The sequence below is a fragment of the Helicoverpa zea genome, chromosome 21, assembly GCF_022581195.2.
Source record: "Helicoverpa zea isolate HzStark_Cry1AcR chromosome 21, ilHelZeax1.1, whole genome shotgun sequence".
Lineage (NCBI taxonomy): Eukaryota > Metazoa > Arthropoda > Insecta > Lepidoptera > Noctuidae > Helicoverpa > Helicoverpa zea.
The window spans coordinates 2,449,289-2,521,377 of record NC_061472.1 but is presented as its reverse complement, the minus strand read 5'-3'; the positions used below and the strand labels follow the sequence as shown (position 1 = coordinate 2,521,377).

General features: G+C 35.8%; 6 protein-coding genes across 8 annotated transcripts; 4 read left to right on the top strand and 2 right to left on the bottom strand.

The window, feature by feature from the left end:
* Positions 1-2,215: 2,215 nt before the first annotated feature.
* LOC124640888 (syntaxin-12) lies at positions 2,216-10,299 on the top strand. 2 transcript variants are annotated; one of them, XM_047178845.1, is made up of 6 exons: positions 2,216-2,323; positions 4,812-5,040; positions 5,543-5,708; positions 6,137-6,265; positions 6,697-6,835; positions 7,298-10,299. In XM_047178845.1, exons 2-6 carry the CDS (start codon positions 4,820-4,822, stop codon positions 7,471-7,473), a joined length of 831 nt encoding a protein of 276 aa, XP_047034801.1. In that variant the 5' UTR covers positions 2,216-2,323; positions 4,812-4,819; the 3' UTR covers positions 7,474-10,299. The 2 variants fall into 2 exon arrangements, with proteins under 2 accessions (XP_047034801.1, XP_047034799.1); XM_047178843.1 differs by lacking the exon at positions 2,216-2,323 and adding an exon at positions 2,356-2,522.
* Positions 10,300-14,437: 4,138 nt separating this feature from the next.
* On the bottom strand, positions 14,438-30,523 carry LOC124640697 (general transcription factor IIH subunit 1). Of its 2 annotated transcripts, XM_047178588.1 has the most exons (11): positions 30,090-30,523; positions 28,734-28,935; positions 22,493-22,629; positions 21,915-22,116; positions 21,611-21,716; positions 21,029-21,163; positions 20,382-20,627; positions 19,998-20,096; positions 17,254-17,380; positions 15,215-15,405; positions 14,438-14,789 (listed from the first exon to the last, which is right to left on the bottom strand). In XM_047178588.1, exons 1-11 carry the CDS (start codon positions 30,241-30,243, stop codon positions 14,667-14,669), a joined length of 1,722 nt encoding a protein of 573 aa, XP_047034544.1. In that variant the 5' UTR covers positions 30,244-30,523; the 3' UTR covers positions 14,438-14,666. The 2 variants fall into 2 exon arrangements, 1 of the variants encoding a protein (XP_047034544.1); XR_006985582.1 differs by lacking the exon at positions 14,438-14,789 and having other exon boundaries at positions 15,214-15,405; positions 15,772-17,380.
* A 1,086-nt stretch (positions 30,524-31,609) lies between these two features.
* On the top strand, positions 31,610-36,228 carry LOC124640736 (transcription initiation factor TFIID subunit 3). Its single transcript, XM_047178641.1, has 2 exons — positions 31,610-31,820; positions 31,975-36,228. Exon 2 carries the CDS (start codon positions 31,994-31,996, stop codon positions 35,513-35,515), a length of 3,522 nt encoding a protein of 1,173 aa, XP_047034597.1. The 5' UTR covers positions 31,610-31,820; positions 31,975-31,993; the 3' UTR covers positions 35,516-36,228.
* Positions 36,229-37,389: 1,161 nt separating this feature from the next.
* On the bottom strand, positions 37,390-41,541 carry LOC124640671 (AFG3-like protein 2). Its single transcript, XM_047178551.1, has 2 exons — positions 39,715-41,541; positions 37,390-38,877 (listed from the first exon to the last, which is right to left on the bottom strand). Exons 1-2 carry the CDS (start codon positions 41,162-41,164, stop codon positions 38,009-38,011), a joined length of 2,319 nt encoding a protein of 772 aa, XP_047034507.1. The 5' UTR covers positions 41,165-41,541; the 3' UTR covers positions 37,390-38,008.
* Positions 41,542-41,717: 176 nt separating this feature from the next.
* Positions 41,718-49,291, top strand: LOC124640672 (serine/threonine-protein kinase 40-like). The gene is made up of 8 exons (XM_047178552.1): positions 41,718-42,328; positions 43,479-43,622; positions 44,176-44,409; positions 44,774-44,906; positions 45,386-45,566; positions 46,451-46,544; positions 46,837-47,040; positions 47,434-49,291. Exons 1-8 carry the CDS (start codon positions 41,993-41,995, stop codon positions 48,025-48,027), a joined length of 1,920 nt encoding a protein of 639 aa, XP_047034508.1. The 5' UTR covers positions 41,718-41,992; the 3' UTR covers positions 48,028-49,291.
* Positions 49,292-57,504: 8,213 nt separating this feature from the next.
* LOC124641035 lies at positions 57,505-65,454 on the top strand. Its single transcript, XM_047179043.1, has 4 exons — positions 57,505-57,571; positions 57,688-57,791; positions 64,825-64,972; positions 65,232-65,454. Exons 1-4 carry the CDS (start codon positions 57,505-57,507, stop codon positions 65,405-65,407), a joined length of 495 nt encoding a protein of 164 aa, XP_047034999.1. The 3' UTR covers positions 65,408-65,454.
* The last annotated feature ends 6,635 nt before the right edge of the window (positions 65,455-72,089 follow it).

The following is a 72,089-nucleotide window of genomic DNA, read 5'->3' as shown; positions in this document are numbered from 1 at the left end:
GGTCTGTGGACGGTGAGTTCGGGTGGCTCATCGTTCCTCCGTCTGCATAGACAGCAGACCCGTGTCGGCGGCCCGAGTTGTTCCACGCGCAGGGCCAAAGCCTGCCGGGGCTGCGGGGTTGTTCGAAATAGTTACCGCGACCCTGGTCCATAAAATGCCTACGATTTACCATAAAAAAGGGCTTTCACTTCAATGAAAAAAATGATTTTTTTTTCACGGTAATTCTTACCGTTTATCCCGTCTTGTGACGGGGTCCGCTTTCCGTATCTTCTTCTTCCACTTCAATCTATCCAGGACATCTTCCTCTTCGAGTAGATTTTCTTGTCATTCTTTACGACACTAAACCACCACCGTTACGGTCTGCCTCTGCGCCTTTGACCGGGTATATTGAGATTGAGTACACAACATTGGCGATCTCCTTTTTACATGGCCGAACCATCGCAGCCGTTTCTCTTGCATTTTGTCGACGACATCGCGTACGGATGGTACTGACATGTTTTTTTGTTTCGGCCCACGTCACAAAAAATGTTTACCACCTATACCTTGTATTTTTAATTATTTTTTGCTTTTAGGCTACCCAATCTTATTGATATAATATCATTTATTTTTTAAAATACAAAAATTACCGTTTTACCGGTTTACCGGTAAAAATATTTTAATTACCGAATTTTTACCGGTAATTTTTATTTTACCGAAATTGCATGCCCTATTTAGAATTTCCTTTCTGAATTTATCTTTAGATAAAATGCTCCAATAACCGATCATTAAAAATGCAAAAGCTATGCATGGAATTTCAACTATCGTAAGTACACCCACTACAGTCCTATTTGATCAAAAAGCAATTTTTTGATAAGTATATGTAGTTGTTTTTTTAAATAAATAAGTTTTTTTTTTAAGAAATAAGGTACATATTTCGCGATTTAGATGGATGATCTTGTCCTCATTAATATTTATAAGCTATAATTTCTATAAGCTTCCACCATATTTGATTTTATCATAATCCTACTTATTCTAAATTCAAATCACGGTGCTCGCAAATCCCGGCCATTATTCTATTTTTCCAAGTAGTTTTTTTTTAATCGCAGCACGTTAACAGGCAAAGGTAGCAGGTGGCGAGTGGTTTATGCATCCTGATCTTTGCACGCTCTTGTGAGAAAATTCTTGCAAGGCCTCCATACGTCCTTTGAATAAATATCATAAATAAAAGATTCGTTAGACATCGTGCATAGATTTTATCGTCGTTATGATTTAAATTTAAGTTTTTGATAATTGTTTTATGGGTGTACCTAAGCTTTGCCTTATTTAATGTAGCAACTTATAGTCTGTTTTTTAATCTCGTAGACTAAATTGACACTTGCAAAATGTCAAACTTTCTAATAATTTTGCTAGCTCTGTGGTGCAGTGTTGTACTTACGATACCGGTTCGTTGAATCGTAACTTTTTACAATAAGTCATCCTGAAATAATGGGCTTATCCTTGATGATTACGCATGGCTTTGCGTGGTCAGATATCCCTGGCAGTTTGTAGCACGTCGTACAGCCATGTGTACGTACGTGAATTTTAAATATAAAACTTTGAATGAATATTAAATTCGTCTATTATAGATAAAAAGTTACGATTCAACGAACCGGTATCGTAAGTACAACACTGCACCACAGAGCTAGCAAAATTATTAGAAAGTTTGACATTTTGCAAGTGTCAATTTAGTCTACGAGATTAAAAAACAGACTATAGGATGTATGAAAATTACAATGCAGATTTCAAATCCCTTGGTTGCAGGAGATATATGGTTAGCACTGACCTCTAATAACTAGCATTTTCAGATCAAAAGTCATTATATTCTAGAACAACCTTCTGTATTGTGGACGCGGTTAGAAAACATATTTAATACATACTTTTATGAAACCAACACCTACGAGTTTTATGCAGGAATCGAACATTCACCACAAAAATGTCGGCAACTACAAAAATAGTCAACAAACTAAATAAACTGACGTGTACTGCCATCTATGGGTATGTAAGACAACCAAAATGCTAAATGTATTGCTGACTTTGATTAATATTATCTGGCTTGGTCGCAAATGATTTCATTAAACTTAATAAAGTATTTTATGACACTACAAGAAAAATCAACTATATTTTTTTCTCCCATTTTACATTTATTTTCTTTTCTTTTTTTCATTGGCAATTGGTTTTTTGACGTAACAAAACTATATGACATTGACAAGTTGACAGTCCATCGACCGACCGTCGATTGGAAATTGAACAAAAGAATTTTGCCGTAGAAAAAACTGAATTAAGTATCCTAATCTACATTTTTAAGGTAAAGTTATTTAGTAAACCGGTTACGCCAACCACGTTGCTCAATATCATGTAATTTAGTAGTCTTAGTTCATTTTAGTGAAGGTGTATTCTCACAATTTGTCGAGTAGCTGTCGGTCATCAATTAATGTATTGTGGATAAAAATCGTAGTGAATCACAACAAGAATCAATTTGTTCATTTCCTGCATCGCAATAAGTGGTAATAGCCTAAACTTTTTTATATAGATGACCGTTCAATGTGTCTGTTCTCTAAGCTAACTTGTACTAAGTTCCGTATTTAAAAACGTAATAAGCATTTCGTTTCGTGTATTTTTAGTATGTATTTTTATTCTGACGAAAAACTTCTCAACATATAAAAATAGCTATATATTTGTTAATTTTTTTGAACTAAAATCATCAAAACATCCTTTTTTAATAAAACTTAAATGGTTACCTATTTACTTTCCTGAAATATAACGCATGTTTACATACATATATTTCGCGTGAAGATAACAATAAGGAGGACGTGAGTCATTATTTGCGCTATAAACAAAGAATTTTTGCAGTAACCAACTGTCATGCCATGTGACATCTTATTTTTATCCAAAGCAGTATTTTTAATACAATTTTATTATGTGTGCTTCAGCATTATCATTTCAAAGAGAAATCGCTTTACTTATCTTGCCAAAAATATTATTTTTAAAACATGTAAGAAAATTATAACACCTATTACTGCTATACCATGACATACTATATTATCAGACAATCTTTTGTCCTATCTCTAAATCAATCAATATAAAGCATAAAAACACTAACTTTTTCCTTATGCAGTTGAGTAATATTTATAATTTTGCGGATCAAGTGTTTCAAACCATTCTTAATACTTAAATATTGAATTGCTATCTTTTTTTGCATGTAAACTGTATTCTGATAACCTTATTTGTTTCATTCAAAAAGTTAAAGTAAAAGTTAACAAAACAACTAAGCTAATAAACTATTAAATAAGTTTAATTGAAAATAAAATGTTAATATTCTTTTATCATGTTGTAAAAATATTTATTAAAACTTGTACTACAATGTCACAGATATTTGTGGTACTTAATTTGATAGGATGTCAATGCAATAAATGTTCAAAATTCAACACTTGGTAGGGTTTGCCTGTAGATACTACCTACTACTTAGGGAAAATGTATTTTTTGTCAATCCCAATGTTAGAACTATCTATTGATGGTTGTGTAAACCATTGTTTCCGGATAATATTAAATCCTTTTCAAATATTTACTAGCCATAAGCTGTGCAATGATAGGCCCATTTTGTGTCATCATCTGAACCTTTTTCCCAACTATGTTGGGGTCGGCTTCCAGTATAACTGGATGCAGCTGAGTACCAGTGTTTAACAAGGAGCGACTGCCCTCTCTCATCAACCCAGTTGCCTGGGCAATGCAATAGTAAAATGTACCACCTGCATAACATATGGAATGATAATATTGATAATGAGGAATTGAGCATTGTGGACCTTTATTAAGATATACAACAATACCACTGTATTATTTTCTCTCCTCTTACATAATAAAAAAATATTTATTTTTATAGCTTTGTGATATTCTTGGCAATTAATGTCTTCCTTTACACATTTAATGAGTAGCAATATTGATAAAAAATCGCAATTATGTTACATAATGAAATGTTATTACATGTAAATGATTGAAATAAGAAAATGTACAATGTAAATGCACTGAAAAAAGACCAAACATTTTAGCAAGACATGAGCATAGGTACCATTTTGTAAACAGCCCAAACAGCAGTAATTATGTTAACTTCTCAATACTCAATTCTTTATTAGCATTCCTTGTTATACAGGTGGTATATTTAACAGTCTAGAATCAATATGGACCCAATAGGACACAACTTAAAGAAGTTGGAGAATTTAACAGTAGCTTATTACTACATTATTATTATATTTAACAACATAGGCAGTCTTAGTCTCATAGGCTTGAAGAATGCTACATTTTTTTAAAGTCTTGCAAAATAAATTCGTCACCTATAAGTATTAACTATACTACGTTTAAAATGTCCTTCACCTTTATTCAATCTATCGACTTTTCTGTAATCTTTTTAATATGTAAATATTATGTTAATTAAATACATTCTCATAACGTTGTAGTAAATATAGATATTTTACGTTATCTAAACGGTCTACAACCTATCTCAACTTGTGTTATTTTGAGTAAATGTAGTATTATATTTTTGCAACTGTAGAAGTATCTAATATAAAATACCTACTATCATGTGTATTATTTCATCTGCAGCATTCTAGAGAATTTTATCATTCCACAAATCTGATTGATTTTCCTTCCAAAAAATGCCCATTTGTAGGCGCAGCATGTTTTCTTCTTCCATACTTTTCTCTCTGCACTCATCTCACACTAAACATTCTTTCTAACCATATCAACTTTCACACAAGCTCTTTATTTCCTTATATATTAATATTGGATTATTCCTTTTACAGAACAAAAAATGGCTGAACGAGAACCAATAAGCGGCTCAGCTCGCGACTACGGAGCCACCGCTGCGGTACCCAACGTTGGTTTCGCGGACTTCAGCCCCACTGAGCTGTATAACTTGAGCGAGGGTATCGCAGACAATGTGAATACCATCAACAGTGGGTTGCGGTCGCTGGAGAAGATGATGAAGCAGATTGGAGGGCCTAATGATAATGTACAGCTGAGGGAGAAAATGTGAGTATATGTTTTGTATCTAGAGATTCTATATAGTGCTTATTGGATGTCCTAGTGGTAGTCCAGCTAGTAATTGCAAAATAAGTAAAACCTCTGATATATATTCGACTTCTGAGTTGGGCTCTTACAGCTTTGTGGGTTGTAAAATACTTTCACAAAGCCGAAGTCTGCAGTCCAACAACTTTCTTTGAAAAAGCAGTCTGGCAAAGTTATTGATTGCTACTGCTGTACCTTGGAAAGCACATAATTGTTCTGTGCTTTATTTCTCTCCGGTTATGTTGGATTGACGTCTTATCAGACTATGACTGTGCATACGCTTGTTTACATTAATATGGCCTGTGCAGCTAGCAAATCTCCCAAAATCCCTAAAGAGTAGCTGCCTCTGCCAAAATACTTTACATGTTTGAAGCAAGCATAGACCATATCCAAATACTTAACATAAATGAAAGTTTTTACAAAAGTCCTACAACACTGAACTAATCACAAACCCTACTTCTTCCAGCCATGACACACAACAGACAGTGAACGGTTCCGTATCAGCTACAGCCCGTGACATACAGCGCTTGGGCGTGGTAGTGCGTCGGGGCGACAAGCCGCAGAAGCTGCAGGTTGAGAGGCTCACACAGGCCTTTAGGGATGCACTGGCTAAATACTCTTCGGTGCAGAAGGTTAGTGTCAGTTGAATGGATAGTGGTGCTAGTTGCAAGGTAACACTGCTTTTTTGGAGAAATTTTTGCAATTATTGACTTGTAATTCCTTTAAAATATTTTATTTGAATTTTGTTCTATATTTGAATACCAGTCTACTATTCAGTAACGTAAAGCTTTTTCACACACAATTTTCTGCCATTAAAATATACCGCAAATTACGTAGGCACAACGGTCAGTTTTGTAAGGGTTACGATAAAAACGTGTCGTGAAAAAGCCATTACGTTTTTTAGCGGCACTGCAAATGCATCGTGAATTCAAAAAAACGTGCCTTTAAGATCTTATAAATTCGTTCATCTGAAGAATTTATTTACGATGTTAATACAAAACTAAAGAGAGAAAGTTTGATTCTAAAATAGGTACATCAATTTATTTGGTCAATTTTACAGCAAGTATCAGAAAAGATGGCGGCTCACATGCCGCGGCCGCCGCGTGTGCGCAACGACCCGCAGCTGATGGAGCAGCAAGCCATCGCTGATGACGAAGAGGCCACGCTCATTGCTAACCAGCAGGCACAGGTAAGAGAAAAGGCAAAATCCTATAAGGGTTCTCTAAACGATGAAAAGATGTCAAAAATATCTCATACCCTTGTATGCCTAGGAAGTTCTATTAGTAATTGTATGGTGAGTCAAAAAATGCAACAATACGTAAGCATGCATTCCTAGAAATAAATAAACTAAAACAGAAAGAAAGATAACCTGTTTAGGCCCAAGTTCACCGAAAACATGAATTTCCGCGTTTCAAAACAACTGTTTACTTTCAAAATTATTTAAAAGTGTATTATTCATTGCGGACTGCTGTTTATGTTATAGATGAACTCAGGCTTTTCCATAGAAAACGAAGTATTTAGGTAATGAACAAAATATTTGTTAAAAAAGAGAAAGTTCTTAATTCGACGGAATCTTTTATTTTTCTAACTCCTGTAAGTATATGTAAATTTATGTTCTAGGCGCGTCTAGTACAATTCGAGACGAGCATGCTGCTTGAGAAAGAGGCGTACATTAACAAGATAGAAGCCGATGTGTTGGATGTTAACCAGATCATACAGGAGTTAGCTGACATGGTCAATCAACAGGCTCAGTCTGTTGGTAAGTTATTTGGTCATACATTTTAGTAAGGATTTTTTTCCAATGGTTTTACCCGCATACCGAGGGAACTACTTTGCAAATTCGGATAAAAATTAGTCTTCTTAGTTCTCGCCAAACTTTTTGTCGTAACGGTTCATGAAACGATTCGCTGCCCAGAAACAATTTTTAGGTATTAGCGGGTGACAAAGTGTTCGGAATTTAGTTGCGAACAGCCTTTGAATTTGCAAGAATTATAACAACAGAGATTTTCCTAAATATCCTGTACATATTAGTTCAAAAAAACTCTGCTTAAAAGAAAGAAACTAAAAGTTAGCAAAACGCTTCTTTTTTGTTGCATAACAGTTTAGGTAACCATTTTTCCTGAGCAATATAAATAAATGAGCAATCTTACAATAAAAATAAATGAGAAGCAAAGTAGCAAGTAAACTTTATATAATCAAAATAAATCATTTTCTCTTACAGACACAGTAGAAAGCCATATTGAAGCCGCCAGCGCGAACGTGGAAGCCGGTGTCGACGAACTAGCGAAAGCCGCCGAGTACCAACGTCGGTACCGCAAGAAAATGTTCATACTCATCATTATCGCTGTCATTGTAGCCATCGTCTTCATCGTATGGGTTATTAAGGCTTTGAGATAGGCTTTCAAACTTCAAACAGTATTATTATCCGGATTTGTAAAGGGTAAGTGTGCCCAGAAGTTTGTGTCTAATTTATGATAGGATTTGAAGCCCCAGTGGACGATGTAACGAATTTAATGAGGGTAGTTGATAGTTTGCGTTTTAGGCGGAATTTGCACTTGAAAGGTGACATAATAATCTAACAGAAATAGTTAACCCGATAATACATGAAAATAATGCTTATGGGTACAATGAAAAAAAAGCAGAGCGTAAAATCACTTGTCTTCAATTCTGAAATATTCCATAATATTGTCTTACAAAATTTTCCCACTGTTAGGACAAACTAGTATTTTGGAAATGCAACTTACAAGTGTAAAATCAGCCTAAGCCAATATTAATTCTCACTGAACACGATAAAATACTTAGGTACTATGAAATATCTTTTACCTACCATGTTTCCAAACGTAAAAGGCAAACCAGCCTTTCAAAATACTACATGGGGTTCAAAAGATCTGAAAAGTGGAGGATTGTCTATATATTATGTAGCCTTATTATGTCTTCCGACTGACATAAATACACAACACCATTATAACATCGACTATAAAGCATAAAAAAACTAAACACATATATGTTTTACTAGCTTCTGCCAGCGGTTTCACCCGCATCCCGTGGGAACTACTTCCCGTACCGGGATAAAAAGTAGCCTATAGCCTTCCTCGATAAATGGGCTATCTAACACTGAAAGAAATTTTCAAATCGGACCAGTAGTTCCTGAGATTAGCGCGTTCAAACAAACAAACAAACTCTTCAGCTTTATAATATTAGTATAGATGTATAAATGTTTTAAGGATTATATAAAATATCCTTTCAAAAACGTTATGCACTAGTTCTTTCCCACATTTTAACTTGTAAAAAGGAAGATGCTAGTTTGTATTTTAGGTTTCAATCTGTCTTCAAACAGAATTTCATCTACCGATTGGTTGGACGGTTTTACTGCAAAAGCGACATATATTTTAATTTATATCTTTATAAGTCTCTAAATTAAAGTGTAAAAGCTAAACTTAATCATAAAATTCTGATTTTGAGGTTGTTGCTAAGTTTATATGTGGCAACATTTTATATTCTTGCCATCACAAAAAAATACCAATATTCTGATATTTTGTGTCACATGTACAAATAATACTAAACTAAGCCCATAATTCAGTTGTAACAGATGTAGAAAAATATTTAAAAGGCCAACATATAAATTTCTGAAAATAAATTTTAATTAGTAATTTAGGCAAAATATTATCTAGGGTTTAATTTTAATATTTTAACGCTGAATAACTAAACTGTGATTATTTATTATGTTTTTGTTTACACATTATGAAAATTACCTAGTTTATTTAGTTCTTATTTACACACAAAAATCTAGTTTATTTAACTCTTGACACGTTATTATATCTACTTACTTTGTCACAGTATTGGTAGCTAAGTTTGTATGTTTTAAGTTTATACATATAACAATTAACTACGAAATACTGAAACGTTACTAAACTTTAAGTCTTGCTTTAAAATCTTTCGAATCAGTTTATTTAAGTATGACAATGATAGAAAGATTCTTAAGCAGCACTTAAAATTAAGTGAATTTTCAGTGTTCGGCCAATAGTGTCATTATTATTACGAATAAGGTTCCGAAAATTGTATGTTTTTAACTGTAGCATTAGCAAAAATATAAAAAGGTTCTCCCTGTCTTATGCCCCGGGAATAAATTATGGTCTATATAGTAATAACAACTGAAAATAACTCATTAGATAGCAATAAAGATAACTATAATAATTATTTATGGATACCTACATTTACTACTTAATATAATCCCTATTACTCATAAAATATTGAAATACCTATCTAATGAGAATATTTTTACGCCAATGTCTATGATTCATATTTTCCTTATCCACTTAAAAAAAATATATTTTATTCTAGCGTACGGGTTTGTTAATAAAAAAAACTGTAGTAACCGCTGTGTATAAGGCCTTATGTAATGTAGAGATATATAATTGTGTTATTTATGTATTGTACTAATAGTAGTTAGGAATTTTATAGTAGGTAATATTATTAATCAATTTCTGTCAAGCTCTTTTTTGTGGACATTCCAAAGATTTTTCACACAGTAACTTATGACACACACGCAAACACAGGAGTCACTAACCAAACTGTATGAAATAACGAAAATAATAGATTCCTCAGTTAAGAAAACTCAAGATTATAATGAAAATAACTTAGCAAGCCATTTCTAACGAAGGTTGAATTTCTTAACAGAGTAAACTGGCAATTCAAAATGTCACACAGTTTTAAATAATGTTGCCAAGTTATAAAACAAATTGTGATTAGGTTGTATTTTATTCGTATATCGACGTACCTGTTCTAAATTAAAAAAAAAAAAAACTAAGTAACCTATTTTACCTTCACTATTTAAGCAAGTATTGCACGAAATATAGTTTCGAAGCATCAATAATTTCACTTGCTATTCTGAAAAAGAACAATAAATATAGTTTTTATCACCTGTATATATAAATGTAACTTATAAACTTTAATATATTATTATAATATTATTTTAGTAGGCAAGAAGGCTGTTTAACTACTAACTGCACATAGTTTCATTTTATTGTTTTACTTTTGTTAAAAGCATTATTTTGAAATCGAAATGACACTTGGTAACATCACTATGTTATCGATAAACTCAGCAACTTACTCATGGTATGCATATGAAATATCGATGCTTTTGACAAAAGATTTGTAAGTATATCATTAACGTATATTTTGTTGAATTTGTAAAACATATTTATATTAAATCTTTGTCAGAAATCAGCGTTTTATTCCTATCCCCAACCACTTTGAAATCCTGTTTATTCTAACTAATATGATAAATGTGAAAGTAACTGTCTATCTGACCCTCTTTTCTTCACGCCTAAACTACTGAACCGATTTGTGTGAAATTCGGTACGGACATAGGTTGGAATATGAGAAAGGACATAGGATAGTTTTTATTACAAAAAATTATAAAAATTAAAAATAAACTTATTCCGGACGTATAGCCATCTATTGGTCAAAACAAAAATCTGCCGGAAGTCACTATTCCACGCGAACGAAGTTGCGGGCAAAAGCTAGTAATATATATTTTTGTATACTATCTGTGAAAGGCTTATAATGATGAAAATAAAACAACAGAATACCGAATCATATCTTTGTATCTAAATTAAACTGACGAACTAGTAGACAAAGAACAATATTTATTTAAAACAAACTATTCAGAGGTGCGTTTACATCGATAAGCACGCATTCCTATTTTTATTTGAATGATGATACTATAGGTAAATAGTGTACAATATTTTATCGATAGTATCCAATTTAGGAAAGCATAAGAAAAATTGGTAAAAAACTTTCATAAGACTATCATAATCTGACCAGCTTTTTCATAATCTTATTGGGGTCGGTGGTCAGTCGATAAATACCAATGTAAACCAGCCAGAGTTAAATCCTTATATTAAGACTAAATAAGAGTCAAATGGGATAAATTGTGTTCAAATATCGAATTTTAAAATATTGTACACTATCACCCTAGGAATTCTAAAAATATTTTTTACGTATCACGAAATGAAATATTTATTAAAAAATAAACTAAACGATCAGATTATTACAAATATTGCTTCAGGAACATATTTATTGGGCACCCGTTTATTATCAAAACTTGAGGTAAGCGAATAATGATATTATTGACAAATGATCGTAACATTAGTATAAAAAATACTATATGGAGTATTGGTAGTAAACGGGTGCGAATATCTTAGAGAGATCTAAAAAATAGCTTTGAATAACTTCAAACTGAATAAACATAATTTCGATAGTAATTTACAATGTGACACAAAATAGAAGCAACACCAGCAAATTAAAACCGAAGATATTTTTACATAAAACTATAATAGATATTATTGCTAACAGACGATAATAGTGGGAGAATGGAAATACAGTTGAAAATAAATAAATACTACAACAAAAAAAAAAGCGATAAAAGTATCGATATAGCACAAAGACGTCACAACACTACCCTTGTGTCATATTCTATTTTGTGTCTTAACGTTTTAAAACAATAAAGATAAAACAAACAATTGTAATAAAAGGGTGAAAGAAACACCAACGTTAACATTAATGCTTAAAAATATCAAAATTTTCGTTTTTTCATAACCTAAAAACCTCTTGTTCACAATGGCATTTGTTTGTTAGCAATAATTTCCGACCAACAGAATTTAAAAAGATCCGTATATATTATAATTATGGATGTGTTTAGCAATTTTTCGTCTATCGTTCAGATTCAGATGCAGAGTAAGAGATAAAAAGTCGCCATATTTGGTGTTACCACTTAAAAAAAATTGGTACAAAACTAACTCACATCAGCCATTGTTTACAAGAAAAATAATAAATTTAGCCAATATGTATGGTAACGAGATAAATTTGGACTTTTCCAACTTATACTACATAATGCGATTTATTGTCGCCAATCATTATTAGAAATTACATCAGTTTATGTTCAGTATTGGAACAATAGAGTATTAGAATGTCGATATTATTTGATTATTTTTATTAAGCAGTCGACTTTCAGTATGAAGTTTTTATTTATGTATTGTCTGAATATTTTAATCAGTTTCAAGTTGAAGATCAATATAATATGAATGGGTTTAAGAAATAGACTTTTAATTATATATTGAGTATAGAAATGGCTTTTACTTTTTTGAGTATTTCTTAAATGTCGTCTGAAAGCCAACTGTTAACAATTTAATTGCGTGAACACTACAGTGATTTAAAACTGCACCAAATTGTTTAAACAAATTCAAAATAGTATTTTTTCGACCGGTTTTTCCATTCCCAACCTATTAAAAAACACACAACAAGTTGAATGCATTTTGTTTTTAAAAAATCTCAAACTTGGCATACATATTTCTCAAATTAACATTTAAAACATTGATGCAGTTTTTAAAGTGAATATTACATTATTGAATCAATGCGCAATAACTTTGATATGCAGTGAAAAATATAATAAATTAGTACTATTCATTCAGTTAGATTTGGTTCATTAAAATGCATTTACTTCCATTTTAAATTATATTTTTTTATTACGTAATCTAAGGCGGGCCCTTCACGGACGATTAGACGATTGGATAGAATCGTTACTTATTTATCATTTGTACTAGAGTCGCAGAGTATTTTGGAAGCACTAAATGATATAACAAACGCTATAATGTATATTTTCTATGGCAACATTAGAATTAAAAGTAGAATAAGGAATTTAAAAAAGCATTATTACTATTGTAAAAATTGGATTGTAAAAATCAATGAACAAGTATGGTGGAAATTAACACGTCTTATACAATTATAAGTACCTACTACTGCTTTCATTCTCATTTTTTTTATTCTCACTTTTTCATACCTTTAAAATATATCCCATAAAATGAAGATACTAATATCTAAAGCAATTACTAAGGAAGCTTTCAAAAGCGTCAGACTAACATCCAATAAGTGCGACAAATAGTCGACTTTGCGATTTTTCGACCAACTGTCTCCGCGTCCATGGGCCCAATTTACATTAACTAAATGATATTAGGTATTCACAGATTATTTTTTTTATACATAAGACAGGCGTATGTACAATTGTTTATTTGCCAAATTAAATGTTAAGATGTGACGAGAAGTGTTTAGGGAACGGCAATGGTTGAGTAAAGTCAGTCTTATTTCTGTTTTTTTCTATTTACAAGGGCAGTTTTGGTTCTAAGGAGTGGTTTTACTAAAGTTTTCCATGTCATATTTTCTTCTCTGTTGTGTATCGTGCGATTAGAGCATCAGATCATGTTTAATTTTGTGCGTAATTTTTCGTATATTGTTTTTTTTTTTTTTGATTATAAAACAAAAAGCTCTCAATTATCAATCCCATAAAAGTTGGAACTAATAAAAAACTCTTTTAATTCCAATTATTATGCTCTCAGACATCTACAATTCAATACATTATGTTTTAATTCTGTATCTTCAAAAGATATAGCTATCACAACACTAGTCCATACCTATCGACAGTTTCAAAGCGCATAGAAAAATAAACTTCAGTGCAAAACACGCAATGGATTACAAAATAAATAGGACTATTATGCATTTAGTCTCTCGTCACATCACTAACTTACCTAAAAACGACAATTTGACAATTTGGTCGCATTTATTACAAAAACAAAAAAGTACCATCAGCAGAAAAAGTGTTTATTTTTTTATAAGACATTTTCCATCTTACCACAAAAACTTTTAAACGTCAGTTTAACACTTGTCTAAAAAATTACAGACTATGACGTTGAAATAAGGTCCATTTTGCAGCCACACTTTTTTTAGACAAGTGTTTGACACATGTTTAAGTTTTTGTAGTAAGACCATTTATTTTGAAGTATATGGCATAAATGTGTTTATCTATCTATCACAGAACCCGTCTAGAAGCTTTTCGTTACATTTTTATCTATCTATTGCTTTTTTAAATTGTAATAAAGCGTGTATTCGAGTCTTTAGAATATTTTTTATTGAAATGCAATGAGTATAGATGATGCTAATATTGAACCACCTATTCTAATAGCTTGTTTTGAAAGGCTATATCAGTCAAACTGCATTGGCTAAAAGCCTATATTTTATGACCATTTTTTTAATACATTTAGATATTAATCCACTAACTATGGAATTATGACATTGTATTTAGAATCACAGAGAAAAATCTGTTGTCGTGTAAATAAATGTATTTACTCAATTTTAAACCAATGCTATCATAAGACCAGAAATGACATATCATCATCCTCCTCCGAGCCTTTTTCCCAATCATGTTGGGGTCGGCTTCCAGTCTAATCGGATTCAGTTGAGTACCAGTGCTTTACAAGAAGCGACTGCCTATCTGACCTCCTAAACCCAGTTACCCACCCAACCCGATACCCCTTGGTTAGACTGGTGTCAGACTTACTGGCTTCTGACTACCCGTAACGACTGACCATATCTACCAAAAAAAGAAAACTAATGTCATCAAAAAAAATCAAAGAAAATATATGGTCAACGAACCTAACCTTTACAATATCAACCAGCATTCTTTACCAACAACGTTTTTTACCATTTTTTGTTTATTTTTTTCTGCTGAAGGTACAACGAAAACTACGAACTTACTACTACCGCAGTTTGGCCTGGCGTTGTTGCCATACCGCGTATTTGGCGCAGGCAGTGTCTATCATTTGATTCATATGTCGCGTTAACGTTGTCGCTAGAGGTGTTAAATCTCGGAGCATTTTTTCCTGGGGAAAATAGATTGGTGGGTTAATTTTATTTGTGATATGTACTAGTGCTGAATTAAAGGTTTTAAGGAGTAAATTAAATGTCAAAACAACTCAAAAAATTCATAATTCTTGTTTAGATATTATAGATCGTAGCAACTATAACAGTGTGGTTGCACTCTAAACATCCCCAACAATTTTAAATGATATTTGGTAGGAATTGAAGAAAAACTTTATATAAAAACAAATTATGTGGTACATTCTACACATGCTGAAGAAAGTGTTCAACGGGGGATACCTTTATGTGCACATACACTGACAGTTTAGTGACTTTGAAAGCCACAAAACGTCGTTTTCATTAATTATCCAAAACGGTGTTCAATATTGTCTTTGATCAAAGAATTTTTTAATTTTTGAGAATATATAAATATATAAAATCTGCTTACCTCAAAAGGCCTCAATTTAACATTCCTAAATCTTAACAGGGCTTCATAGAACTTCTCTGCTCTGGCCGTGGTATCTTCCGTGTCGGTCGCCGCCCCGGGCTGTGGGAAACACCGCCATAGTTCCCGTAGCAACTCCCCACCGGAGAGGTAGATACGATGGAGTTCTGATTTCACGTCGGGTGGTATTAATTCTGTAAGGGAGATGGGTTTTGTGAAGATGTGGTAGAGCTTGTCTAGAAACAAAAAAAATAATTTAAAAAAATGGTCCATAAATAGTCCCATGAACGATGTGTTCATAACAGCGCCTGAACAATTTTTACAGCATTTTTTTCGTATGAAGGTGTAAAAAAAGTAAATTAGAGAGTATGCCATATTTTTTTTAACATTTTTATCTTTTTTTTGAGATACGTCACATTGTTATCGGACGTGGGGTAATTTTGTATGGATTGTGATCCGTCTTCTTTGTCGCGCGGAAAAACCGAGCGAAAGTTCTTCTTCGAAGAAAGCTCTTCTTTCCTGTAAATTTTGGTCTTCCCTACACATGTCGCAGTACTCACGTGCCATGGAGGCGGCGTGGTGGTGGCGCATGAGGGCGCCGCCGGGGCTGAGCTCGCCACCCGCACCGGCCGCTGCACTGCTGCCTACACTGTGTCACATGTCGCAGTACTCACGTGCCATGGAGGCGGCGTGGTGGTGGCGCATGAGGGCGCCGCCGGGGCTGAGCTCGCCACCCGCACCGGCCGCTGCACTGCTGCCTACACTGTGTCACATGTCGCAGTACTCACGTGCCATGGAGGCGGCGTGGTGGTGGCGCATGAGGGCGCCGCCGGGGCTGAGCTCGCCACCCGCACCGGCCGCTGCACTGCTGCCTACACTGTGTCACATGTCGCAGTACTCACGTGCCATGGAGGCGGCGTGGTGGTGGCGCATGAGGGCGCCGCCGGGGCTGAGCTCGCCACCCGCACCGGCCGCTGCACTGCTGCCTACACTGTGTCACATGTCGCAGTACTCACGTGCCATGGAGGCGGCGTGGTGGTGGCGCATGAGGGCGCCGCCGGGGCTGAGCTCGCCACCCGCACCGGCCGCTGCACTGCTGCCTACACTGTGTCACATGTCGCAGTACTCACGTGCCATGGAGGCGGCGTGGTGGTGGCGCATGAGGGCGCCGCCGGGGCTGAGCTCGCCACCCGCACCGGCCGCTGCACTGCTGCCTACACTGTGTCACATGTCGCAGTACTCACGTGCCATGGAGGCGGCGTGGTGGTGGCGCATGAGGGCGCCGCCGGGGCTGAGCTCGCCACCCGCACCGGCCGCTGCACTGCTGCCTACACTGTGTCACATGTCGCAGTACTCACGTGCCATGGAGGCGGCGTGGTGGTGGCGCATGAGGGCGCCGCCGGGGCTGAGCTCGCCACCCGCACCGGCCGCTGCACTGCTGCCTACACTGTGTCACATGTCGCAGTACTCACGTGCCATGGAGGCGGCGTGGTGGTGGCGCATGAGGGCGCCGCCGGGGCTGAGCTCGCCACCCGCACCGGCCGCTGCACTGCTGCCTACACTGTGTCACATGTCGCAGTACTCACGTGCCATGGAGGCGGCGTGGTGGTGGCGCATGAGGGCGCCGCCGGGGCTGAGCTCGCCACCCGCACCGGCCGCTGCACTGCTGCCTACACTGTGTCACATGTCGCAGTACTCACGTGCCATGGAGGCGGCGTGGTGGTGGCGCATGAGGGCGCCGCCGGGGCTGAGCTCGCCACCCGCACCGGCCGCTGCACTGCTGCCTACACTGTGTCACATGTCGCAGTACTCACGTGCCATGGAGGCGGCGTGGTGGTGGCGCATGAGGGCGCCGCCGGGGCTGAGCTCGCCACCCGCACCGGCCGCTGCACTGCTGCCTACACTGTGTCACATGTCGCAGTACTCACGTGCCATGGAGGCGGCGTGGTGGTGGCGCATGAGGGCGCCGCCGGGGCTGAGCTCGCCACCCGCACCGGCCGCTGCACTGCTGCCTACACTGTGTCACATGTCGCAGTACTCACGTGCCATGGAGGCGGCGTGGTGGTGGCGCATGAGGGCGCCGCCGGGGCTGAGCTCGCCCAGCGCTCCCACGCAGGCCCCCGCGCTCACCCGCACCGGACGCTGACATTGCTGCCCGCTCGACCACGCCTTAGGGAAAAAAGAAACAAAATCCCGTCAAACATCTATGCTGGCAAGCCTGTTCCTACACCTGCACAGCCGGCCAACAGTACGCACACGCGAACAGTGTGTGCGTAAAGTACGTGATCGATTTCCCCTGATACATTTGCCTGTGCGCCTTGGCCGGCGTAGCACGCGCGCACCACTTACCTACATACCTCCCTGATCGCTAGCGCGCCTTGGCCGGGCACACGGTTGCACATATACAATATTCAACATTCCAGTTTTAGGTTTATCAAGACTCAAATGTTGGATAATATGTGTATATATATAAATATGGACAACAGTAAACTCATCAAGGAACGGCGTCATTATTATTTAAAAACCAGCTAACTTTATCAGCCTCCCCCAAGCCGGGGAGGGTCATCCCTCTTTCAGCGTATTGCTGCGGATCCCATGCGAGACAGCGTTGAAAACTAACATTGAAAACTAACATCGACTTTTCGAAATCAAAAATCATCTCGTACAGAAGATAAGATCGCGTATTTTTTAAAGCGACTGCATCAAGCTCAGCATAGCCATATATTTCCAATAGGTTTGTTATTAAAAAAATAAACATTTTATGGAAAGTAAACTGATCTTACTGATGCATTTAATAAAGCTAATCATCAATGTATGCTACAAAAACTTTGTTTTAGTTACGTTTTTTTCTTCTTTCTTGGTACAAAAACTATTAAATTTTATTTATTTATTTATTTATTTGTATAGAATGTAGGTACAACAATAATGGTCTTAGCTTAAAAAATATAGTTCCAGTACATTCTGCCTGTTGGCATACAAATTTTCTTACAATTATAGATTAGAGAAATCTTAAAATTCTAAAGTAGATACTTACAATTAAAAATAAGATCATGAAAACTAAATTATAATAACTGAGAAGAACAATAGGTTACAAGTCATCATTTAAAAAATCTGTAACGGAATAATAACATTTCTTAGTTAGCAGCGCAGTCAGGAGGTTTTTAAATTTTCTCAGGGGCTGATCTTTTATGGAATTCGGTAACTTGTTAAATATAGTAGGTGCCATACCAATAATGTTTTTCTTAGCCAATGTAGTGTTATACTGGCCTTTGTTCAATAGATTCCTATATTTTGATCGCATGACTGTAGTTCGTGTTCTCGTGTTACTTAATGTAGGAAACAAATCGGTGTTAGTTTTAACGAAAATAGCTACTTCTAAAATGTAAAGGCAAGGAAAAGTTAAGATATTGTGTGTCTTGAAGATAGGGATGCAGCTGTCTGTTACCTTAAGATTAAAAATCGCCCTTATGCATCGTTTTAAATACAGCCTCTCTTTCAGAGCAATTGCCCCAAAATACCACACCAAACCTTAGGATAGAAACCACCAAACCGTGATAAGCTATCAGTAATGTTTCAATGTTCGTTTTTTTTGACAAATTGTAAAGAATATACGCAGTAGTACTTAATTTTTTACAAATTTCATCAGCTTGTGGTTTCCATGTTAATTGACTGTCCACTATTATACCCAGAAATTTTGCTATGTTAGTGCTATCAATGGTTTGACCGTTATAGTTAATGTTTAGGTTTAAAGGATGAATTCTTTGATAAAAGTGCATGATATTTGTTTTGCTGAGATTTATCACAAGATTATTTTTGTTGAGCCAATTAATTATTAATTTAATTGAATTATTTATTTCATCTTCATATATTTCTCTATTGACACATTCTATTAGTACCGTACTATCGTCGGCAAATAACGCGCAAGGGTAGCTGATGTTGCGGGGAAGATCATTTATATACAGCAAAAATAATAACGGCCCTAGAACGCTGCCTTGCGGCACGCCATATTTAATTTCCCTAGGATGAGATAAGTATTTGATTTCTCTTTTGGATTTGACGCATACATTAGATATTTCGGTATATTGAATACGTCCGCTTAGGTATGATTTTATCAGGCTTAAGGCATTCCCTCTTATACCGTAAGCATCAAGTTTGATCAAAAGCGTTTCATGGTCTACAGTGTCAAAAGCTTTTGTCATGTCGGTGAATATGGCGCAAATTGGTATTTTTTTGTCTACATTAATCAATATTTTATTTATTAGGTCATATATCGCCATATTAATATTCTTATTCTTTCGAAACCCTTTTTGTTCATCACATTGCATGAGATCTGAACACCCGTCCCAATTATTACAAGTCAATTAACATTATTCTAGGTTGTACTATCTGGAGTTCCTCAAGGTACAATTTTAGGACCATTTACAAAATGCTACTATTTAATACGTAACTTAATAAGAACATCGGTTCTATAAGATGTTATATCGTCGGTATAGAACTAACATCCATTATACGCATAAAAAATTGGATCTGATAGATGTTGCGTCACGTCTAAGTATAGATTTTAATACCATACTAACTTTTTTTTTAACGACGTCAAAAATCATCAAATGGCCCCTCCCGCTGTGGGTTAGCAGCGGTGAGGTAGTGTCAGACTCTTACTGACTAAAAACCGTCGTGTTCCGTCATAGGTCTTTTATGTACCAGGGCCGCGGTAACTCTTTCGAACAATCCCACAGCCCCGGCAGGATACCATACTAACTACGGTAGTGATAAAATAGGCACTTACTTGACATATCGACGCGAGCGCAGATAAAGGTGGTGGATTATTTGTATGCGTGTGTGTTTGGTGTGTCTGAGACGATGGGCCAAGGAGATATCGTTCTACCTGTAGACAAAAAAAGATATTAGATTTTTTAAGTATCATTATATTTTTAAGTATCATTATTTAACCCTAAAAAACTTAGCCAAAGCTTGTCACACAGACATTGCTAGTATCTAGACTGCAGCGACTTAAAGATTTTAGCACGCAAACATAGAAAGGTCTTCTGTAACCAGTCCATCGAAGTCAAAAGATTATTTTAAATAACTTTAGTAACCTATAGAGGGACTAAAAATGGCAATTTTGACAAAAAAAAGTTGTTTTCTTTATTTATTTTAGAGAGTATCTTACCTTCGACAATTTCAATTCCTGCGTATCCTCATTCCCCTTTCTATCTTCTAAATCTTCATAATGTATCTTCTCTAATATCCTCTTCTTCTTATCAGGAGCTTCTGTATTACTATCTGCTGTTCTCTTCTCTGCTACTCCATTCGATTCCTTGACGCCATTCTCAACAACTTTGTTGTTATTCGTCGTTTTACTACTACTGTTATTATTATTATTACTAGAATTTGTTTTATGACTAGCTTTGAGCACCTGGAATGGAAATAAAATGGTGAAATGTAGTCTAAACATAATTGCAGTTATTTTAAAACCAGATGTTTTGATGAAAGAAACAAGTGATGAAGTTGCTAGAAATGGTAACACCTAATTCTAAAGGATTTAAAGCCATTTTTGTGCAATAAATGCTATCAAATATGCTTCATATTTATTGGACCTCTCTCTGTGATGATATTATTTTGACTTATGTGGGGAATCTGAATCTGGTCTACTTCAAATCTCAAAATGATTTTTCATTCAAGTCGCCATTCAATCAGATGCAAGCACATTAATGACTGCTTTGGCTTTTTCAATAACTAGCTTTTTCTAATGTCTGTAATATTCCATATGGTCAAAGATTTGACCACTTACCTACCTACAAGACAAGCAAAACAAACCATAATAGAGTGTTGGTTGAACCGCTTGATCATGTTCCTGTGTATGGAGGTGTTATCCCCTCTGTCCTTCTCTGGCGGCGCGTCGTCTTCCGTCGGTAAAAGAGGTATGTTTTCCGTGAATTGTGGTAGGTCCACCTGGGGAAAAGGGGGTATTATTCATCACAATTGAAAAAGATCTACATGGTAATGCAGTACCACTATTGGGAAGAAGTTGGGGGAAATGCAGCGCTATTTTTGGGCAAGAAAGGGAGGATTAATTATAATTATTGTAACAATAAACTGATAATCAGAAATTTCACCATGATGAAAAGATGGCTGCCGAAATGGTCAAAATCTCCAGTCTCTTTTTTGCCAAAATCACCAGTAAGGTGTTGACCCATTCATTTGGCAATAATTAAAGTAATACTACTTAAGTATAATATTTCCTACAGAAAATGATACATGCTTGTATTTTCTTGGATTGGAAATGAAGTATATTTTAAGAGATGATCATTTTATGTCATTGATTCTTTTTAAGAGCAGAATCTTTACTACAATTCAAATTAGGTTTCCTAATGCTGCGCCTATATTTTTTATACTTACAGTGAGATCTAAAGTAGTGTGTTTCATAGCTGATGCAATGGCTTGGTCATCCATTTTGGCACATTCTCCGAACAAATCTTTGCTAGACGATGAGGCGATACGGTCTCTGAAAAAATGACGTAAAATAATATCGACATCAAACATACGTCCCAAGAGTCCAAACAATATCGATATTTCTTGAGTAAAATTACCGATATTTACGAATCGATTTATCAAACTTATTTTATAGTTTGAAACAAATAACATTTATGGATGTACTTCTTGAGAAAAATAAAGTTCTTTTTTGTTTTATGAAAAAACTCACCTATGAAAATAATGAGACTGAAAAAACTTGGTCCAAAACTCTGCTTCAGTCATCTTGTTGGGCACATAATCAATGTGTTTCTTTCTGACAGCGGGATAAGTTTTAAATATGGCGTCTATGATATCTTGCGTGAGGTTATATTTCAGGCCGTTACAGCCGTCCGTTTGTGGCTGGATATCCGCTAAAAATGCTCCGGATACACCTGAGAAATTATCGAAATACTTGTTTGTAAAATCTAGATTGTCTAGATTGTTTGTAGGTCTAGATTTTTTACTTTGAACCTTATTTTTTATCGTTACTCTGTAAAGCTGAAGAGTTTTTTTGCTTGAACGCCCTATGCTCATTGATTAAAGCTGCTTTAAAAAACATCACAGAGTTAGTAAGCCCAAAAAAGTTTTTCTCTGTGTGCAGGAAATAATTTTAGGCGACACGGGTGAAACCGCGGGAAAAACTTATTATGTTATACAATTGATGCATAAAGTTAATTAAGCCATGTTGCAAATATTCCCTCTTATTCCGTGGTGGCGTAAATTATGCTACACCGAATTGCAAGCAATATAAATAAAAAGTGAACATACCAGCCTCCTGCTTAATATTATTAGATTCGGTATAAGTTTTGAGTGTGGGCGTATTCCAGTACTCTTCACTATTGATCACCTTCGATATCACCAAGTCTTCATATAAATGCTTTAACGTAGGGTGCAGGGATAACAATCTGTGAAATAAAATACAAAAGTGACACTCACAAAAATATCTATTTTTTGTGCATAATATAGGCTACTAATCCACTGAATCCAGAAAATAATTATTAAGATAGCCCAAAAGAGATATTTTGCTATTTATAGTAGATACAGACATTTTAGATTTATTAAAAAAAAAAAAAAATTGTTGCCTGAAAGAAAAATCTTTTTCACTATTTATTTATTCGGCTCTAAATAAATACATACAAAAATAATAGAAAGTACATCCCCTATTACATTGGCTGACGTCATCAAAAAAAAACCTCAGTATAAAGTATTACATAACCAGCATCAACAATGTTATGTGAACAAGTCCTAACATGTTTAGTTTAAGCACGCGCTTTAATTTAAACTTGACGTGATGACGTATAATAATAAGCACAACAATTTGGTACAAGGTCAATTAAAATCTGGGGAGGGATTTGGGATATTTTTATACCAAAAAATGATGCCTGATGAAAAAGGTTGAAATAGCTGCTTAATTTGTATGTTTCGATTTCACTGTGAAATAGCTAAACCGATTGAGATAATTTTTTGTATAACATATATAGACTGAAAGTTGTACATAGCCTTTCGTTTTTTTTTTATTGGTAAGCAGCAAGTCACAATTTAAAAATTATGGAAACCTAAACAAATATTTTTTATTTTTTAAATACTTCATTAATTATAATAAGCATAATTATACTTTAAATATTGCATTTGCACTGGTTCTTGTAAATTTTTAGTGCAATGTCAGTGAAAGGTTGCATGTGCTGTTCAGTTATTTTTAACTCTAAATAATTTCATCTACATCTTGAATTTGGCTCAGAAACAAATTCCATAATAAACTATTTTTTGTAGCATTAACTACTTTAAATTGAATATATTGAAGATGGCTACAAGATGAATTCGGAGGTAACAGATATAGTCACGTAGTTACAACGCTCCTAAGAAATAAATTATTTTGGTGTTAATAGTGAAATTTTGAACGCAAATAACAGTGAAAAGTGACATTGGACACAAACTAAATTAGTGACTGGACAATACTGTGATGTAAAGTGATAAATAAGGCCTGGAACAATCAATTTGAGTATTGATTAAGCAATATTCTAATCGCCTACCCACCCGTCACAAATTGTATTGGAACGCACGGTATAAACGCGTAAGCGACACTCATTACACGGCGCTTACGACATTTTGGTCGCGACATACAGCTACGCTCAGTCACTGTGGGCATTGATTAGCGTGCGATTTCTGCACTGGGACTTTGTTCGTGTGCACTAAGTCATATTATTAATTATATTTTTTTATTGAAGATAATTATTGTGAAAGACTGTTTTAAAAATGTCCTCAATGAAAGGCTCGTGGGGTTGCTGCTCTAATGAAAGCGCGAATGAAAATGAGCAAAAAATAATTTGCGTTAAATGCAATAAATTATTTCATTTCCACTGTCTTACTCTTCCCCCAATTGATAGCGAGTCAGATGAATATCGCAACTGGAAATGTCCGGAATGTCTAAGTCTCCTGCCTAAATCAATGAAAAAAGATTGCACTCCGATTCGTAATGTGTCTTCCACGAGGGGTAGCAAACGCCCGGCATTAAACTCTCCCCCGGAAGTAAAATCCGTCACTGCAGAGGAGGTGCGATCCATTGTGGAAGAGGTCGTCATGAAACACTGTGATGTAATACTCAAGGAATTTAAAAGCACAATTGTCAGTTTCATCAACAGCAAACTCGAACCTATAAAAAAAGACATGGATGAGCTGAAGACTGCCCTTACATTTCATACGGAGGTTTTTGATGAGCTGAACACTGAACATGTGACGATAAAGAATACCTTAAAATCCCTAAATAATGAAAATGTGCAACTAAAGAGTACAGTAGCAGATCTTACTTTCAAGTTGAATTATCTTGAACAGCAAGCTAGATCCAACAACCTTGAACTCCAGTGTTTGCCCGAGCACAAGCAGGAAAACTTGTATACAGTAACAAAGCAACTTGGTTCAGTGGTCGGCTGTGTCCTAAAGGATAACGATATAGCACATGTAACTCGTGTTGCCAAGCTCAACACCTCTAGTCCCCGCCCGAGATCAATTGTTGTCCAGCTCGCGAACCCAAGAGTACGGGATCAGCTCTTAGCAGCGGTCATAAATTACAACAAAAAGAATAAGGACAATAAACTTAACAGCTCCGATCTCGGCATCGGCGGTAGCAAAACCCCGGTTTATGTGACTGAACATCTGTCAGCAAGTAACAAATCTCTCCACGCGGCTACGAGGATCAGGGCAAGGGAGGTAGGATACAAGTACGTGTGGGTAAGGAGCGGCAGGATCTACGTCAAAAAGGATGACAATGCAGAGCACTTTCACATAAAGAACTCGGATACTTTGAGCAAATTGGTCTAAGGCAACATTCACATTCAAACATATTTATTTATATATTCTGATTTCGTTGTCTTGTATTTGTAAATAGTTTACTGTAAATTCAATAATCTGCAAATTTATTACCAGAACTGTCGAGGCCTGAGGACTAAAACTCACACATTTTATCGTAACATCCGCTGCAACAATTACGATGTGATCATCCTCACTGAAACCTGGCTTAATAATTCAGTATTGGATGGAGAGCTTTTTGATAATAGGTATGTAGTTTACAGAAGGGATAGGGAAACCTGTGCTCGAGGTCGTAGGGAGGGCGGAGGTGTCCTAATCGCTGTCAGGAATTATCTGAAATCCAAACGCATTTCTAAGTGGGAAAGTAGCTGCGAGGATTTGTGGGTGATCATAGAAAAGCCAGGGTCACGTGACATTAGTCGTATTGTATTCTGTGCGGTTTACTTGCCACCCCCAGTGGGACGGTGCTCCTTGGAATCATTCTTGGATAACTGCAACTCAGTCATTGAACAAATTCAAAATTCACACATTAATATAATTGGTGATTTCAACCTAGGCAAAATAGACTGGAAATTAGATAAGCACGTATCTCAGTCAAATTCAATCATGACTGATGTTTTGATTGACTTTGTTCTTGTTAACAAACTCAATCAATTCAACTACGTCACAAACACTGCGGGTCGCATTTTAGATTTGGTCCTCTCAACAAATCCAGTAACAAGTGTAAATGAGTGCATGACTCCTTTGAGTATTATTGATAGTCACCATCCGCCAATTGAAATTATAATGTATTTCAATAAACAAGCTGGATTACCTTATAACAAAGTGTACAAAAAGCGTAACTTTCACAAAGCTGATTATCTGTCTATTCGGGAATATTTAAAGGAACAGAAATGGGATGAGTTATTTCAGGAACTAAGCGATGTGAATGAAATGGTCAAGGTATTTTATGCAATTTTGAATACAGCCATTGTAAAATATGTACCCTTTAGTGTGCCTAAATGTCAAAAGTACCCACCGTGGTTTAGTCGCTATTTAATAAAACTTTTAAATAAAAAAAACAAAATTAGGCAGCGTTTCAATAAATATAAAAACCCATTAGATGCCATCGAAATTAAATTTATCGGAAAGCAATGCGATAGGGTGGCCACTAATTGTTACAATGATTACACAAAAAAATAGAACAAGACCTTCTGAGAAATCCCAAACTCTTTTGGACATTCGTTAAAAGTAAAAGGGGAGGAGCCAGTGTATTTCCAAACACCATGTCGGATGGTAACATGAGCTCGTCGGATCCGACTGTCATCTGTGATCTCTTTGCTACCCATTTCTCTTCCGTATACAGCCCTAACATGAATGATTCCAATGAACACAAGTCAGCAGAGTTACAGATGCTGGAAAATTACAGCTTAGAATTTAATAAACTCTTTTTAGACCTCGAAACCATACACACTAAATTAAAAAACATTGATACTAATAAAGGTGCAGGCCCGGATGGTATACCCCCTAAATTTGTAGCAATGTGTTCATCTGAATTAGCTTTTCCTCTTATGTTAATTTATAATAAGTCGTTGTGTACCGGTACATTTCCTTCAGAGTGGAAAATAGCAAAGATTGTTCCTGTTTATAAATCAGACGAAACAGAAATTGTATCTAACTACAGACCTATCTCGATTTTATCAGCATTTTCAAAAATTATTGAATCACTAGTTTGCCCATATGTACATAACCATCTTAAACTATACTTAAATGAAAATCAGCATGGGTTTGTAAAACAACGCTCCACCAGTACTAATCTAGTGCCATTCACTGAAATGTTAATAGCTGCGGTAGATTCCGGTCAACAAGCTGACGTTATCTATACAGATTTTAGTAAAGCTTTTGACAAAGTCTCACACAATATTCTAATTTCAAAAATGCACGCTTACGGTATATCTGGTTTAATGTTGCAATGGTTGAATTCATATTTGCAGCAAAGATACTTTTTTGTTGCGGTTAATGGCTATCAATCATCTCTCAGGGGAGTCACTTCCGGAGTTCCCCAGGGTTCGCATTTGGGTCCGGTTTTATTTAACTATTTTATTAATGACATTTCCAATTGTTTCCATCACTCTGAGATATTTATGTACGCTGATGACTTAAAAGCTGTTAAGATAATTACTGGTCCTGATGATGTTAATGCACTTCAGAGTGATCTTGATAGGCTTGTCGAATGGTGTCATAAAAATTGTATGCACCTAAATGTTAAAAAGTGTCACCAAATGACATTTACAAGAAAAATTGCGAAAAATGTTGTTGCATCTGAATACTTAATTAACGGCATTGTTTTAAAAGAAGCTGATACCATGCGTGATCTCGGTGTAATATATGACAAAAAATTAACATTCGTACCACATGTCAACTCCATAACCAAAAAAGCTTCCAAAATGATGGGATTTGTCTTACGAACTTGCAGATCATTTAAAAACAATAGCACAAAAATATTACTGTACAATAGTTTAATCCGGAGTATTTTAGAGTACTGTAGTGTGATATGGCGACCTCACTATGCCGTGCATTCTTTGCGACTCGAGCGGGTTCAAAAACGTTTTCTTTGGCATTTAGCGTTTTCAAATGGCCTAGTCAAAAAAATACGTTCTTATGAGGAGAGATTGAAGTATTTCAGAATGAAATCTTTAGATACGCGTCGTAAACTCAATGATGCTATTTTTGCGTGCAAAATTTTTTCCCACAAAATTGAGTCATCTCAGTTGCTGGCTCTGTTTAGGCTTCGTGTGCCGTCGAGAATTCCACGTAGTCCTATCACACCCTTGTATGCACCCCAGCGAAGAACAGTGTTGGGCGCTAATTCTCCCTGCGCAAGGCTCTGTAAGGTCATCAATGGCTGTAGCGATAGACTCGACTTGCATTCACACAAAAGTAAAAAGTCTATTCTCTCGGGCCTGACTGAATTCTGACAGTTTTTAGTTTTTCTGTATTAGTTTTTCTGTTCGTACTTATTATTTTTTACTGATGATAATTTATTGTAATGTCAATCAATTAGTGTTGTTTTAAATTTGTTAACTTTTATCGCTTTCTTCCTTTTGTAATTATGTACATTATCACTTTTATATATACTGTTTGGCTTATTTAATTTCACTGTACTTGTAAATTAGTAATTACGTGCATGTCTATACTGAAATGTTGAGTTTGCCTATAAGTAATTGTTGTACTACTGCTATTCTACTGTACTAGCTCGTAAGTTCTTGTTTCTTGTATAAACAATTGTTAGTGAACCAGATACATAAAATAAAAAAAAAATAAAAGATACCGGACTCACCACCAGTTGCACACAGCTCCATTAAAGTTAAAACTTCATTAAATCTATTGCTGTCACATTTCATCTTGTTGACAAAGAAAGAGTCAGCAATAGACTTAAAGAAGCTTTAACTTTAATGGAGCTTTGTGCAACTGACGGTGAGTTTTAGCTTTATTTTATCTTTTAATGCTTTAGGTTTATTTATTTTTCATGAATATGGGTACATCTATGCATTGACAATATTCAACTTTTGCATAAAATTATTAAACATGGCATTCTACCATTCTGAGGCACTTCTTTCAAGTGGCCTACAATCTTCAAATCATTCCGATGACATTATATAACAAAAGAAAAAAACCAAGCATTCTATTCCAAATATAAATTCAAAAAATCCAATCTGACCCTCACCTAGACTTCATTTCGAGCTCCCCATCGATTTGTCTCTTAAACTTTGGTAGTAAGTTCTGCAGCAACATCTTAACCTGATCCCGGTCTTTGGCTTGGGCCTCCGCCCCAGCAGGATTGACAAAGTGGAATGTGGAACACGTACCATCGTGTAACACCACTTGCAGCTGCACCTTTGGTTTGCCTGCTGGGGATATTTTTTGTGCTGGAAAGAATAAAATTACCCAATTGAGATTTTTGTTTGCGCTTGGCACATAAATAGATATTCAACTATTTTTAATTAATAGATACACACGAAGCAAAAACTAATAATTATTTGATTTCTTGAGCAGGATGAGACAAGATTTGGAAGCCTATTCATAATTTGACATAGTGTTGCTGTTAAATATTAGTGAAGAAACCCTTTAAAATACGCATCCATCACAGTATGTAAAAACAGAGAGAATTAAAATAACAAGAAAAAAATTAAAACGCTTAAGTAATTGTCCCTTTTCTACTTGATGTCATGGTCAACAACTTTTTAAAATATTTTTACCTACGAATATATGAAAGGACTGCCTGAGGTCAATATTATTAAGTGTCCTTCTAAATATGAAACAAAAAACATACCATAATATTGCATTGACCAAATTCCAATGACTCATGATAACCAAGGTCATGGGAAATATATGAAAAAAACATTAGATTAAAAGTTTGTATGAGAGATATAATTAGCAGACAATGTTTTAAGGCCTGAATTATTTGCTTCCTTTTATCTATACCATTATCATTTTACCTGCTACCATAAGCTACCATTCTTTTTCCGTTTAAATATGGTAAAAGGTTTTGGTGACCAATAAACTCTCCAATCACCGAAGGAATTTGATGCACTAGTAATACAATAATATCTTTAAAAAATTCTATATTAAGTGCTTCAATGTGAAAACAAAACAACGCTGTTAACTCATCGCTTTTATTGTAGCCCTGGATTTTATTCTTAACATAACTTTTATTCTTCACGTACAGGTAATTTGATCATTCCTGAGAACAACTATTTACTCTAAATTCCTGGAAGATAAGTTTCTCTGAAAGCGAGTGCACCTGCATCTACAGTACAGAGCATATAGGTACCAATGTACGGCATGAGCTTTGCAGATTTAACTATAACGAGTAGATTGACTTGTGTAGATACAAATGCACTGCAGTATCACTGTAATATGATAGCGCGACAGGTGATGTACATAGAAAGCAAGATACTATAAACATTTATCTACCAGAGATGTGTGAACATAAAATTGATTACACACTACAACGTCTATGCTATTTAATTGATAGTATATTTTAAAATGTAGTAAAGATGTTAACCATTAATTTACTTACTCTTAATATCAGCATATTTATGTGATACAGCGACTGTATCTCTGTTTTCCAACATCCAAGCTAGCCTTTGGTTCATAACATACAAAGTCCCATCACCCTTCTTGTACCTCACGTAGCTCACGCTGAGCAAAACGTCCTCAGAAGACGTAGTCATCTTCAATCTTCACTACTCAAACCACAATATCAACAGTTTTAACATGAAAAAGTTATAAAACGTTAAAACTATAGTGCTCGAGCTCTTCCTATCGCTACGTGCAAATTTTAACTCGATTTTATCGGCTCCTCATGGTGCTTAGCGCGATTTTTAAGTTTTAATTTGTGAAATTCTCGTGTATCTCTCAATGTGAACGTTTATTTCGAGTATAAAAACGAAGAATTATGAAATTCTATCTACAAAAAGCATATCACAGTCCGTCGACCATTAGAGGATTTGACAAACTGTCAGGCTTTTTTTTTAACTTGACTTTGAATTGCTGTGCTATCTTTCCGTTCATTATAAAACAAACCACGTGGGTTTAGTTTTAGTAACTTTTTACGTATATTTTGATTAAATTCTTTAAGTTTTCCCAGATACATTAATCATGATATAAAACGGATACAGAAGTTATTAATTTAGAATTTTACTTAATTTCCAAAGGCTATAATAATAAAGTGCCCCCCCTAGACCTACAATAATATTGTACAATCATCATCCTGTGCACAGATTACTACTTATAGGTACACTAGTCCTTCTGTCCTAATCCCAATTATATTTGGAGCCGGCGTTGTATGCATTCCTCTTCCTTACTACTCTATCTACAGTCATATCCCAAATAACTAACATTCTTTCTAGCCATATCGACTTTCATTCAAAAATCCAAATACGAGAAATCTATTTCGAACATAGTGTAGTTATTGTGTTTTTTCGATATACATTCAACTTAAATCTGGTAGAACGCACATAGTTATTTGTTATAGCCACGTTTATTTTTATGTATGTTAGTTTTCCCATCAATAAATCAGAATAGCGTACTTGGAGAGGCCTATGTCCAGCAGTGGTCTGCGATAGGCATGATGGTGAAATCAGAATAGCGGGTGAAAATGTTTTTAGGTATTAGCACATATTTCAGAACACAAACGTATTTTAGTGACACGCTGACTGTGAACCGTGACAAATCATATTTTATTTTAATTTTTATAGTTGTTTTATAGGTACTGATTACTATATAAACCGTCTCATCGAAAATTAATAAGATTTTAATTATCAACATGCTTTCGTCGATATTGATTATTTCTTTACATTGTTTTTCATTTTATTGGGACTTTGCGAACCAAAGTCGTAGGGGAATACCATTTTACTTCCGGGCTTCCCTGCTTCGACAAAAAAGCCAAATGGCCCCCCATCATGTCCTATACCAAGTGGGGTAACACTCTAAAAATAGTTTGTCATGTTATAATATAATAGAAATGTGCTATGAACGCATCCATAATAGACCGCCTTTTAATTATTTTAGCAGAGCAACACTGAACATTGACAACCCAAAATGCAATCATGGCGCACGGGGCACTGTGTTTTTAGAATGCTGAGAAGTTTTTACGTAAACACTTCGTTATTTTGCATTGTAAACGATTTATGTGTTTTTATAAATTATCCTTGAGTTTTTAAGATTGTAGTGAAGCATACATGTGTGTTCCAAACGTGAAATTTTCACCCATTCGGAATCACGACTCTGTACTACTAGACACTTGCAGGTATAAAAATCATGAGATTTGCTGTTTCAGGAGTCCTAACGTTCGTAACACGATTCTATATGATTGTAAACATGACGAATACGACAAATTACATGTTTGATGTTCAATTAGCTGTGGACTATCGTAGTAAATACGATATATTCGTTTGTTCCAGATAACTTGTTGGTGTCATAATGTCAGAGGCGTACGCCCGCGAGATACTGCGAAGGAATGTTGCGCAAATATGCCAAACTATAGGATGGAACGGTATAAACTCAACTCCACTGGACATATTGGTGCATGTGCTGGAAAAGTATATAAGGTCACTTGGGACACAAGCAAATAGATACGCCGAACAATTTAATAGGACTGAACCAAATTTACATGACTTAGGATTAGTATTTCGTGACCTACACATTCATTTACCAGAGTTGACAGAGTATACAAGGTGCGTTCCACCCGTGCCACCGCCTGTAACCTCTGAAAAGTTCCCTAAACCTAAAGAATCCAATTTGAACTTTCTCAAACCTGGCAGCCATGAAGTGGTCACGAGACCTATGCATGTGCACGAGCACCTGCCACCTATGTACCCGGAAAAAGAGAGGGACACACCTGTTGTGGCAGGAACTGTTGAGATACGTCAAAACGGCATTGATAATGTTGACAATAATAATGCAACATGTACAAGTCCAGAAATTTCAGTCACTGACAGCCCTGACAAAAACAAGGAAATATTCAAGAGACCCACTGATCCTGTTTCATTACCCAACAGTAAAAGACCAAGGTTACGTTTGGATGAGGAGGAAAGGACTAGAGAAATCAGTAGTGTGATGATGACAATGTCTGGTTTCTTGTCTCCGGCACGTGAGGGTAAACTGCCTGAGGCTCGACCTCCTGCTATTATGTCAGATAAACATTATGACAAACATAAAGCAAATTCACATCATTCTAATGTAATGAAGGCACCACTAGTAGAGAAAAGTGATAAGAAATCTAAGAAGAATAAGTTATTGAATGGTAAAGTTATGAAAAGTAAACGAAAAGATAAGAGTCATAAGGGTGAGGGTAGTAAATCTAAGGATAGTAGTAAATTGAATAAGTATCCACCTGGTTATCCAATGAAAAATAAGGATGTTCATCCTACACATCATAATCACGTGACTATGCCAGCGCCTAAGGCGACACCGCCTCCACAACCACCCTCAAGATCTGCGATGCCTCCACCACCACCTGTGGCTGAACCTATCAGACCGATTCCTCATATCAAGCAGGAGCCTGTTGATCTACCACCACCGGCACCACCAGTTGTGCCCAAAAACTCAGTAATAACAGAGGATACAATCCCTGTACCAAGGAAAATACCTATTTCAAAATCGCCACTTGTTTCTAATTCAATTCCTGTACATAAATCACATCCTTCCACTAATTCCTTTGTACCAGAAGTGGAAATTAAAAAAGAAGTTATTGAAGAAGAGGAGAAATTGGCCTCTCAACCAGATAGATCAAAGATTAATATATTTAAAAGAATATCGAACAAATCGAAAGAAGATAAAATCACTCCAGAGGTTGTTCATGAAAAGTTACAGTCTGATACAATGATCTCAAGGTTACAAAATTCTGCACATGATAATGCAATTGAAAGTAGATCGCATGAAAATGTTAGAGTGAAAACTGAAGAGCCAGTCGTGAACAATAATGATAATAGTGCTGTAGATTTGTCTAAAGTTATGGACTTGAGGACTGATGAAGTGATAAATATTGATGATGATTCTATAGATGTGCATCCTATGGCTTCTAGAGCTCCGCCAACAGAACATCGTCCTAGTATATCAATTAATAAATCCTTGCAGGTACCTTATCCCAAAGATATAGCTAGTGTCAGTCCAAAAATTAAGAAGGAAAAGAAACATAAGGACAAGAAAGATAAAGCTGCAAAACTAGAAGCAAAATTATTGAAGAAACAGATAGCATTAGAGATAGCCCAAGCTGAAAAGCAGAGTTTGAAAATGAGTGGTGCGAAACCACCCAAAGCAAGTAGGCCAAAGAATGAATCAAAGTTGCCACAAATGCCACCTGGTTTCCCATTCTTCCCTGCTATGACTCCAGGGAGAGGTTTAATGCCTGGTCCAGGCTTAATACCTACACCTGGATTAATACCTGGCAGTGAATTTCTAGCTGAGTTGGCCAATAATCCAGCACTAAGAGGAATACCACCTTCGAATTTGCTCACCAATCCATTTGCATTAGGTGCAGGTGGACCTGGTTTGATTCCCGGACCTAGTTTCTTGTCTGGTGGAATGAACCCTGGTATACGAAATCCACTTATCCCAATGGGTAATTTCCCTCACCCATCCAGATCTTCCCCTATGAAAATACCTCCAATGTTACGTCGTCGTCCTAGCTTAGAAGTGATTCCCGTTGATAATGACGATGACAGAGGCATGCATAAGTCTCCGATGATGGGACGAGAAAAGGACCGACACGACAAGCACAAATCTCAAACCATTCCAAACATTTTACAGAAGCATAAGTCCAAGTCGCATAAAGATCACAAGTCGAACATGTTTAAAATGCCACCTGTCACGCCAGATATCACTATCGAATTAAATCCTCCTAAAGTGGACCCGGTCAGACTCGAGCCACCTCGGCAGTCGCCCGTCCCGCCACGTTTGCCCACACCAGAACCAGTGGTCGAAAAGAAACCTGAGCCAGAACCAGAGCCTGTCAGAGCTCCATCTCCAGAAATACCACAGGAGAAAGAATTAGATAACTCTGAAAAGAAAAAGGATAAGTCACATAAAAAAGAAAAGAAGGAGAAAGATAAGGATGGCATAAAAATTAAGAAGAAAAAGGATAAAAAAGATAAGAACAAGGATAAATCTGACAAGAAGAGAGAAAAGGAGGAGAGGCAAGAGCTTAAAGATAAAATAAAGAAAGAAAAGAAGGAGAAAAAGAAGGAAAAACTGGCTGACGGCTTAGTTCCGAAGCTTACGCTTAAACTGAGCTCGTCGAATTCAAATTCACCAATGCCACCAAGCTCGCCAGATTTATACAAATTAAACATCAAACCGGTGATAAAAAAGGAAGACGAGGAGGAGGAATCACCGATGAAAGAAGAGCCGCTGTCGAGAGAACACAGTCGTTCCCCAGAGCTCGCGCAAATATCTGCACTGGTGACGCGGCCACCAAAACCAAAACATTCAAAACACAACCACATCGCAGAGATCGAAGGCCACTCGTCTTCGCCGCCGTCCGGGAGCTCGCCGCCCCGAAAAAATACTCCATCCTCCTCTTCGAAATATAAAAGGATATTAATTAAACCGCTGTGCAAGAAAGGGCACGTGGAAAACTTTGACGATGACGTTGCATCGATTTCGGAAGAACCGGCACCAGCTCCGCCGCCTCCAGCGCCCGTCGAGAGGCCGACCGGGCCATTACCTACACCCTATTACGTGGACGAACACGGCAATAAGATTTGGGTATGTCCCGCGTGTGGCCGGCCGGACAACGGCTCGCCTATGATCGGTTGTGACGGCTGCGACGGTTGGTATCACTGGGTGTGCGTCGGCATCACGGAAGAGCCCGGCGCCACAGAAGACTGGTTTTGTAAGTCGTGTCTCGCCAAACGTGCCGCAATGGCGCTCGCCGGTGTCACTTCCTCCGGTAAAAAGAGGGGCCGAAAACCCAAAGGGGAAAAAATTAGAGACTGTCATTGATATGGACCTTTTGTTGTTACTGAGATTAGTGATAATTTTCCGTTCGATAGATACGAGTAAATGGATGCATGTTGTTAATGGATTAATTGTTGAATGATATCATGAAGAAAATGTTTTTCATCATTTATAATGTTATATCATAGGCTTCAATTAAGTATAGATAATAATGAATATTGACATAAAATGTTGAACATAAAAATAGTGTAGTTACTTGTAATAATTACCATAATTTTAAATATTTTGTTACGATTTCTCTTTATTTCTCGTTCGCTCGGTTAGATCAAGCTGTAATGCGATTGCGGGCGTGTTATACACTTCTCGCGTGTAAACATAGATGATAATATAAGATTCTTTTTATATTGTACAAAAACTGAATTTACTTAAGAAATTGGTGATGTATAAAGTAAATGTAGTGAATATTTAAATAAACAGAAATAAGGCTGGATGTATTTTCAGCTGATATTTGAATATTTTCATATTATAATTTTAATATAACCCTGTTTTTTTTTTGTTGAAGTTGTTCCTTCAATTTTTGTACAGGGCAGGCATAGTCGCGCTGTTCCTGTAGTCTGAACGTTTTTATAACGCGAGACAAGGATATGTGTTTCCCGCGCGAAAGTGCCTGCCCTACTGCATTCGACTTACTTGGAGGGGAGGCAAATGTAAATTTTTAATTTCAGCCAGTGGCCAATTAAATATATTGGTACTCGAAATGTAGTAAGTTATTTTAATCCTTACCATGTGACCACTCCAATCATAACCACTTCCTTCCTCCTGCCTATCTGAAAAATACAAGTTCGCTAGCCTGTCAAAAGAGCAACAATAACACGCCGGGCCGGTCAAAAACATGCACAACGCACGATTCGTCTAGATACAAACAAATGATTACATTAGCTTCATACTATTCATATTTCCCGCTCCATTCTTGTAAATAAAAGTGACCGGCCGCATATGACTGGTGCGTAGACAATTTGCCGCCAAATTTTATCGCTCTATCTTCAAGCCGATTTCGGCAGAGGTGATTAGCCTTCTAAATCAGAGTGTATTGAATAAGAATTTATAATGAACTAAGAAAAGCTCAACGCAATTGCATCATGTATAACCATATCAATCAAGGTCAGACACATAGTATGATAGCAGGTACTTTAACAATATTACTATGTAAGTACTTATATACAACTGCGTGTGCATAGCAATTATCACGCCTATTTGTACTTTTATGCATTCGAGTAGGTATGTATAGTTACCTATTTCTTACACAGTGGGCATGTATCAAGGACATAACTGTGGTAAACAACTTTTGGCATTGTGACTGACTTCAGACTTGAATAGTGGAGTGAACCTACTATGAATTATTACCTTCCTACTTACCTGGGGCCCGATTCTCCTAATTTTACTTAAGCGACCTTCGATTGACGTTCGACTCGATTCGACTGAGATCCAATCCCGACTCGATTACGATTGAAGCGTATGTGGCATTCCGCTATTTTTTCTTTGAAATAAACATTTTTATCCTTTTCTGTCATTCAATAATGAATCGTTTTGTCTGCAAATGATTTACGATTGCAAAATGATTGTACAGCAAACTACCGTATAGACCAAAATCACCAAAATAGCAGACCAATCGCACACCAATCAAATGTCAATCGAATACGATTGGTCTTTTATTAGTAGCAGAATGCCCGATATGGTTAAAACTGCTATTGCGATCATATTGCGATTCGTTTTCTATTCAATTTTGACATTATTAACTTAGGAGAATCGGGCCCCTGGTAAAGTCAGGTCGAGGACCGAGAACTACCTACGTCCTTTCCGATGGTGTATTGTATGTATGAAGGAGGTCCAAGCAAAGGTCACATAAATAAAAGATATTGTTGAACATAAAAATCTATTGTTAAAATCAACAGAAGTATTTACTAAGCTATTTCTCTCAGTTTAATAAAGTAACGGCTTGAACGGATATAGACCCTTTAAACTTTTTCACAATTAATTAACACTTGTTACAATTAATTTACATACTACATTGATCGAATTAAATTTAGTTAAATTTTCATTCCATATATAGATATTTTAAAAGCCATTTGTTATTTATAAAACAGACGAGTTATAATTGTTTAGACGTAACAACACTACAAGCAGAATAAGTATTAAAAAAAATAAAAATAACATCAAGTGACTGGAATTTGTTTATTTTACAAAACAGCAATAGTGAAGCAGCTATACAAATGTTTGAAACATTATGATTATTTGTTGAAATGTTAATGCAAACGTTCTCTAACGTCTTCACTTTCGTTTGTAAACCTAACATTCGACAGTAAATGCTGATACCATTTCCTGATAATCAATTCGTTCTCAGACTACAAAAAACAAATCTAAGTCATGTTCACACGCCCACAGACGTTAATAAAGAAAATACCTTTACATCTTAAAGGTAATTAAAATATTTTCACGTAAAACTGACTACACTCAAAACTACAACAAAGGTTTATTTCATTACTTGGCAGAAGGTGGTTTTGGCGCTGGCTGTGTTAAACTTTCTGGAGGAGGTACAAATGTTTTCTCTTTGTTCCACTCTTTGAGACCTTCTGGTAACGAAGTGTCCTCGTCTAAAGAGCCTGTGCCTTCGACAAACTCTTCATAAGTGCTCTTCTCTGGGAAGGGTCTCTTACCAAGAAGCTCAATCATGTCCTCCCTACTTAAAATCTCCTGTTTTAGCAATCTCTCGGCAACTTTAGCAATGTTATCCTTATGCTTAGTTAACAAATCTGTTGTGAAGACATGAGCTTCGTTTATTAATTCTCTGACTTCGGAATCGATTAACTCGGCCGTCTTTTCCGAATATGGTTTATCGATTACCATTTCGCCAGGTTGGGGCATTTCGAATGAAACATTGCCTACTTTGGGGTTCATGCCGTAGTGAACAATTTGTGCGTAAGCGCTTTGCGTAATCTTCTTGAGGTCGTCTTGGGCGCCTGTTGTTATTCTGCCGAAGAAAATTTCTTCGCTGACTCTTCCTCCTAGTGTCATGCACATTCTGTCGAATAGCTGTTCTTTGCTGTAGAGGTATTGTTCTTTGGGCAAGTATTGTGCGTATCCAAGACCCTTTCCTCTGGGGATAATGGATACTTTGAGTAGTGGATCGGCATGTTGTAGGAACCAGCCGGCGACTGCGTGGCCAGCTTCGTGGTACGCCACGATCTTTCTTTCATCAGGTTGAAGGACATTAGATTTCTTTTCCATACCAGCGACAACTCTCTCGATAGCTTGTTCGAAATTTTTCATCGTTATGTCGTTTGCTAACTCTCGAGCGGCGATGAGAGCTGCTTCGTTGCAGACGTTTGCGATGTCAGCGCCGGTAAAACCTGGAAATAGAATGTGAAAGATGAATTTAATTTGTTGACATAAATACAGTTATACGATAAGAATGAGCCTAGTATTGTAAAAGTGTCCAAACTTAAAGTAGACGATGATGTATTCCAAGAGTGTGTTTAAGAAGCTTGGTAAAATTGAAGACACCTTGATGAAATATGATTTATTTGTCAGACTGGGCTACAAAGGGGATACATGAATGTAGCGAAGATGAGAATGCTTGTGGTTAAGCCAATTGACAGGATAGATGTAGCTTCATAACGACTAGACTGAGCACATATTCCAAAAGATGTTTTATCTTCAATCATCCCTTATACTGATTATCGTGAATTGGGACGACAATTAACAGTTGTTTGGCAGTGTAAGCCGTGTCTAGCGACGGTGAGCGTGATTCAAGTAATAGACGAAGAAATGCTGCGTCACAATGTCGCAATATGTTGTATTTTTGGGTAATTTTAATAATAAATATAAAAATTCAAATATATGACAAAATAGTTACCGTGCCAGATAGACAAGACAAGGGTGCTAATCGGTTTTACATGATTGTTTAATAGTACACCATACTAGCACCCTTTTATAAAAATTATATCATCAAGTCTCTGAGTCTTATACTGGACATAACAGTTTCTTGTAGCACACCAATTTGGCTTGATATTATGGAAAGTAACATAATTAATTACAAATGAATGCAGAAATATTGAATAGGTTTTCAGGATGGGTAAGTAAAGGGTAGTCGGGTAAGTAAATTAGTTTGGAAGATGATATACTGCTGCTTTACATATAATATGAAATCATGTATTGACCTGGATACATAAAAAGTAAATATTTACCTGGTGTAAGTGCAGCCATCTTTCTCGCCAACTTTTCCTTATCAATAGTAGTCTTCAGAGGTGACAAATGCACTTTGAAAATTGAAGCTCGACCCTTAATATCTGGAGCAGGAACAAATATCTGCCTGTCAAATCTGCCAGGTCTTAGCAAGGCTTTATCTAAAATATCCACTCGGTTTGTAGCAGCCAGGACCACAACGTTAGTTGTAGTGTTGAACCCATCCATTTCAACTAGAAGTTGATTCAATGTGTTCTCCTGTTCAGAGTGACCTCCGAAACTGCGACCTCCTCTTTTCCTGCCCACAGCGTCAATCTCATCAATGAACAGAATGCAAGGCGCATGTTTACGTGCCATGGAGAACATGTCACGGACTCTAGAGGGACCAACACCCACAAACATCTCCAAGAACTCGGAGCCTGAAACTGTAATGAAGGGCACATTTGCTTCTCCAGCTGTTGCTTTTGCCAGTAAGGTCTTACCAGTACCAGGAGGGCCGGTAAGCAAGGCTCCCTTAGGAATCTTAGCTCCCAAGTCAATGTACTGTTGGGGGTTCTTCAAGAAGTTTACAAACTCCATGATCTCAATCTTAGCTTCTTCACAGCCAGCAACATCTTGGAACTTGACTCCAATGTCAGTTGGGTTGATCAACTTTGCTGTGGACTCCATAACTCCCCCAAACAGTCCACCACCCCTCCTTCCTCCTCGCCCCATCATATCTGCTGATCTTCTCATCATGTAAATTAAAAATCCTATTATGAGTATAGTAGGCAGCATGCCTGTTAAACTGGAAGCTTCAACCTCAGTCTTGTATATGACTGGGAGGAAGTTAGGAGGATCAACACTCATTTCTATCTGTGCATTCTCTAGGTTCCTCTCAAATGAGTCCACACTGCCTATGGCAAACCAAATCACTTTCCCATCTAATGCTGCTCCTGGGTTTAGTTTTACTCTCACCCATTTTTTATTGATAACTTCTAGTTTTTCTACAGCGCCTTTGTGGAGATATAGATTAACGAAATCTCGCCAGCTAATCTCTCTGTAGCGAAGTTCGAAGTATGCGATAGATGCTAATACTGTCACAATGCCCATTGCTCCAAACATCATCCATTTCTCTTTATCCTGACCTTCGTAGCCGCTGCGGTTGCCACTACCGGGACCGCTGAACATGTTCATGTTCCATTTGTCCTGAGCTGTCGTTGGTTTTGAGGAAGAAGGCTGCGCACCTTTTGACGGCGGTGGTGGGTTTTTGTCAGGATTCGGGTTTTTCGCCTGTTTCTGACTTGTGCCTGGCTGAAAGTACTTCTCAAATCCTTTAGGCGGCTTTTTGCAGAATTCGTACCACTGGTTCAATACTGAATCTATCGCTGGGACACCGATTGGTTGAAATTTCGGGCCATTGTGGTGAAACTTAGTTAACTGAGAGTGCGTTAATCTCAAACCTTTCCACATTTTGATTTTATTTTAATTATTATTAACTATGTACAGAATAATTGTTTCTTTATTATTATTGCACAATTCTGTTGGAAACGGGATCACAAAATACTATCGTGAAATATCGTGACAAACATGGTTATAAAATCTGTCACAATCAGATTGTCACTTCACCTGTCAAAGTAGGAGTAAAGACCTCTACACACGACAGAAGATATAATTTGAACTGAGTTAGCATAGCAAATATTCTATTTCAATATACCATCAGATTATTAATTATTGACCTTAAACACAAGATATTGTGATTGTGGAACACCTTTTAAAATGGTTTTACACGGCTATTTCAGTATTTTTTTAACATTTTTGACATGTGACAAACAGTATTGTGGCTTGTTGAATGGTTGGTGAGTGAGTGAGTGATGATATGAATGAATTTATAACCAAAGAGGTATCGATAATAAGTTCGGAAGTTATGCTCTTTTTGATCAGTAATAAATCAGTATTTTAATGCAATTAAAAATACTAAATAATTAGCAGAGGCAGGGCAAAAAAATGCAAATATTGTAGTTGAAAGGACTCTTGAATGTAAGTTAAATAAGAAAATAAAGTTCAACGGGTGGATCATATGCTCGCTTAGTTTCTGAACGAAAATCAGACATTTTCATTTCGTAGGTAAATAAATCAGACTTACGAACATTGTATTATTTTCATCGTAACGACTCCTTCCGCATCATCAATCGCAAAAAACCAGTAAAACATAAACCTTCCAAGTGACTCCTACATAAACATAGTGATTAGCATTGTATTAGTGATTGAAATCAACTAGTGAATTTGCACTAAATAGTTATGGATCAAGAGAGGCCAGAAAGCAGTTCGAACCATGGAAAGAGGACACGACCTTTGTTACTTCAACCAAGTCCGAAGATCGCTAGAGTGTCAGCGTACGCGAGCTCAACGTCTAGTGGGGTCTTAAAGAACTCCAAAAAGTTCGGTCCCCACTCGCCGAAGAGGGCTAAAGTATCGTATAACAGGAATGATGTGCCAGCACCTGGAACGCCAGTTCCTGACAAGCTGGTTCGTAAGGCGGGTCCATACCTCCTTGGTCCTAAACTCGGGCCGAGTCCTGTGAAAAGCATAGTGCAGTGCTTGGCTAGGAAGGAAAGAACAGATGAGTTTTACCAGGTAATACCCACTTATTTTATTTGTAAACAGAATTATCATGTTTTCATTAGGTGCATTGATTGTGTGGGTCAGTGAGTGGTCTTAGGGGCGGAGGTGTGTCTATTTGCTATTGATACTGCTATCTGATTGCAAGTTCTCTCAATTTTCTTTACCTCTACAGAGTTTTTAATTTAAATCATTGGTCAGCGAATTGTATGAAAATTATTGCGGTTTTTCTGTCCATTAGCCTTTCCTGACTTACTAAGGGCCTCAATTACATACATAATTATCTATTTTTTTTTTTAATAATATCTAATGAGGTTTAATAACTCCATCATTGAACTTTTTACACAATAATTTTTAATCAAAAACTTTACATTAAAATGATGCAATATTTTTCATTTTTACAGTTTTATTTCTTGACTTTGTGCAATAGCTATGAAATGATACGGGTTCTGCCTGTGTCATCATTTCCGTAAATTCTCAGTAAAGTCTTGTATAATTAAAAATAATTTATTCATATTTGATTAGCAAGTAAACTGCCAATTAAATTGTAGGAAGACATGATCATTATAATATTTTTTACTCTGTGATTTATTGATAGATTCTTTTAATAAACTTTATAGAACTTGTTAATCTTTACAAGCACAGTAAATCTCCATTTCCTTCCCAATTAAAATGTTCTGTTTGATTTGTTATTTCCAAAACTTGAGAAAGTTGTAGTAAAAAATTATATCATAGCATTTTTAATTCTTGATGTAATAATCCAGAGTAAAACCGCTAAACCAAACTATAAACATATAATTTGGCAAATAAATCTTTTAACATTCAGCTAGTTCATGAATATCTGTAATTTGAATATTACACATTAAAAAAAATATTGTGTAATAAAAATTAATTGAATTCTATGAAATGGGCTTAATACTAAAAAACTGATAAAAAGCACATTTTGGGGTTTTCACATCAAATGTTTATTATTATAAAACTATTATGACTGTGTCCCTAATAATGCTAATTCCTAGTAGTGGTAATAAAAAATATAATAAGTGAGTAACAAAATTACTATTGCTAATGCAAAAACACATTTGCTTAAATTGTGCAAGTAGAAGACATGAACAATTCTGTGTAGTTTCTATATACACTGATCCCATTATAAAATATTCTTTTACAGGTGAAGATTTTAACCCTAAGAAATGAAGGGCAGCCAGAAACCCAAGATGATAGACAAGGCAAGATGCTGCTGCATACTGAATATTCTTTACTGTCCTTATTGAAGGACCAAGATGGGGTAATTCACCACCACGGATTGTATAAGGTGAGGATGATAATTATTTATTAACTGCTTGAATGCAGATAATTAGAGAACAACAGAAAATCAATTGTGTCTCGTGTGGATACTCACACCAGCTTACAAGGGGTTAAATTAGACTGTCATTGTGAAGTGAATACTAGTATAAGAGAAAGTCAGTGTATGATTTCACAGCACAATTTTTAACACTCATTCCAATATTGGTACCAGCATATCAAGAGGCAATATTAAGTTATTTCAGCTAAATCCTTAAGGAAGGAATGCTTGAACTTGTAGCAGGAAGATCAAAATAAAATATTTTTTTGAGGTTTTACCCAAGTTGACATTCGATATGAGGCGTGATCTTATCGATCGCGGCAATGCAGTTATTTTTTAATGACTTGGCCGCATTATTTGCCCAATACCTAAGAAATAAACGACTGACTCGCCGCGTGCCGCATTTTCGAAGCCTCGTTCACACATACATAATTTCATGCCCCATTCACTTCATTTGTGTAAGTAGAAACTTATTTTAAAAATGCTAAGAAAAGTATACTCATAGTTTTTCCTCAATTTACAGGACCATGCATTAGAAGAAGTGCCTAATCCAAACGGCAACGGTTTTATCTACACGGGCCGGGTTCGACAGCGTCTCTTCCTAGTACTGGATTGCGTCAGTTCTCACCAGTTCAGTGAGAAAGGATCAGAGCTGGTCAACCTTCAGCAGTACGTTACTAAAGTCAAGAAGGTGCCGGAGAAAGAGGCTATACTGATATTCTATGATATTGTGAGGGTTGTCGCTAATTTGCATAAGGTGAGTTTTTTATTTGTATTAGGTAAATTCTTTTTTGAGTCAAAAAGTGTATGTACCAGTGTACACATTATTTAGATAAAAATCAAGTAGCCTTGTACTCGTAACTGTACGATGTAGAATTTTAGAGTAAAAAGATATGTACTACAAAATTCTACTATATTAAGGTACTGCGAACTCGTGTTTTTTCAACATCGCCTTGTCAAAATTGAAAATTTTGTGAATATGGTCACAGTTTAAAAGCCAAGCATGTCCTATAAATAAGTACCTTTTATAGTTCATCTAAATTAAAATGACATGCCCCTCTACATGCGTGTCTTTTTAGCTGACAAACTAGTTTCTAATTACATAACGCTTAATTTTTCAGAGGAATATTGTGCATAGGGACTTGAAGTTGGGCAATATAGTGCTGAATCAACGGACAGGCCGGGTTATCATCACCAACTTCTGTTTGGGCACCCATCTCGGTAGTGACCGGGACCTTTTGAAGGATCAGAGAGGTAATTCACAAATAATTTTAGTATTTCTTATAATAGTGTCCAAGATTCAGGCGGATATAAAAAAATATACAAATTTCTTACTGGTGGGTGAAAGCTGCATTATAATCCGTGTTAGAGTTTATTGTGTATGAATAAATAGACAAACAATCAGACGAGGAAAGATGACACTTTGGCATAATTTTGTTTGCTGTATAAATATGTACTTGGGTAGTGTAAACCTTAAGAAATATGAAAGTTTGTATGCATGTTTGATTTCCTCTTTCACACTAAAACTACTGGATGAATTCTCACTAAACCGGACAATAGTATATAGGCGAGATCAAGAAGTAGTTCCCTCGGTAAGTGAGTGCACTGCTAACGGAGGCTAGTCCACCTATAAATAAAGAATAATTATACGCTTTTATTTTGGTACGAGTTTTACACAAGTTCAGTGCAATTTTCTATAGTGTAACTTACCACAAAAACTAATTAACTTTCAGGATCACCAGCCTACATCTCCCCAGACGTGTTACTCTGCAAGCCTTACCTAGGCAAGCCGTCGGACATGTGGGCTCTAGGCGTTGTCTTGTACACCATGCTTTACGGACAGTTCCCATTCTGCGATACCAGTCTAGCACAACTGTTTAGCAGGATACAGGCTGCTAATTATAATATACCACCGTAAGTATTCTTTTTTTATAATAAAATATAATTATCGACAAGGATATTGAGACGAGACCTGACCTTCACCGTGCAGAAGTGATTTTTTGGTTTATTGCCTTAAGTGTACAGTGCGCAAAGCGATCCCCACTCTCCCGCCGAGAGCTCATTATCCGTGCCGATAACTATACTTTATTTCAAAAAGCCTTACCTAGGCAAGCCATCAGACATGTGGGCTCTAGGCGTGGTTTTATACACAATGCTTTACGGACAGTTTCCATTCTGCGATACCAGTCTAGCTCAGCTGTTTAGTAGGATACAGGCTGCCAATTATAATATACCGCCGTGAGTATTTTTATCATCATCTCCCGAGCCTTTTCCCAACTATATTGGTGTCGGCTTCCAGTCTAACCGGATGCAGCTGAGTACCCATGTTTTACAAGTAGCGACTGCCCTATCAGACCACCTCAACCCAGTTACCCGGGCCGTGAGTATTTTATATTATGATTTTTTTTTATCATGTAGGATAGAGATTTTTCAAATTCTTTTAATAGAATACCATGCTTTACGGACAGTTCCCATACCAGTATGGGACCGTATGGTCGGCTCCTCTTATTATTTCACAACGAGCGCATTCGAGCATTCTTAATGTCAAAAGCAGAGCGCATGCAAAAATAAACCTTACTTCAAATACTAAGTACTCAATTTTCAACGTGTTAATAATTTGCTCACCTCTCCGATCCGCCGGTCTGTCTGAACGGACCCATAATGACTGCTATCAAGATTGTCCGGTTGTGATGTACTGCTGATCGTCAATTGTATATGTTTACTTCGGCCAGACTAACAACTGAAGTTCAAGACTTCATAGGCATTACAAATAAATGTTTTTTTATTTTCATTTACAGAGATGGCAACTCTGTGCAAGTGTCCGACAACACTGTGTTCCTAATACAAAGGTTGCTGGTCAAAGATCCCAAACATAGACTAATGGCTGATGAGGTAAGATATAGTGATTCTACTTTATTAGGAAAACAAAAATTTCTTACAACTATTTTTGACTTACAACTACATTACTTTACAATATAAAATAGTCAGAGTACATTTCATTATCACCAAGTATGTAAAGTAAGAAATTTTGAAAAAAATGAAAGTATGAATTGTAACAGAACTGAGAATGTGCACAAAATAAATTGGTCGTTCATTTTTGACAAACGCCATCTTTCAATAGCAATAAGAAACAATTTCCAATGTCAACCAACAGATGTCGCTATTCCCAACTTTATTTTCACAGGTACTAGACCAGCTTTCTAGCATTATAGCAAGCTACGTCACCATTCCAAACCCGCCCGAAGATTTACAAGTAGTTCCCGATGTACCTTTAGAGGAAGAAAATAAAGAGAAATCGCCGAATACCGTCCAGTCTTCTAGTGAAGTGGATAGGAAACCCTTTCTCAATATACCTGACACTCATATTGAGAGGCCGCCTAATCCTGCGGTAAGTTTGTGTTTGAAACTAATATTGTACATAGAAAATAATGTTATTGTGTGTTAAAAAGGCATAATTATTTCTTATACTCTGCATTCCACTGATTTTGTTTCTGTCTACGATTTTATATAAAACTCCCCGCCCGCCGCCCGCCCCGGCTTCGCACGGGTGCATGTTATTATACATATAAACCTTCCTCTTCAATCACTCTGTCTATTTAAAAAAAACCGCATCATAATCCATTGCGTAAAGAATTATGCATACATGGGATATAGGGACAGAGAAAGCGACTTTGTTTTATACTATGTCGTGATTTCACCTATCTTATTCAAAGATTCTGTCTACTTTTTGCCAGGATTCAATTGTCAATTCATTCAATACATTCTTACTTTATGTCCACAGGATGAACTGGGCGTATTCTGCGTGCCTCTACCAGACTTCCTCGCTCTAAACTTCCCATCACCCACCCGAGTGAACCAAAACAGCATCATCATCCATCCCACCCACACAGCCGTTGATTCTTCATCCATCACATCCCCCAACCAGCAAAACCAGCGACAAATCACCGTTCAGAGAATCGGAAGGGATGCCCGACCACTTCTGCCCTGCGAAATAGCCAGGTACCAACATATGTTTGCTTCCAACCAACCTTCGCGACCAGAACCAAATCGCAGACCAGATGCACCCAATTTCGTCCCCGAAACAAGACAAGAAAGACCACAGAATTCCAGACTTCACAGCTTAGCACAACGCATTCCGAGACTCAACCCTATAGCGACCACTTCGGGACAAAATTCTGCAGATTTCAGAGTTATACAGTGGTCCGAATCTCGGTCTAGGGGTTGGGACAACGATTACGTGTTACGATTGCCGGTTCTAGATCTTTCTAGAGTGAATGGGAATAGGATTATGAATCCGGCGCCTGTTCATACGATTAATTCGGAAGCTGTGGTTAATCACCCGAGGCCTCACGTTGACCCTTCCGACGTTGATTAAAACCTCTTTAGAGTAATAGACAGATTAAAAAAAATTGGTAAGTGTAGCAACCCAAGTATATTTTATGTCTATGGAAAATTTTCTAATTTGATATTTTGTTTCACATGTATTCTAGAAAGATACTTAAGTATGGATCTAGAATTTTTTTTAATCAATCAAATGATTTTACGAAATTATTTGTTCTTGAGTTTAATTTTAGACTAAAGGCCTAAGTATGTATGCAGATAGATTCTAATTACTTTTGTAGCTATGTGTTTAATCTATGATCAATGTGTTGATGGTATAGCTAAGGTCGAGACACCGAGTTTTTGAACAACCAATAGAATTTATTTATTCAAACAAATGGTCTCTGCCCACTCAGACCTATACCCGAGTAGAGGAATCCTATTGGTTGTTTAAAAACTTGCCTTTTCGGCTCTGGGAGTCTGGGCCCAGTTGTTATTTAATAAGTGCTCAACTGAATATAAATGTCTATGTAATCATGAAAGAAGTGACTTAATGCCTGCCAAAAACGAACAAGACTTCATTGATTTGATTCGATATATGCCAATTGTATGTTTTATTTTCTAAAACCACAAATAAATTTCCGTGGAGATCGGCCGACGCAAACATTAAAAAAAAATTAAGAAAATATTGTATTGCTAATTACTGGCTGAAACCAATTTATTTTACTGCCAAAACAAATGAAACACGAAAAGACTTTGTTGCAATGGCCCTAGAGTCCTTTTTTATTTGGCAGTAAGTTTGTCTTAGCGAGGCAATTGAATTTAGTTTTGCAGTATGAACGGAATTTAATATCTGTTACGATTTCCTTCTTTATAATCGTTTAAGTCTGATACTTGTAAATTAGCACTGTATTAATTTTAAGTATATTTGTTTAAAATTAAGCAAAATAGTTTGTGGGTTGCAAAAGTAAGGATATAAGTATTGTACAACAATATTTATATTTACAACCACATAAAAAGTGGAATATGATTGTATAGTTCGTGCCAAACTTAATGTCGGTTCGCGACTGTCTTCTGCCATTAAGATTGGCGCAAATTACACTATACCCTATTCACGGAGCCATGAGCCAAATGGTAAACAAACCATAAAAAGGGTTCTTTATAAGTCACATTTGAAGTAGTGAACATATTTTATAAAAATAACTACGCAAGTAATACACTGACAACATTAAAAATGATATTTTAGAACGATGTCTGTAGGACTTATGTAATCCTTTCAGAATTATTTGAAATCAAATATAATAAATGCCGTAAATTATTTTCTTAATTTTAATTAAACATGTATTAAATCGTTTATATGTAAAAGAATCTAGAAGACTTGACTGTCAGACATAGAACCCTACTAAATTGTAGACCACAGATACTGCGAACATCTATACTTATAATAAATCTGTAGAGAGGTCAATTCTGTACATTGAATATATTTCCAAAATAACTATAAGGGGGTGATAAGTGATCGATACTGATGCCAAAAATGCAATCAGTAAAATTTTTGTCTGTCTGTCTGTCTGTCTGTATGTTCGTTATGGAAACAAAAACCACTGAACTTGGTACAATGATTCTTCATACTCCTGGGCAGGTTATAGGATACTTTTCATCATGCTACAATCAATAGGAGCAGAGCAGTGAAGGTAAATGTTGGGAAAACGGGAGAAGTTACTCCATTTTTTATGCTTCCGTCGCGTGTGCAGCCTTAATGGTTAAAGCTACACAGAAACCATGTATGACGGAAATGATCTCCTTAAAATTATGTAAAAAATATACCCTGACAGTATTGGCCTTACTACAAAAACTTAAACACCTGATTTACACTTGTCTAAAAAAATTGTGGCTGCAAAATGAACCGTATGTCAACGTCATAATTTGTCATTTTTTTAGACAAGGCTTAAACTGACGTTTAAAAGTTTTTGTGGTAAGACGGTATATGTCTATCTTTTATGGTTGACTCAGAATAACACGTTTAACTCTTTGCACAAAGTCCGAATCTAACGCGGACGAAGTCGCTGGCACAAGCACAAGCTTGTTTTACATAAAAATGTGACGTTTTGTCATCGGTCGGGTTATACCCGCCATCTTGAAAAAGTGTCATTCTTTGTTTACGTTTTGGCTAACGGCTCGGTGAATAGGGTATAGTAAAATTACTACCTATCTTTTTGCTGCAAGGAGGTGTGATTTAATATATTCTTCTTAATTTTGCAACTCCTTTTGATATATATTAACGCCTAGATTGTTCGGCTTTAACATAGCCGATGTGATTCATTATGTTTAGCTGTTTTATGAACATTTCGGATTTGAATAGTTTTAGATGTTCAGTGGTTCTTTATCGAGTAACTACTGGTACTAAGTATGCGTTTCTATTATGCAAGTAATATGTGACGCGGCTTTCGAATGTAATGCTTGACCAATAGACAAAATAAGAGATTTCCCAAAATCTCATGAAAAAGATGGCATTGAGAAAGTATTTTTTTTTCAAATAGGCCTTTGCAGGCTCTTATGAAACGTCACACTAGTTTCACGGTTCCAAAAAGTTGGTCTCTGGTGAAGGGCCGGCAAGAAACTCCATGGTCACTCTTTTTGAAATCGATCATCCACATCAAAAAGAGTGACCATTCTAGATCCATTGGATCTAGAAAGGTATTAAGTATACTTGATATTGAAGGTTATCAGTTCTCAACCCGCTTGTCATTGGCAGAATCGTCGACATCACGTTGCACGTTGGCATCGACATGGATTCCCATAAATAAAAATAGAATAGTATAGAAGGTTATCAGGTCATGGCTAATTAATATCCATGAGGTATACTGCTATCAATATTATCTGCAGTGAAAATAACGCCATCTATCGGCAGAAACAGCAAACGCATTGCCATCGCGAGAATCTTCATTTACTTGCATAATAGCGACGCAGGATGAAAACATAAATATTTTTATACACAGGAACTCGGGTACTCGATTTTACTTATTTTAAGTAGTTATTTTTTAATGTCAATGCAATTATTTTTTATATAAATAAACAATAATTGTCAATCAATTTATTACTTAAAGTTTATCGTCCATTTAATTATTATTTTTGATCGTGATGTGAAATTGTAAGTATTTTCGGAAGTGTAAGAAAAGTGATTATAGTGCCAACTTGTAGTTAGATTATAAAATTGGACATCAAAAAGTGTTTCTAGGTTACTCCAACCACCTATTTCCAAAATATGGTTAAGAACTTTAATCGGAGTTATGCTAGAAATGAATGATTTCTGTGGAGGGACTTAATTTTCTAAACATTGGGATCAACGGATAGTAAGAATTTTGTATATTTTTCTTTATATATCACCTTTATATTATTATGTGCGTGATCAAATATTTTAGAACTAACCAATCGTATAATATAGTTCAGGGTGAACTTCAACTCCAATTTAGATAAGTATGTAATCAATATTGTGTTTAAAACTGCTACAATATTAACAACGATAGATATGCGAATTGAAAATACTGCCACTTAATTAGTCAATAAAATAAGCGTAACTTCAATTCAGAAAATAGGCATTTAGGATCTTAGCAATAGTGCATCTCTATAACAGTACCAACTAATATAACTAACGCATAGTACTGAATAAATATTATAATTAACACAATTTCATATTTAATTAGAACTCATTCGTCATATGAATAAATCTTGTAGCGATCAATAACCATTTATAATATGTATTTGAATTAAAAAAGTAGAATTCTTGGTAAGCAATGGAGAATTAACATGTTAAGTAATCATTAATGTGGGAATTGCTAACATCTATCTATATTATATCATTATCAAATCTGCTGGCAGAAAAAATAAAACCTTGACGTTGGTTTAAACTGACCATATTTACATAAAATATTCATTCTACATCTAATGTACAGAAATCAACTTGTAGCCATTTTAAAAAGCTGGATATCGTAATCTTATGTAGTTATATAATTTTTTTACCTTTGAATTTTACGAAAGTAAAATATGTACATAGTGTTTTGTATGTCGTCGCGCAAATTCCAATGTCATGATTCAGTTTGTACAGCGCCATCTACCGGTGGAGAGCGTACTTGATTACTTCTAGTTTCTAATGACAGATGTCGCTACGCGTATGAAAAAACATTTGTATTCTCAAATGTATGTTGTAGTTTAGTAGTGTATAAAATTGATGATCGAACGTATTATAAGTAGGACAATTTTGTTATTTGTTAGTTGCATGCTAATGTGGTATGTAAGCTAATAAAATGAATTATAAAATGAACTATATTTTTTCTGTTTTCTCACCTTATATAAATCCTCATTGATACTGATTTACTTTGCATTCAACAGCTACTACGTAGTCATTGATCCATCGTAATCAGTTCGGCAGAAAATTGCGTTTTTGAAGCTGTAAAAATATTTATCGAACCTTTTCACACGCTAACAATGCTAACAAAAAGTACCAAGAATGGATAAAAAGTGACCAGTGGTTAAGCATTTACGCTCTGCATGAAAAGTAGCTTCAAACCCAACCATTATACAATGAAAACCGTAATATTAATCTAACTTTTCTTAACAGTAAAAAATAGCATCTTTTCAGAGCTTCCCAGCAATAAGACCTAGCATTAATATTAAAATTAGTTTTCATTTAAACAGGGTTTAAGTCCGACGCGAACGTTAGTTTGGACACTGAAATATTACACCTCCGCTTGTGCGCTGAGAATTTTCAATTTACGTTATTGCTTGGGTTAGGAACGCTCTATTTATTAGTAGCACGTCATTTATGGTTCTGAATGAAAAGATGATGGATATTAAATTTTGATATTTACATAATGTAATTGCATATAAAACTTATGATTTTCTAATGCGAAATACCCAAAATAGTACCACCATTTGAATTTGGATTGGATTAACGGTATTAAGGTAAATAATGTCTGATATTAGGTAGGTGATATGGGATAGGTTAGGTTAGGTACTCAACAAAAAGTGTCTACGTACACACTAATACGAATAGGTAACATGAAAATGAATTCGATAGGACGTAAAGCTTGTTTTCTTTTAGTTCGAAATTGTAATTCAAATAGCTTGGACTTTCTTACGAGCAGAAGATAGTATGGTGAGGGAAATATCAAATAGGTAGTCTGCTACGGACATGCATATTAGAAAAATCCAGCATTTAAAACGTTTACAGACAATTAATCTCATATTCAATATTTAAAAGACGTTTAACGGGTTCAGTACTAAAACGACAATAAAAAGTCGATTAAAGTATTTGAAGTCGTAAAATTTAAAATTTTCCCGAACATTACGAGTGAATACCTTTCTGTTCTATTGGAGTTTATGGTCGTCCCGTGTGGGGCATAAAGTATAGAGTTCTTTTTGTTTATTTTTATAGGAGGTGACGTCACTGGAATTGAGATGCGTTTCGTTTGAAGCCATGGATTTTAGGATTTTGAAGTGCGTTAAAATAGTACGGCATATAAATGGAAGTGGAAAGGATTTCCATCTCTTTATTGATATTTATAGGTACTTTCAAGTTATAGGAACCTCTAAGTATAGCCTATGGACAATATCTATAGCCTAAGCTTCTACCAGTTAATTTTGTAGCCACTCTTCTAGGCTTATTCTTAACTTAAGAAAAATTACATGAATATTTTTGCCCTCTAACTCGACTGCCGTTTGTTGTCTTAAAAGTAATTTGTTTTAAGAAGACCTGTAACGATTTGAAGAATAAAATAGAATGAAGTTATTGCCTCCAGCGATTGGAAACGTAAAGTAGCTACAAATTGGCAAGGTTCCTTACCTACCTACTTTTATTTGTAGCATACAGGTTTTTATGTGGAGGGATTGTTATTCGAATTCCCGAGGGTGAATACAGGATGTAAAATATTATCTATCAAATCGCCTCGGTCATTTTGTTTTGATTTGATAATACAAGGTGTTGATTTGCATTTGTGCCATACTTCAGGAGGAGGACATAAAATACATAAATAATCGATTGGAAATACAGTAGACGGGAAATAGCTATTATGCACTGTTTTATTTGTCATTGTAATGTCGTAGTATTTCAGAAGTAATCCAATTTTATGAATGAAATTTATGAATAATCGTTTCGTATGCTTTGTGTTTGCGTTTCTGTGAGGGAGCAGCACGGTTTTGAGGCCAGTAACATACGCGCCGAGTTTAAAAACGGGTAGGTGACATTGACGAATTTACGAAAAAAAATTAAAATCAAAAATTTTCGTACCAATTTTTTTGTTGATATGGGTTGAGAATCATTAGTATAATTACGTCATTGACTATGGCACGCATGCAAATCAACAGCTTGTATTTGTTAAGGTCCAGGGTTGCCGGGCCAGCTAAGCTAGTAAGGTGAATAAAAATAATGCTATGCCGGAAACTCTTTTAGTTAAAAAGCTTCTTTTTATAGGTACCTTCTTGATTGCTAAACCGAAACCTTGTAAAACGACTATTAAGGCCTAATTCAAAGTACTTAATTACCGGCCTTTCATTTATAAGTTTTTCTCACCATACCAGTTTCACTACTTCGTAGGTCGTTAGAACTTTTTACAACTTACAGAATTTGGCAGCAACTCAGGTAACGGACTGTCAATATAATAGACGTCACTCAACAAGAGAGGTAAAAAAATATACAAAAGGCTACGTCCTATATTCGGCAAGTATTAGCATATTAAACGGCGCCCAGGGCGACAGATACCGAAGCTTTGTCAGCATTATACAGGGTGGAATACAAAATAATATGTAGGAAAATAATAATTTTCAGTATTCCCTTTTGTTTTTTAGATTTATGAGTGTGTTAGATTGATAGGCAGGCAATTTAAAGACACATTTCTTAGAGTAATAAATAAGGGAAAACAAAATATTTCATTGATTTGCAAGTGAATGGATAAAATATTTGTGCCTCTTCTGCCGGTCCTTTACATGACTTATAAGAAGGTATTAAGAAAAGATAAGACGTCTAAATAAATAATAATAGGTAGGTCACTTATTCTAATCCATAATTTTATAAGCAAGTAGGCAATTTAAAATGACTTAGGTAGGTACCTAAGTATATCCATTTGGTTTTTCTTACTCATTTAACAATTTAAAAACGAAACACCATGTAGGTAGGTACCCAAGTGTAGCTTTTCGGATATCAAAGATTACAAAGCGAACGACACATAAATCATATAAATGTCATCAAGTCATACATTATGTATTATTTACATATTTCCTACCTGAGCTCAGATTTTGTCAGGAGAAATGTAATCTCCGTATGAATCAAAAACTTTATAAATTTGAAGCTGATACACTAGAAATTTGATTAAACTATTATAACTTTATTTTGAAACTGATACACTTAAAATTTGATTTGTCAAGTTTGCAATTGTTATCAGAAAACAATATAGTGATAACCAATTAAGATCTTTTTGGACCACTATTTTCAACCGTCAGTTGAAAATAGTGGTCAACCTATCCGAAATCTATATCTTTACAAATTGACTCCATCTAAAAGTTGTCTGGAAGAGATTGCTTTAAGCGATAAGACCGCCTATTGTACTCCCACACACATATTTGTTTGTTATGTCCTTTTCTACGTTTGGTGTACCTACAATAAAGAATATTCTATTCAGTTCAACCGCAAAGCAAGTTTTTCAAGAAACAAAATTGGTCACAACGAAGGGATGATCATTTTCTTTATAAATGTGAAGCTGATAAACAAATTAGTTTTTAAAGTTATTTGATTCATATGGAGGTTTGATTTCACCTGCCAAAAATTACGCTCATTTGGCAAATGGGCAAGAACTGAGAATAGTCATGACAACCTTGTTAAATTAAGAATGTCCAAAAACTAATGAAATGTCGTCTTATAGATCATCAAATATTGGAATGTCTGTACTTCAAACACCCAAGGTACAAAACAGTTCATTTAGAAATTAAGAAGAACATTCATACTAAATGGAAAAAATCTCAAGGTCATATTATAAATTATTGTACTTCTCAATATAGATTTTAATAACAGCGATACTAATCAAAAACACGGGCACACCTGTGAATTCATATATACTTGTGTCGCTACCAGCAAAAGTGGAGTTTATTTATATTCCCACAACGGACATAAATTGATACTGGCAATAGAAGCTTAGCCAGAAGTTGAAGCAGTCACTTGCCATCATGATACCCAAGCGAAAGCTTCCGAATCAACTAATCGTATCCGAGTGGGTACTTAAAATCATTGCAGCATGTCGTCTCTTACTTGGCAGTTACATGAATATCACCGAATCCAAACCTATCTGCTATTTCATGAAGTTGTACTGCATTTGTTTCTCTGCTGTCGTTGTCGCAAACTTCTACTTCATTGAAGTGCATGAAAAGATTATTTATTCTTCGATCTTCGTTTCAATCGTTCAATACGCTTTGATATCCTCCTTGTCTTTAATATACGGCTTTAATCTATTTTTAAACTTTTTCACTGCCATCAAGACGAACGACAGAATTATTGGTTTCGAAAGAATGTCTCTGATCACCCGTTATTCGTATTTGATCATTTTTGTAAATTCTGTTATGCGATATGTGATTACTAGCTTTGGTTCAACGTATATTCACTCATTTATTGAGCATTTTTTTGTTTTCCTCGCCGCTATATCCATGGACCTCTACTATGTGACAATCATTATCATTTTTGCGTTACTACAAAACCGCATGAAGTGTCTGAGATTATTCGTAGCATCCAATTCTGTCCCCATTTGTATTACTGCGCGGAATAACGTTGCAAACAGTATCCGAAATGTAAGGAAGAGTTTGGTTTATTATAATAATTTGTTAGATTACTTGGAAGGGTTTGGTCAGCAGCTTCAATCTATGGTACATTTAATTTTTACCTACATTTTTTTGCATTACCAGAACTGGTCATAGACACCATTTCATTTCTAAGTCTCTTTTTTTATTGCAGCTATTTGTTAACTGGATTTGTTATACTTCAAGAGTGATTATCCTGTTATACGGCATTATAGTATTTTATTCCACTGGGGTAAGTTAATTCATAACATTAACTGTAAATGATCTAAGGTGCGAGTACGGGCCTGCTGTGCAGACCATGTCCCACCTCACCGCATGCCCACTGTGCCCTGAAACTTGCTCGCGGGAGGACCTTATGAACGCGTCCGACCGTGCTCTCGCTGTGGCGGCATATTATGCTGACAAACTGTAGTGTCACTGTAAAACATGTCATCGACACGAAAAAAGAAAATAAATAAATGAAATAAAATGTTTCCAGCACTATACGGACCTATTCTTAGGAACCCTTACGATAGGGGTACTACAATCAAAAGTGATGATCTATTCACCAGCGGTGATTGTAGAGGTAACTATACGTGAAGTGGAGAAAATCAAGTCCATTCTAACCACACAAATATTGAGAACCTCAGGTAAGATCTCCTCACAATTTTAATTGCGTCAGGAAGAATGCCTATTTGCGTTATAGACGTACAGAAAAATGACGCAGCGTAAAATTGCACATTCATGCCCCAACTTGACCATGAGTGTTGGTGAATGCAGTGTGGGTACTTTAAGCCAAGGAGATGTTGCCCATCTTCTTAAAATATACAGACCCAGAGACAAAGCTGGGTGATGAAGAACTGGCATTCTATAACACGTTGTATATCTAATTTCTTTCCAGACGAGTGTTTCCGGTTCGAGCTGCAGACGGCGCTGCAGTACGTGCGCCTGCGTCCTTTCCGATACACGCTCTGCCGCGCGGTGCCGCTCGACATCAACCTGCTGGTCACCTCCACAGCATTTTGTATTACTTATGTCATTGTAGCTTTGCAGTTACACCATTTTGCTGAATAATGTAGATATTTAAATAAAATGTTAATGTTTGTGTGAAAATGGTCTATAATTTGAACAGCGTTTTTGGGACACGAGAAATCTCGAAGAAGTTTTACATCAGCATCATAAACAAGTAAAATCAGTATAAAAAGTACGTCTCAGTAAATAAGCCCTAGTAAATACTCAGGGTACACCTGTATACATGAAAGTATGGATCGAAACGACCACGGTAATCTCAGTCGACAGCAGTGCAAACTAGACATTTTTATAGTTGCTCTTATCTAAAAAATCATCACGCATCCCGGTTGCATAAATTTTCTTCTATATAAAATTAAATATTAAGTGAGTAGGTACCTACAATAAAAACACGGAGGGCCGAAATAAATAGAACCTTCCAGAAAACGCACTCAATCAAGATGAATGACGTGTTGCATAAACATAATCTGAGGGCACGGCAGTGCCCCAGCCAAGACTCGAGCAAAGCGGGCACGGCCGTACCATCTTTTCTCGAAGCGTTTCGCGGCTATTTCAGCCCCCTGTATCTTCCATGTGAACAAAGCTAGGAGTTTAGGTTTTCGATGACCAAGAGTAAGTATTAGAACAAGCTCAGTCTCAAAATTACAAGACATTTGAATAAATAGTTTACGAGATATGAGCGATCAAAGTTACACCATTTTGTCACTGACTCACTCACTGACCGATCATCAAAAGTCTAAGGTACTTCTAGCAAACTTAGAACCTTCAAATTTGGCAACAAGATAGGTTATTACCTACATATAAAGGGAAAATTATAAAAACCTTAAAACTTAATTAAAAAATAGGAAACAAATTTATATTTGCGGTTTTTCAAGAACATTGTGTATGAATTTTGTCTGCATTGATAACTTTGTTATTTATTTATGTACAAAATGTTACTATTTGTTTTATTGTTACGTAGTGGTATATTGTTATTATGTATTAAATATACAACATATGAATAAAAAAGCTAGGTTTAAATGAAATGAATAATGATAAAATCTTTCATATTAAAGCAGTGCGATAAACACTGCATGCTCGCTCGATAGATGGCGTTGTCCTGGTCTAAATCGCGCTATGGTTTCGTTACATAGCTTAGTATAAGTAGTACTTAAAAAAAAAATCTAATAATTTCATGTGATAGCGTCATCTACCTCTGAAATAAATCTCTTTTAGGGATGTGACATTTAACATAAAAAATCGATTTTTTACTAATCGATTAATTTATCACTAGGAAAAATCGATTTTTCTTAAGAAAATAATCGATTTTTAAATATTAATCGATTTTTTCCTAATTTATCAATTATTTTCACAATGAGTCCCATAAATAGTATATCTATAGATTTATAAATTAAAAATAAACAACAAAAATTTTAAGTTCTTATATGTAATCAACACAAATTAACGTTTTATAACAATCAACTTATTTATATATTATATTATTAAAGGTTCAAATTAAAATGTTTTTCACATAAATCAACAAAAACAACCGTAACCAACGAATTCAAACTAAAATGTTTTCCACATAAATAAACAAAATTTAATTAATCAAATATTAAAAAAAAAAAAAAAAAAAATTCGTAGCCATCGTAGTTCAAATTAAAATGTTTGTCACAAAAATTAACAAAATTTAATTATTCAAATATTATATAAAAAAAAAAAAACTAAAAATCCGTAACCAATGAGTTTAGTAGCAATAGTTTAGGTAGTCGTTTAGATAAAATTCGGCTCCTGGTCTTTGTTAATATGGCTCCAGCTTTCGAAAACAGTCTCTCTGCTGGAGCCGAAGAAGCAGGTACCAGAAGGTGCTTACACGCCAACTGTGTGAGTTGGGGATAAGCTCCCTCATAGCTTCTCCAGGATTCTAACGGGTCTTCTTTCAAACCTATGAGAGGTGCAGCTATGTATAAGTTTAATTCCGATGTCTGACTGTGATTTTGACTATTTATAGTCTCCAACAACAGCTTGTTATGGGCTTCCCAAATGTCATCATTATCTACATTAGCAGCAGCCGAAGTATTTGATGGTGGGCAATGCTCAGGTTCTCGCCCTCGGTTTTCTTCAATACATCGTTTTATATAGTTAATTGTCTTTGCTAAATATGTTCCATCACTCAAGTGTAATTTTTTAAATCGAGGATCTAAAAATGTTGCTGTATTAAACAAATGAACTTTTTGAATATGGTCGAAACGTTTGTTAAATTCATTTAATATTGAATTTTTTAATTGAACTGCCAATTCATGCATTGGATCTGCTTTTTCCAAAAACTGTTTTAGGCACATTATAATGGGAATAGCTTTGCTTGCGCTGACATATTTTTCACTACACATCTCCTCGGTTACTTTTTCAAACGGTTTGAGAATTTTGACGACCTCTTTCAGTACGGCAATTTCACTAGCTTGAACCATAGGAGGAGCATTAGGGTGATTTAACAAAATGCCGCCCACTGTCCCACTCATAGCTATAAACCTTTCAAGCATATGCAATTGTGAATTCCAACGCGTTGAAACATCTCCTACCAGGTGTTTAATTTTTCCTTCTGGTACATTTTCAGCCTTTTGAGAATTTCTTAATTCGTCTGCACCAACTCCGCTCTGATGGAACCATTGTACAATTCTGCGAACTTTATCAATAAATACTTTTATTTCATTCACCATGACTGAATTTTGCACAACAAGGTTTAATGTGTGGGCTATGCAACGAATATGCTTTGATCTACCGAATGCTAATTCAATGGCTTTTACTATATTTGCACCATTGTCGGTAGTGACGGCCACAATTTTTTCATCGGGAATTTCCCATTCTTCACATATATTTTTAATAGTGGTTGATAAATATTCGGCGGTATGACTCTCCGAAAGCGGCTCACAAGCTATATTGAAAGAAACAGTTTTAAAATTGTTGATACAATGAAGAGTTACTCCCAGGTAGCTCTTCAGTTGTAAATCCTTCCATTCGTCAATCGTTAAACATACATTGGTAACGGATTGTAACTTTTTTATTAAAATAGTTTTTTTTTCCTCGTATTTTCCATCAATGATGCCGGTTATCGTTTTGCGACATGGGATTTTATATAATGGTGCAAGTAATTTAATCAGTTTTCCGAACCCTTCTCCTTCGACCACGCTGAAAGGAAGATTATCGCGGTATATCATTTCTGCTATGGCGTCTGTAATCTGCTTGTGTTTTGAGCCTCCGGATCCAAATTCCGATATTTTTGAGAATGATGCTTCTATACCCATTTTTTGTCGTTTAGGAGTTGAAGACCCTACAGAATCGTAAATTTGAGATGCGGAAATAATCGGTATGGTAATCACAGAGTCTTCAGAACGTGTAGATGTCGATGGCTCAGCAAACAAGTATGTGTTTGATTCTTCCTGCGAATTGTTTCCCGATTTGACAGTATGATCCTACAACCAAATCATAATTGGTTAAAAATATCCTTTAGCATATGGCTACCAAAGTAAAAGAAGATTTCGTATCATAGAAGCCAATCAAAATAAAACAAAATTTTGACTTGATCAACCACTGTTTAGATCGTAAATTAATTTGTTATCTGAATCGGTACATATATCTTTCGATTTTTAAACACGCAACCCTAAACTAGAACTGTCAAAATAAGACTTTTGTCATTAATGTCACTCAATGGCCTGGAAGGTTTTTAAGGCGGCAAAACTAAAAGTGCATGTTTTCTTATTTGTATTTTTTTCAAAAACTTGTGTTTCGGCGAGATTTAGTGTATGATTAATAATATGAGAATAATGTGAGAGAGTGCGAGTGTTGCAGAATGATATAAAACTGAAAATCATAAATTTTTTGTGTTCTCTCCTAATTAAATCCAAATTGTAGGCACTTACCTCTTTATTTTCAATATAATTTATGAGACTAGAGTGTTTCCTTTCCATGTGCTGTTTTAAATTGGTAGTATTACTGCACGTCTTCAAAATTTTAGGGCAATGTTTACATCTAGCATTGCCGGATTTATTGTCAACATGGAAATATTGACGCCAAGTACTTGTCGTCCTTTTAGTCGTAGACATTGTTGACTAGACTTTTAATAATACTTTATAAAACTCAAAACTTTTAGTAGCGAAAAGCTTTCGTTTTACGGAGTTTCACTAACGAATAATGAATGACATATCAACCAAATGTCAGTAAAATAGTATAGTTCACTGACTCCATCTAGTGAATGTTTGATTAAATAAATCAACTAAACTGTCTTAAAGGTACAGAAGTTATGTCGTCATAGATGGCGTTAATACAACATCATAGAGATAGTATTCTTTGGTAGTTTGCGTTCCGGGCCAGAAGACCAAACTTAATGTCGGGGGTTGCAGATGAAAAATCGGTAATAATAGACTGAATTATTTAAAAAAAAACGATTGTTAATCGATTATTCATATAAAAAAATTACGCATCAAAATCGATTTTTACTTAAAAAAAAATCGATTTTAAATCGATTATTTCCATAATCGATTATTTTTTCACATCCCTAATCTCTTTTATTCTAAAAGATATTCGATTAAAAAATTCAACAATTTCGAAATTTTTTAGGTTAAAAAAATATTGTTTACGTGCTACTTTAGGTGTACATATTTAGTTTGTTATATATTTAGTTAGTTGCATGTAAGTTAATTTAATTTGTTATACCTATACTTAGAGAAGAAAGAGACCTACAAAAAATAAATTAGATCCCACCAAAAACATTAAATGTAAAAAAGCCAATCCTCTACGCAATTCCTCCACCGTAAAAAGTTTTGAGATCACATAGAAGCCAAGTCCTGTTCTACTTTATTTGTAATAATAAATCAATATTTTGTGACTATATCAATAGTTTTGTTCTCATTACAATAATACTGTCTTGGCCATGAGCACAAGTTAAAAGTCGCTCCTTGTAATAATGTGTAAATACCATTGAATTGATAAATTCTATATGGACATGATTTTACGATTGGACTGATTATGGACTGATTGGAATTTGAGATCACCATGGACTAAACATGCGCCATAGTACATGTGCAGTTCATTGATGTTGGATGATACTGACTGTCGGTCATTTAGTAACAATTGAATAAACTAAAAGTATTTAATTCTGTGATATTAAACTTCATGTTTGACTTTCACCTCTCCAAGATATGCTGTATTATATTTGTAGTTTTTTGTGCTCATGGCCAAGTCAATATTATTGTAAAGTGAACGAAACTATTGATATAGTCACAAAATATTGATTTATTATTACAAATAAAGTTGAACAGGACTTGGCTTCTATGTGATCTCAAAACTTTTTACGGTGGAGGAATTGCGTAGAGGATTGGCTTTTTTACATTTAATGTTTTTGGTGGGATTGTTTTTTTATGTTTACAAAAACAACTGTAAAATTTTACGTCCATCGATATAAGAGTTAAGAGTGAGTTATAAATAGTTTCAAAAGAAAGACAGATAACTGCTGCATATGAAATGTTGATAGAATGGCATCATTGACAGTAATGAGGGTCATGATTTTCATTTTTGGTGAAGATGTTAAGTTGTATTAGCTACAGACGAGGATTTTATATACATTTTAATAAAATATGTGATAGAAAAATAGGTACAAAAACCGAATGCAACATCTAGGCAACAACTGATGTCTCAGAAGAGCTCATTAATCTGCTAAATCTTGCCATCTTTAGTTACAATCGGGTAAGGACTAAGAATAGTCATGACAACCTGGTTAAAAATATAGACTGTCCAAAAACTAATAATAAATCTTCCTTTAGAACATCAAATATTGGAATACTTGAATTCCAATCACCTAAAATCATCAGAAAACAAAACAGTTATTTTCGAATTTATGAAGGTCATTCAAACGCAATGGGAAAACTTCTCAATGTCAGATAAATTATTGTACTTCTCAATATAGTTTTTAATTACAGCGATACTAATCACAAACACGGGCATACTTGTGTAACTACCAACAACAGTGGAGTTTTTTTTTATTCCCATAACGGTCATAAATTGATACTGGCAATAGAAGTTTAGCCAGAAGTTGAAGCAGTCACTTGCCATCATGATACCCAAGCGACAGCTTCCGAATCAACAAATCGTATCCGAGTGGGTGCTTAAAATCATAGCAGCATGTCGTCTCTTACTTGGCAGTTACATGAATATCACCGAATCCAAACCTATCTGCTATTTCATGAAGTTGTACTGCATTTGTTTCTCTGCTGTCGTTGTCGCAAACTTCTACTTCATTGAAGTGCATGAAAAGATTATTTATTCTTTGATCTTCGTTTCAATCGTTCAATACGCTTTGATATCCTCCTTGTCCTTAATATACGGCTTTAATCTATTTTTAAACTTTTTCACTGCCATCAAGACGAACGACAGAATTATTGGTTTCGAAAGAATGTCTCTGATCACCCGTTATTCGTATTTGATCATTTTTGTAAATTCTGTTATGCGATATGTGATTACTAGCTTTGGTTCAACGTATATTCACTCATTTATTGAGCATTTTTTTGTTTTCCTCGCCGCTATATCCATGGACCTCTACTATGTGACAATCATTATCATTTTTGCGTTACTACAAAACCGCATGAAGTGTCTGAGATTATTCGTAGCATCCAATTCAGTCCCCATTTGTATTACTGCGCGGAATAACGTTGCAAACAGTATCCGAAATGTAAGGAAGAGTTTGGTTTATTATAATAATTTGTTAGATTACTTGGAAGGGCTTGGTCAGCAGCTTCAATCTATGGTACATTTTATTTTTATATACTTTTATATTTCTGGAGCTGTCCTAATAATCTTATCATTTCATTTCAAAGTCTCTTCTTTTTATTGCAGCTATTTGTTAACTGGGTCTGTTATACTTCAGGAGTGATTATTCTATTGTACGGCATTACAGTTTTTTATTCTACTGGGGTAAGTTAATGCATACCATTAACTACACATGGTCTAAATGCAAACAACTGTAATAAAATATTTCCAGCATTATTCGGACCTGTTCTTGGGAGCCCTTCTGACACTACTACATTCAAAAGTGATGATCTATTCACCAGCGGTGATTCTAGAGGTAACTATACGTGAAGTGGAGAAAATCAAGGCCATTCTAACCACACAAATATTGAGAACCTCAGGTAAGATCTCGTCACAATTTTAATTGCGACAGGAAGAATGCCTATTTGGGTTAAAGACGTACAAAAAATTTACAAAGCCTAAAATTGCACTCACCAACACTCATGCCCCAATTTGACCATGAGTGTTGTCGAGGGCAGTGTGGGTACTTTAAGCTAAGGAGATGTTGTCCATCTTCTTAAAATATACAGACCCAGAGACAAAGCTGGGTGATGAAGAACTGGCATTTTATAACACCTTGTATATCTAATTTCTTTCCAGACGAGTGTCTCCGGTTCGAGCTGCAGACGGCGCTGCAGTACGTGCGCCTGCGTCCGTTCCGATACACGCTCTGCCGCGCGGTGCCGCTCGACATCAACCTGCTGTTCACGTCCACAGCATTTTGTATTACTTATGTCATTGTAGCCTTGCAGGTGACGCATTTTGCAGCTTATTGAAGTTTTAATAAAGTATTTTGTCTGTTGTTCTATTAGTGTTTTTTTTCTTTCGCGTCTTAATTCTTGAAAACTGTGATTTAATTAAAGCAAGTCAAAATGATCATCCTTTCGTTCTAACCACTTTTGTTTCTTTCTTCTTCTTAAAAGCTTGCTTTGTCGTTGAATAGAACAGGAATATTCTTTATCGTACACCAAAAATAGACAAGGATATAACAAACAAATATGTGTGAGTACAATAGGCGGTCTTATCGCTTAAAGCAATCTCTTCCAGACAACTTTTAAATGGAGTCGATTTGTAAAGAGATTTCGGATAGGTTGACCACTATTTTCAACCGTCAGACCAAAAAGGGGATCTTAATTGGTTTCCACTATCTTGTTTCTTGATAACAAGATTGTCAAAATCGATAAGGAGGACTATATATATAAAGTTTTTGATTCAAATGGAGATTATCTCTAGATTTCTCCTGACAAAATTGCGCTCAGAGGTAAGTAATATGTAAATAATCCATACAATGATGACTTTCAAATGATTTACCTATATGTCGTTCGCTTTGTACCTAATTTTTGATATCCGAAAACCTGTACCTATGTTACAGCCTTTTTATCGTCCCACTGCTGGGCTGCGGCCTCCTCTCACACGGAGAAGGATTGAGCATTAATCACCACGCTTGCTCAATGCGGGTTGGTGATTTCAGACTTTATAGTCCAGGTTTCCTCAAGATGTTTTCCTTCACCTTTTTATCAGCCATTGGTGTTTAAGTATACTTAGAAAGTACATACAAACTTGAAAACCTGTACCTGGTGTTACATTTTCAAATGGTTAAAGTCTTAAATGAGTAAGAAAACAAAATGGATATACTTACTTAGGTAAGTAATTTTAAATTGTCTACTTGCTAATTCAACTATGGATGAAATTAAATAACTACATTTTACTATTTCTTTAGATGTCTTACGTTTTCTGAATACTGATGTCATGTAAAGGATCGGCAAAAGAGGCACAAAATATTTTAATAATTCACTTGCTTGCAAATCAATGAAATATTTTGTTTACCCTTATTTATTGCTCAATGAAATGTAGAAAATTGCCTGCCTGTCAATCTCATTCACAACCCACACCCATAAATATAAAATACAAAAGGAAATACTTAAAATTATTATTTTTCTTCATATTATTTTGTATTCCACCCTTTATAATGCTGACAAAGCTTCGGAGTTTGTCGCCCTGGGCGCCGTCAAATATCCATATTTTTATTTCAAACTAGCTTATGCCAGCGACTTCGTCCGCGTTAGAGTCGGACTTCGTGCAAAGAGAGGAAGAAATAATAAACACCAGCCCCTCCAATTATCTAAATCTATGCGTACTGCTACTACTTTAAGAATTAAATGTAAATAATAATTTGTAATTTGAACGCATATTTAAACACTACCAAAATAACTAATAGGTACTAACCTATTTTATAAAATAACAACAAAAGAAAGTTAAAAATAAATTATTTAAAACCTAAAAGTCGCGCAATAAGGTTGAACGCTCTGAACGTCGATTCGCATCAATCGCACCAACAGCCAAATATTGTATTGATTTCTGACACTTACGCGAATATTAGACATTTAAATAAAACTACTTTTACGGATTTTATCGCGTTATATTAATATTATTTAATCCCGACGTTTCGGATCCTTTACAGCATCCATGACATCTCCGATGTCAAACACCGCCGTTCCAGACAGTCAGCAGTTTGTGAACACACACTAGACAAGGCCCAGCATTACATCAGATTTGATAAAGGGTATGATTTAAGCTGTCACCAATTTAATTCATTTTGTGTTTCTTAAATAATAGGGTTTGCCCTCAAAATAGTAGATTTGTCACCAAATGTAGTCACCAAACAATATAAAATCATTTCCACAATAAATTACCGAAAATCATGGAGATATGGGGTCAAGTACCAAATAAATGATTTTGTATGTATTATAATAGGTTTGTCCTAATAGTATTTAAGCAAACTAATTTAAAGAGATCACCAATAAATCATATATTATATCACTAGAAAATTTCATGAAGGTCTAAAAATGTAGGGTGGTCGTCATCATCATTTCAACCAAAAGAGTCTACTACTTAACTGGCCATGTGCCTCCCCCCAAGGGCTTTAGTTTCCACAGGTAGTATAAATATATTTAAATTAAATTTCTAGCTGAATAGTAAATAAAACAATTAATCAAAGTCAAAATAATCAATATTTATTGTTAAAAATCTCACTGCCCGCGCCCCGCATCGTATGATCGTACCTACAACCAACCTACAACCCATTCGTTGAGGCCCGAAAGCGCGCCAATTTGTCTCCCTTCCCTTCCTCTTCCCTTTGAACATATTTTTATTAAAATTATAAACTGATGTATTAAATTGGTAACGAATACATTATTTTAATAACTGAACGAAATAAAATGTAACTACTGTATTGGTGACAAAATAACAAATAAAAAGGAGTCGCAGTCAGGGATCGATTAATCGATTTATTTGGTGACAGATCTACCATTTTGAGCACCAAGCTATTATTTAAGTAATAAAACTATTATTATAAGAACGAAGTTTATATTCATGTAATGCACTACAATTTTATTGGTAATCCATCTCATATTTTACACATTATATTAACAATAATTTGCTAATTCATACCTGGGAACACTCTTTGTTTATCTGAGAACGAAAATATTTCGTGGCGATAGATCTATTTATTAGGTGATACAACTTGATGACAAATATAAATTTTGGTGACAAAAAATATAGTTCCCTTTGATAAAACACAAGTCCTTGCAAGAGAAAACCGATTCCTACCTAGGATGATTCGCGAGGCTATTGAAATTAAAAAACATCCAAATTTCAATAGAGAAGATGGCTGGTGCATACCACCTGCTTGGAATCCCATCATAGAAACTATTAAATCAAAATCCAAGCCTACAACTGTTCGACCTATGGATACAGTGAGCTCATTTTGCGTGAATCGGATTGTCAATAATAATCAACAAAATGTAGGGTAGCTGTTTGTAACTAATATATCAAGACGACCAACACCTTAGTCTGCCCGTGACCATGGATGCTGTAAAGGATCCGAAACGTCGGGATTAAATAATATTAATATAACGCGATAAAATCCGTAAAAGTAGTTTTATTTAAAGCCAAATATTGTATGAAGCTCGCGCAGACACCGCGTCGCGAGCCGCGTCGAGCGCGGCGACCGTTGCACAAAAATGGTCCTTATAGCGTGATTCAGTATTCACGCGCGTTTTTCATGTATATAACTTTGGTGTTTCTTCACCGATTTATATGATTCTTTTTTTAAATTTTTTAATGAATGGGTAATACTGTTCACTATTTTTAATTAGTGTGAGTGAGAGTGTTATAAACGTAATAGTAGACAAATATAATCAGAAAGCTCCGAACTGCTAAACTACCGAGAGTTTTACGCGTTATTGTGAGTCAACCATAAAAGATAGATATATAGTGTCATGGGATATTTTTTACATAATTTTATGAACAACATGTCCGTGATACATGGTTTCTGTGTAGCTGTAACCATTAGGGCTACACACGCGACGGAAGCTTAAAAAATGGAGTAACTTCTCCCGTTTTCCCAACATTTACCTTCACTGCTCTGCTCATATTGATCGTAGCGTGATGAAAAGTATCCTATAACCTGCCCAGGACTATGAAGAATCATTGTACCAAGTTTCATTAAAATCCATCACGTAGTTTTTGTTTCCATAACGAACATACAGACAGACAGACAGACAAAAAATTTTCTGATTGCATTTTTGGCATCACTATCGATTAATAAATAACGAAACTGGTAAATCGGTCAGTCATGAAAAGAAGTTTGAAATCCTAGTCGATAACAAACTTGTTAGTCATGCGGACGACGTAGCAAAAGCCTTTAACGAGTTCTTTGCCGATATACCCATAGCTACAACTCGCTCCTTAAATTCTTCTTCGACTGATGCTGAGAAGCTTTTGCGTAGTAGTGTACCCAAGTGTGACTTCTTATTCAAGTTTAAGCATGTAACGCCGCATGACGTCATCAATGTCTTCAAAACTCTTAAGACAAAAAACACCGGTGATTACTGGGGTATTTCCACTAAACTTTTAAGTAATATCATTGACATTGTTGCTCCCTATCTAGCTGTTACATTCAATAAATGCGTTGATGCGGGTGTATTTCCCGACCTCATGAAACAAAGTAAAGTCGTTCCCTTGTTTAAATCAGGAACCAAGTCGGATATTGGTAACTTTAGACCAATTTCAATTCTACCTGCGTTTAGTAAAATATTTGAAAAGTTAATACTCAAGCAGTTGCTCAGTTATTTTAATGTAAATTGCCTCCTCCATAGCGAACAATATGGCTTTACTAGAGGTCGTTCGACTACTGATGCTGGTGTTGCTCTTTTAAAACATATTTTTAATGCATGGGAAAACTCTCAAAACGCAATTGGAGTCTTTTGCGACCTCTCCAAAGCATTTGATTGCGTTCAACATGACACACTTTTACGCAAGTTACGTTATTACGGCGTTCAAAACGGAGCTTTAAACGTCATAGAATCATATTTAAATCATAGATTGCAATGCGTAGACATCAACGGTGTCAAATCTTCAGGCCTACCAGTTCAATTAGGCGTGCCGCAGGGTTCTATTCTAGGTCCTTTCTTATTCTTAGTGTATATAAATGATTTACCATTCCATTTGAAAAATATATGTGATGTAGTATTATTTGCAGATGATACATCTCTCATTTTCAAAATTGATAGGAATAGACAGCAATTTGATGACGTGAACAATGCACTCTCCTTAGTTACGCACTGGTTTACAGCAAATAATTTAGTTCTTAATGCTAACAAAACCAAATGTGTTAAGTTCACCTTGCCTAATGTAAAACACTTAGGACCTAAGATTATCCTAAATAATGAAGTTCTTGAAACTGTGAAGTCAACAGTGTTTCTGGGAATAACAGTTGATGCAAAGCTACAGTGGGGCTCACATATATCTAGCCTCGCGGGTAGACTTAGTTCTGCTGCCTACGCCGTCAGAAAAGTAAGACAATTCACTGACGTAGACACAGCTCGACTAGTCTATTTTAGTTATTTTCATTGCGTTATGTCCTACGGTATTCTACTGTGGGGCAAAGCTGCAGATATAGAAAACATTTTCGTATTACAGAAACGAGCTGTTCGTGCAATATATAAGTTAGGTAGCAAGCATTCCTTAAGGGAACTTTTTAAAGAAATAGGTATCCTTACTGTGGCATCGCAATTCATCCTTGCTAACATATTATACATTAGGCAGAATATTCATCACTACACCAAGAAAAGTGATGTCCACAGTATCAACACTAGGAACAAGCATAAACTGTGCGTACCCATTCACAGGCTTCACAAGGTACATGGAACATTTATGGGGCTTGGTATTCGATTTTATAATAAACTTCCTCAGTCGTTTTTAGAATTGCCTTTTGATAAATTTAAAGTGCAGATCAAATCTATCCTGTCGAAGAAAGCTTATTATACAGTTAATGACTACATAAACGATAAAAATAGTTGGTCCTCATGTTAAACACTGGACAGCTTCAAAAGTTATCATTATGAGTTGATGTGATTTATATTATTTTATACGTGACATTTTTTTATTTTATGTATACTGACTAATTACCATCATCGTTCTGTTTTTACGATGAGTTGTTCCTTAATTTTGTAAATGGTCTACTAGCGACTGCGAATCTATTAGTATTAACTGTTTTCTTGTAGTGTAGCTGCAAGTCGTCATGCTCCCTTTGACGGTATTGCTTGCGGTAGCGTCGGTGGTCGGGTTGCCTCCCTCCCTCAAAAATGTGCGAGGGGGGCGATGGCTGATCCTCGCGTTATGCTCGTGAACGGGTGCTGCTTGTGGTACCAGGTCGTCTTGCTGACTACATATTTGTACACCCGTAATATACCTAATGTATATGATTTTGGTTTGAACGGTAGTCCTAGTTCACCGTTTTCATTGTTAATGTTGTTATTTTTTTTATTTTTTCATAAAAACTCTTTGACATGTCGGTGGGTGCACCCTAAACTATATCTATCTTCACTGAATGGAGGCTTTATATTTTTTTATATTTTTCACTCTTTTTTTAATAGATTTATTTTGTAACTGCTTGAGTAATAGGTATGGGTAAGGTGTGTACTAGCCAACATGATTAACTATTTGAATTGATTTTATATACAAATTTATGTACACAATGTTGTATAGTGATATTTAAATATTTGTATACGGTTCTTCAAACCATACAGACAGAATTGTGTTGCTGGGGAGTTTGTTCCACCACTTCTTCTTCCCAGCAAAAACACATAGGAAGTGGTGAAGGGCGGGCGTTTTGGGGGCTGTCTTTTGTATTGACGTTCGAAAAGTGCTGATTTTCAGCCTACTTTGAATAAATGACTTTTGATTTTGATTTTGATTTGGAAATCCTGATAGTTATTTTGGAAATATATTCAATTTACAGAATTGACCTCTCTACAGATTTATTATAAGTATAGAAGATTATATTTACTAGAGCTTGTAAGTTAAGACTGATGTTCACTTTTTATACTGATTTTACTTGTTTATTAATCTGATTTCTTCGAGATCACTCAAGTCAAGATCAAGTCTCAAAAACGC

Bases quoted from the DNA above. Each gene is read 5' to 3' on its own strand.
- LOC124640671 (XM_047178551.1), bottom strand. From the start codon at position 41,164: ATGTGGAAAGGTTTGAGATTAACGCACTCTCAGTTAACTAAGTTTCAC. The intron at 38,878-39,714 runs GTAAATATTTAC...TTCTATTTCCAG, and splicing joins GATGGCTGCACTTACACCAG to GTTTTACCGGCGCTGACATC.
- LOC124640697 (XM_047178588.1), bottom strand. From the start codon at position 30,243: ATGACTACGTCTTCTGAGGACGTTTTGCTCAGCGTGAGCTACGTGAGG. The intron at 17,381-19,997 runs GTAAGTGCCTAT...TTTTTCCCTAAG, and splicing joins CGCTCGCGTCGATATGTCAA to GCGTGGTCGAGCGGGCAGCA. The intron at 14,790-15,214 runs GTAAGCAGATTT...TATTTTCCCCAG, and splicing joins TTAAATTGAGGCCTTTTGAG to GAAAAAATGCTCCGAGATTT.
- LOC124640888 (XM_047178845.1), top strand. From the start codon at position 4,820: ATGGCTGAACGAGAACCAATAAGCGGCTCAGCTCGCGACTACGGAGCC. The intron at 5,041-5,542 runs GTGAGTATATGT...TACTTCTTCCAG, and splicing joins GTACAGCTGAGGGAGAAAAT to CCATGACACACAACAGACAG. The intron at 6,266-6,696 runs GTAAGAGAAAAG...TTTATGTTCTAG, and splicing joins TTGCTAACCAGCAGGCACAG to GCGCGTCTAGTACAATTCGA.
- LOC124640736 (XM_047178641.1), top strand. From the start codon at position 31,994: ATGTCAGAGGCGTACGCCCGCGAGATACTGCGAAGGAATGTTGCGCAA.
- LOC124640672 (XM_047178552.1), top strand. From the start codon at position 41,993: ATGGATCAAGAGAGGCCAGAAAGCAGTTCGAACCATGGAAAGAGGACA. The intron at 44,410-44,773 runs GTGAGTTTTTTA...TTAATTTTTCAG, and splicing joins TTGTCGCTAATTTGCATAAG to AGGAATATTGTGCATAGGGA. The intron at 44,907-45,385 runs GTAATTCACAAA...ATTAACTTTCAG, and splicing joins CCTTTTGAAGGATCAGAGAG to GATCACCAGCCTACATCTCC.
- LOC124641035 (XM_047179043.1), top strand. From the start codon at position 57,505: ATGACGCAGCGTAAAATTGCACATTCATGCCCCAACTTGACCATGAGT. The intron at 57,792-64,824 runs GTCACCTCCACA...AAATATTTCCAG, and splicing joins CGCTCGACATCAACCTGCTG to CATTATTCGGACCTGTTCTT. The intron at 64,973-65,231 runs GTAAGATCTCGT...ATTTCTTTCCAG, and splicing joins ACAAATATTGAGAACCTCAG to ACGAGTGTCTCCGGTTCGAG.